The sequence below is a fragment of the Mytilus californianus genome, unplaced genomic scaffold, assembly GCF_021869535.1.
Source record: "Mytilus californianus isolate M0D057914Y unplaced genomic scaffold, xbMytCali1.0.p SCAF_10, whole genome shotgun sequence".
NCBI classification, from domain to species: domain Eukaryota; kingdom Metazoa; phylum Mollusca; class Bivalvia; order Mytilida; family Mytilidae; genus Mytilus; species Mytilus californianus.
Genome location: NW_026262582.1, coordinates 33,740,248 through 33,812,336, shown reverse-complemented (window position 1 = coordinate 33,812,336; position 72,089 = coordinate 33,740,248). Strand labels below are relative to the sequence as shown.

Sequence of the window (72,089 nt, the reverse complement as noted above, 5' to 3'; positions counted from 1 at the left end):
AAACCAAACATGGCATGAATGTTCCTTATAAGGTGCTGACCAAGTGTTGTAACTTTGCAGTCTGTCCATCATCCAAGATGGCCGACAGCGGGGGACTTAGTTTAACATAGGACCCAATGGGAAATACATACAAATGTCTTCTTTTAGAGAACCAGTGAATGGAATGAAACCCAACATGGCACGAATGTTCCTTATAAGGTGCTGACCAAGTGTTGTTACTTTGCAGCCTAACCATCATCCAAGATGGCTGCCAGCGGGTGACTTAGTCTAACATAGGACCCTACGGTAAATACATACAAAATGTCTTCTTTTAGAGAACCACTGAATAGAATGAAACCAAACATGGCATGAATGTTCCTTATGAGGTGCTGACCAAGTGTTGTTACTTTGCAGTCGGTCCATCATCCAAGATGGCCGACAGCAGGGGACTTAGTTTAACATAGGACCCTATGTGAAATACATACAAATGTCTTCTTTTAGAGAACCACTGAATTGAATGAAACCAAACATGGCATGAATGTTCCTTATGAGGTGCTGGCCAAGTGTTGTTACTTTGTAGCCGATCAATCATCCAAGATGGCCGCCAGCGGGGGACTTAGTTTAACATAGGATCCTAAGGGAAATACATAAAAATGTCTTCTTTTAGAGAATCACTGAATGGAATGAAACCAAACATGGCATGAATGTTCCTTATAAGATGCTGACCAAGTGTTGTAACTTTGCAGTCGGTCCATCATCCAAGATGGCCGCCAGCGGGGGACTTAGTTTAACATAGGACCCTATGGGAAATACATACAAATGTCTTCTCTTAGAGAACCAGTGAATGGAATGAAACCAAACATGGCATGAATGTTCCTTATAAGGTGCTGACCAAGTGTTGTTACTTTGCAGCTGATGCATCATCCAATATGGCCACCAGTGGGTGACTTAGTTTAACATAAGACCCTATGGGAAATACATACAAATGTCTTCTTTTAGAGAACCACTGAATTGAATGAAACCAAACATGGCATGAATGTTCCTTATGAGGTGCTGGCCAAGTGTTGTAACTTTTCAGTCTGTCCATCATCCAAGATGGCCGACAGCGGGGGACTTAGTTTAACATAGGACCCAATGGGAAATACATACAAATGTCTTCTCTTAGAGAACCAGTGAATGGAATGAAACCCAACATGGCACGAATGTTCCTTATAAGGTGCTGACCAAGTGTTGTTACTTTGCAGCCTTACCATCATCCAAGATGGCTGCCAGCGGGTGACTTAGTCTAACATAGGACCCTACGGTAAATACATACAAAATGTCTTCTTTTAGAGAACCACTGAATAGAATGAAACCAAACATGGCATGAATGTTCCTTATGAGGTGCTGACCAAGTGTTGTTACTTTGCAGTCAGTCCATCATCCAAGATGGCCGACAGCAGGGGACTTAGTTTAACATAGGACCCTATGTGAAATACATACAAATGTCTTCTTTTAGAGAACCACTGAATTGAATGAAACCAAACATGGCATGAATGTTCCTTATGAGGTGCTGGCCAAGTGTTGTTACTTTGTAGCCGATCAATCATCCAAGATGGCCGCCAGCGGGGGACTTAGTTTAACATAGGATCCTAAGGGAAATACATAAAAATGTCTTCTTTTAGAGAATCACTGAATGGAATGAAACCAAACATGGCATGAATGTTCCTTATAAGATGTGTACCAAGTGTTGTAACTTTGCAGTCGGTCCATCATCCAAGATGGCCGCCAGCGGGGGACTTAGTTTAACATAGGACCCTATGGGAAATACATACAAATGTCTTCTCTAAGAGAACCAGTGAATGGAATGAAACCAAACATGGCATGAATGTTCCTTATAAGGTGCTGACCAAGTGTTGTTACTTTGCAGCTGATGCATCATCCAATATGGCCGCCAGTGGGTGACTTAGTTTAACATAAGACCCTATGGGAAATACATACAAATGTCTTCTTTTAGAGAACCACTGAATGGAATGAAACCAAACATGGTATGAATGTTCCTTATGAGGTGCTGGCCAAGTGTTGTTACTTTGTAGCCGATCCATCATCCAAGATGGCCGCCAGCGGGGGACTTAGTTTAACATAGGACCCTATGGGAAATACATAAAAATGTCTTCTTTTAGAGAACCAATAAATGGAATGGAACCAAACATGGCATGAATGTTCCTTATGAGATGCTGACCAAGTGTTGTTACTTTGCAGTCGGTCCATCATCCAAGATGGCCGACAGCGGGGGACTTAGTTTAACATAGGACCCTATGGGAAATACATACAAATGTCTTCTTTTAGAGAACCACTGAATGGAATGAAACCAAACATGGCATGAATGTTCCTTATAAGGTGCTGACCAAGTGTTGTTTCTTTGCAGCTGATCCATCATCCAAGATGGCCGCCAGCGGGGGACTTAGTTTAACATAGGACCCTATGGGAAATACATAAAAATGTCTTCTTTTAGAGAACCATGAATGGAATGAAACCAAACATGGCATGAATGTTCCTTATAAGGTGCTGACCAAGTGTTGTAACTTTGCAGTCTGTCCATCATCAAAGATGGCCGACAGCGGGGGACTTAGTTTAACATAGGACCCTATGGGAAATACATACAAATGTCTTCTCTTAGAGAACCAGTGAATGGAATGAAACCCAACATGGCACGAATGTTCCTTATAAGGTGCTGACCAAGTGTTGTTACTTTGCAGCCTAACCATCATCCAAGATGGCTGCCAGCGGGTGACTTAGTTTAACATAGGACCCTACGGTAAATACATACAAAATGTCTTCTTTTAGAGAACCACTGAATAGAATGAAACCAAACATGGCATGAATGTTCCTTATGAGGTGCTGACCAAGTGTTGTTACTTTGCAGTCGGTCCATCATCCAAGATGGCCGACAGCAGGGGACTTAGTTTAACATAGGACCCTATGTGAAATACATACAAATGTCTTCTTTTAGAGAACCACTGAATTGAATGAAACCAAACATGGCATGAATGTTCCTTATGAGGTGCTGGCCAAGTGTTGTTACTTTGTAGCCGATCCATCATCCAAGATGGCCGCCAGCGGGTACTTAGTTTAACATAGGATCCTAAGGGAAATACATGAAAATGTCTTCTTTAAGAGAATCACTGAATGGAATGAAACCAAACATGGCATGAATGTTCCTTATAAGATGCTGACCAGGTGTTGTAACTTTGCAGTCGGTCCATCATCCAAGATGGCCGCCAGCGGGGGACTTAGTTTAACATAGGACCCTATGGGAAATATATACAAATGTCTTCTCTTAGAGAACCAGTGAATGAAATGAAACCAAATATGGCATGAATGTTCCTTATAAGGTGCTGACCAAGTGTGGTTACTTTGCAGCTGATGCATCATCCAAGATGGCCGCCAGTGGGTGACTTAGTTTAACATAAGACCCTATGGGAAATACATACAAATGTCTTCTTTTAGAGAACCACTGAATGGAATGTAACCAAACATGGTATGAATGTTCCTTATGAGGTGCTGGCCAAGTGTTGTTACTTTGTAGCCGATCCATCATCCAAGATGGCCGCCGGCGGGGACTTAGTTTAACATAGGACCCTATGGGAAATACATAAAAATTGTCTTCTTTTAGAGACCCACTGAATGGAATGAAACCAAACATGGCATGAATGTTCCTTATAAGGTGCTGACCAAGTGTTGTTTCTTTGCAGCCGATCCATCATCCAAGATGGCCGCCAGCGGGGGACTTAGTTTAACATAGGACCCTATGGGAAATACATACAAATGTCTTCTTTCAGAGAACCACTGAATGGAATGAAACCAAACATGGCATGAATGTTCCTTATGAGGTGCTGACCAAGTGTTGTTACTTTGCAGTCGGTCCATCATCCAAGATGGCCAACAGCGGGGGACTTAGTTTAACATAGGACCCTATGTGAAATACATACAAATGTCTTCTTTTAGAGAACCACTGAATTGAATGAAACCAAACATGGCATGAATGTTCCTTATGAGGTGCTGGCCAAGTGTTGTTACTTTGTAGCCGATCCATCATCCAAGATGGCCGCCAGCGGGGGACTTAGTTTAACATAAGATCCTAAGGGAAATACATAAAAATGTCTTCTTTTAGAGAATCACTGAATGGAATGAAACCAAACATGGCATGGATGTTCCTTATAAGATGCTGACCAAGTGTTGTAACTTTGCAGTCGGTCCATCATCCAAGATGGACGCCAGCGGGGGACTTAGTTTAACATAGGACCCTATGGGAAATACATACAAATGTCTTCTCTTAGAGAACCAGTGAATGGAATGAAACCAAACATGGCATGAATGTTCCTTATAAGGTGCTGACCAAGTGTTGTTACTTTGCAGCTGATGCATCATCCAAGATGGCCGCCAGGGGGTGACTTAGTTTAACATAAGACCCTATGGGAAATACATACAAATGTCTTCTTTTAGAGAACCACTGAATGGAATGAAACCAAACATGGTATGAATGTTCCTTATGAGGTGCTGGCCAAGTGTTGTTACTTTGTAGCCGATCCATCATCTAAGATGGCCGCCAGCGGGGACTTAGTTTAACATAGGACCCTATGGGAAATACATAAAAATTGTCTTCTTTTAGAGAACCACTGAATGGAATGAAACCAAACATGGCACGAATGTTCCTTATAAGGTGCTGACCAAGTGTTGTTTCTTTGCAGCCGATCCATCATCCAAGATGGCCGCCAGCGGGGGACTTAGTTTAACATAGGACCCTATGGGAAATACATACAAATGTCTTCTTTCAGAGAACCACTGAATGGAATGAAACCAAACATGGCATGAATGTTCCTTATGAGGTGCTGACCAAGTGTTGTTACTTTGCAGTCGGTCCATCATCCAAGATGGCCAACAGCGGGGGACTTAGTTTAACATAGGACCCTATGGGAAATACATACAAATGTCTTCATTTAGAAAACCACTGAATAGAATGGAACCAAACATGGCATGAATGTTCCTTATGAGGTGCTGACCAAGTGTTGTTACTTTGCAGCCGATCCAAGATGGCCGCTAGTGGGGGGGGGGGCTTAGTTTAACATAGGACCCTATGGGAAATACATACAAATGTCTTCTTTTAGAGTATCACTGAATGGAATGAAACCAAATATGGCATGAATGTTCCTTATGAGGTGCTGACCAAGTGTTGCTACTTTGTTGCCGATTTACTGTTCAAGATGGCCACCAGGATATTTTATTAAATAACGGGACCAATATTAATCCAAATTTGGCCTCAATCATTATTTGGGTATCTGTTATGATTTTTATCTATCTTTACATGATTTCTAAAACCAAAGTAGAGTCAGGTGAGCGACACAGGCTCTGGAGAGCCTCTAGTTGTTTTACCTAACTGTTATGACTGTGCATTGTTTGTTAGTTTCAAAAGGATTTTCGAAATGAATATTCTGGTGAGGTAAGAATATGGAACGCCAAAACTGTCTTGTTATGCCCATTTTCATTATATGATGTGCATTTACCTTTATATGATGTGCACTTGTCATTATATGATGTGCAAACACCTTTATATGCTGTTCAAATATACTTATGTGATGTGCAAATATACTAATATGATGTGCAAACATACTTATATGATGTGTAAATATCCTTATATGATGTGCAAATATACTGATATGATGTGCAAATGTACTTATATGATGTGCAAAGATCCTTATATGATGTGCAAATATACTTATATGATGTGCAAACATACTAATATTATGTGCAAATATCCTTATATGATGTGCATTTTCCGTTATATTATGTGCAAACATCTTTATATGATGTGGTTCTGTCATTATATTATGTGGTTGTGTCATTATATTATGTGCTTTTAACCTAATATGATACTTCATTATATGATGTCAAAATGTACTTATATGATGTACTTTTATCGTTGTTATGGTCAATGTACATGATTATGAGTAGAACGATTACTGTCTACGTCATAACTAATTCCGATCTGCTTCTCTGGAATTATTGTAAACCCGGCTCAAATATGTAGCTATCGTTTGAAAAATGGTGTGAGATTTTAAAATATATAAACATTGGCACGTGTGGTACCATTTAAAGATGAAAAAAAAATCACATCTTATATAATTGTTGGAAAATTGTCAAAATATGAATTGCAAAGTTTAGGTTTAATCGATGGGTCTACAATAATGAGCACATGGAGTTCAAATATTTGATCTACCAGAGGATATTCTGCATTGTTTTAATGCCAGTTTACTGTTTCTGATCTAGTAGCCCCAGTCTCATATATGCTAGCGAAAGCGCATTTTACAGAAAAATTGTGACAGTGCAAATTTTACAAAGATCAACGTTTTAAACATTTCGGAGGAAGATTTAGATCAATTAATACAGGAGCTAATTGAACAACTTTTTTTGAAAAAATAAACCTATTATATCACAGCCATTTTTGAAAGTACTTCATAACAATAGCTACAAAATTATCTACTCATGCATAATTATACTGGTATGGATGATTGATTGATTAATTGTTTGATTGATTGGTGTTTAACGCCACTTTCAACACTATCGTGCTATTTCTTGGCGGTCAGTTTTTATGAGTGGAGGAAACCGTAGTCCCCAGAGAGAACCTCCGACTGTAGGTAGGAAAACTGACAATTCTAGTCAATTAAGACTGGAGTCGAGCTAACCTGACACGTGCGGGATTCGAACTCACAACATAAGTGTTGACAGGCTAGTAATATAGTAGTTCGACAACTTAGACCACTTGGCCCCAAGCCCACCGGTATGGATGAAAGGAGATATGGGATGAACTTCAACTCGGTCCATTATAATTGCGCCTCTTTTTATTATGTTTTCGTGCATTTATTTTACAGCTTCAACTTGATGATGATGCCTAGATGCTTGATGTCCAGCGGCAAATTAATATGCATATTCAGGACGAGAACATGTTAATGTGATATCAATATTAACCCTGCTTTGTACTAGACCGACACGCTGATCCGGATTTTTAACATGCTAGTTCGCACGGTAACAATCCACAGAAAGACATGTCACCTTAAATGGACACATTATTCTGATTCTGAGCTGACCAGTATTTGCTCTTACTCCTTAATACCGCGTGCTTAGCTGGTAAGCAGCAAATACCAATTCTAAAGTCTTTGGTTTGACCCGGCTGGGGTTCGAACCCACAACCTCCCGCACTCGAGGCGAACATGCTACCAAGAAACCACCTAGGCGCTGCTTCAACTAGACAGTAACCTGCAATATAAAAGGTTTCGTGTGAAGCCGCTCATATATACACCTCCAGATTCAAGGTAACATGGCTAATGCACCGATCATTGATATTTTTTTGTGGGGGGGGGGGCACATTTTCTTTAATGTTTGATTGCAAATTTCTTGAAAAAGGGGAGCGAAAAAATGGTTTGTTTCCCTTAAAAATTAGGGAACAAATAAAACAATAATAAAATTATAAAAAATTAACCATGTTATTGAGATAAAAAGGTTTATTTTTTATTAAAGTCGAAAAATACGTTTGTCCTGAGCGCGAGGGAATATACATGCTCCGACCTACAAAAGATGAATAGTTGGTGCCTAACCAATCTGATTAAGATACTGATCATGTATCTAAGCTTTGGTTACAAGGATCTGAGACCACTCCATTTTACTTTCTGTTCTGGTAATTATTACATCAGCCAACCAAATTTCAGCCTTCAAATTTTGAAGGTGTGTATCAATCCGACAAAACCAGAGAATCCCAAATGGTCTTTTAAACAGAAAATAGAATGGAGCGTTTTCGGATCTTTGTAAGCAAAGCTTGGACACACAAGATCTGTATTTTAATCAGATTGGTGTCTAAATGGACATTAAAAAAACTGCATTAATTTTTAGTTTACTGAGGCCTGTTGGCCTCATACAAATAGAGTTGTGTTTTTTTTTTAAGTGAAACGCTGCAGAAGTAAAATCAAGTGCTATAGATTTATAGTCAAGCGCTGTAGATATAATGTCCAGCGCTGTAGATATAAATTTCCTTTACATCTCAAGTGCTGGACTTTACATTTCAAGACCAACAAGGCTCCGTAATCATTTAAGCTTGAGGATTGATAATGTTAAGAATATCTATTTTTAAAAAATAAAGTCCAGTTTTCCAACAGTAACTGTTATTGTCATACAGGCCTGTATTAAGGCCATGTGAGCTATTCTCGTCATTAAGCATACGTCGTCCCTAAACTTTCACTTTTTCACCTTCTTCTCTAAAACCACTCAGCCAATTTTAATAAATCTTTGCAAGAATAATGTATTGAAAGTCCTATACAAAAGATCTTCATTTAGTTCCGATTGGTAAACAATAATACCGCCAGAGTCAATCTTTGAATTTGACAGGTCAGTTTTTTGAAATCCTCTTCACTGAAACTACAAAGCTATATGTTTGGAAACTCTATATGATTATTAATGAGTAGCTTTTTTAAACGATTACCATTTACTATTGATAGGTTGCTGATACATTTGTACTGGTCACAATTGCACATAGTTTCCATTGAAAAACAACGGGAAAAGGTATTATTAAACCACTATTTCATTAAAAAATTGTGCAGAATGTCAAGATCTATACCTACATGAACTTTCAATTTCCACCCAATTTATTCCGGCGATAAATCCTTGTAGGAGTAATTGGCTTTAAGGATGTACTTAAGTCAGGTTTAGAATTTTGGTCAGATATTCGGACTCCTTGTTTTGTTTTCCTACAATACAGGGTAAAATATTTTGCCCATTTGTCTTTTCATATAAGACTTCAATAGCTCATAAAAGGTCTTTTACCAAAATTTAAGCAGATTCTAGATTTCTTTTCTTTCGATTTGAGACCCAAACAATACCATTGCCAATATAAGGTAAAAGTCCGAGTCAGCCTTTTCAACTATTTTAAAACAAAATATCTCGAAAAGGAGCTCCATAACCTATCAATATTTTTAGCTTATTTTGTTCCTTAACTAATGCTCTTCTAACTTATAGTATCATATTTAAATTCTTGATTTTTTTAATTTCACCTAAGTACAATCTTAAAAAATAGTTTTTGGGTAGAAACAGTTAAAATGGTGAGCACTACACGATTTAGAGAAATGTCCTAATAGTTAGCCCTACCATTCATATCGATTTTGGATATGGACTCTCAAGTATATTAATTTTAATTTTAACACATTTGTTCAAGTAAAATATATCATGTTTTGTAAATATTTGTCCCTCTGAGCATTCTAAAATTGTGGACCCTTGAATAATTTTTTTTTCCGATAAAGGTTCAGGTCGCGGAGATTAAGTTTGCGGACACAGCTTTTAATATTTTGCGTTTATCTTGAAAACTACAATAGATTTAAAAAAAAAAAGAAAAAAAGAATAGTGCAATGAAAACAGTCTGAATATAGTAAAGGTCCCATTTGGGCTAGTTGGGCTATAATCAATTTTGTTGTTTTATTGCCTATGATCTTGATAACTTATTTATAGAGAAACCTTTCCTTGCAAAATGGTATAGACAAGAACAGATTAGAAAAATAGATAATTAAACATGGCTGAAATTGTAAATCAGCTTCTAACGGTCATTTTCTTTCATTGGGAGGGTGGCTGTGGGAGAAAACATGGGAAAGTCCCCACCTTGAAGAAGGAAAATAAATTCAAGACCCCCCCTTCCATAGACATAAACATTTCACACACACACCCCCAACCACCACCACACATACACACACACACATTTCTCAATACCTGTGTTCGTAATAAAAAAAAAACGTATTAAATATTTATTGCTATTATAAGTTTAAAATATGTCGTCAGTAGCGGATCTAAAACTTCAAGTGTGGAAGTTGTTTGCGACTTCAGGGTACTTAATTTGGATATATGCCGGCTAAGGTCTCATTGATATCTACCCCACCTTCATTCAATATTAGCTTCAGATGAAAAATACTCTGCTGGAAGAACATGTTGAAACTTGGGATTTAAGTTTTAATAATTGGGGCGAGCGGAGCGAGGGGTAAAAAAATGATGTCTTTCGAGTCAAAACTAATTTTGTTTACTGTAGGGGGAAGTGTAGGATGAGGGTCGAACTCTGAACAGTTAGGACCAGTATTGACACACCATTCAAGCTTGATACAGCTCTGAATTTTGATATGATTTATATTTGACACATTATAGGTTTCTGACACAGAATGAATGTGGTCTAAGATCTTAAAAAGTTGAAATTGGACATTTACCTATTATATGGCCCAATGTCCAGAATCTAAATATATGGTTAGATTCTGCATATCAAAGAACCCTAAGAATTCGTTTTTTGTTGAAATCAAATAAAGTTTAATTTGGACCTTAATGTGAACCAATTTGAAAACGAGGCCCAAAATAAACAATCATTCTGAGAGTATTGCATGGCAATACATAGTCCCCTACCAGGTAAAAATTACATTATACTGGAACAAAATGCTTACTTGTTCTATAACTTGTCAAGGTGTAAACAAAAAGTAAATATCATGTCATTATATATATTTAAGCATGACTAAAAACAGTGTGAATAACTGATTATATGAGTGAATTTTTTAAGTCCAAGGACCATAACATGCAGAAAATTATCAGACCAAAACAAAAATTTGAACTTGATCTGGAACTTGTCATGATAAAACTATATACCAATTATCAATCAATATCTTCAAGCATGATGAAAAAAGTGTGGAAAACACTCTTAACATTGGATATGATTAATAGTTCTCTAAAATTAGATATGATGTAATACAATTTATATCTATTTTCAAATTATAATCAAATATAATTAATAGTTCCAAATATTTTTTCTTTCATTTGTCACAAACTAATATAGATTTGTAACTTATCTATAAAGTGTCAACAACTTTTATCTACACAATGTAATGTAAATGAAATATATACCTTAATGAAAATAGATTATTATCTAATTAAAGGATTTCACTGAATAATATTTTTTATATATATATAGCATTCAGAAAATTAGTTAATACAAAATAACAAACAAACAAACTGGCACAAATTTTTCAAACAATTTACTAAAGAATTTCTTTAAAAAAATGAGTTATCTCTCTGTGTATAGAAATATGGTTTAACATAGTACTCTAACATTAGATATGGATTTTTTTTATGGACCATAACTCTGGACTAAATCATCAGAATGGAACAAAATTCGAACTTGATCTATAACTTGTCATGATAAAACCATATAACAAATATTAAATCAATATCTTTAAGAACGAAGAAAAAAGTGTGGAAAGCTGATTTGCGGGACTGACAGATGAACAGACAGACAGAGAGACAGATGGACGGAGTGCAAACCTAAAGTCCCCTTCGACTTCGTCGGTAGGGGACTAAAAAATCTAAATACACGGTTAGATTCGGCATATCAAAGAACTACAATAATTCAATTTTTGGTGAAATCAAACATAGTTTAATTTGGACCATAAAGTGGACTTTTTTCAAAACGGGGCTCAATTTTTGATGAAAGATTAATTTTGGACCCTTTGAACCTCAATTTCGGTCCCAACGAGGTCCAAAAAAAAAAATAATTTACACCATTAAATTAAGCATATTAAAGGACCACAAGAATGCAAGACTTTGAATTAAACCCCGTTTAAATTGGACAAGAAATAAGCAATTTGTACAGTATTAGAAAAGTATTGTTTTTGGCCCTTAATTCCTTAACGGTTAAAGCCATAACCCCCAAAATAATCGACAAACTCCTCGTTTTTTGGTATGGAACCTCGTGGTACAATTTCATAGAGATCCATACACAAGCGATTGTCCTGAAACAAGAAAACTGCTTGTTTTGGTCCCTTGTTCCTAAACAGTTAAGACAATAACCCCAAAAATCAATCCCAAACATCATTTTGTAGTGTGGAACCTTGTGGTACAATTTGATAGAGATCCATACACTTATACTCAGGTTATTGTCTGGCAAACAAATGTCTTCGGACGACATCGCCTTACCCTTATACGGCCGCAAATTTATAAATATAAAAAATTGAATACCACCTTTCCATTACAAAAATAATTAAAGGCCCCTTGATTTCCTCCTATTCCGGAGTTTTTGGAGTTACAAATGACCTGTCCATTACAGGAGTCATTACCCTGTCAATGTCTGAATTTTGTCCATTTTTGTGTCTTATTTACTAGTATCTTAAGAAAAGTAATATTTAAAGAGAAACTTGAACAGCTAAAATGATCAGCAAGGCAAAATTTACAAAAAAAAATGAACATACAAACATGTACTTGAAATTTATGTATCAACTTCTTATAGAAGAAACTGCCTCTAAATATGAAAGACATTTTTAATGGAAACAAACCATTTTGCTTCTCTTCTGAAACAAATAATGTCTTCTACAACAACATTTAAAAAAACCATGCCCCTCCCCCTCCCCCCCCCCCCCCCAAAAAAAAAAGATGAATGGTTAGAAAAATGACTGTCTGTAATCAAATTTGTGTGTATTAACTGTAAGGATGTCATATAACATTTATCATCAAAACATACTAAAAATGGAGTCAAAGGTTCAAGTTTATTAAGGCCTTACTGTGACCTATAACTGCTTGTACATGTACAATGTATTACTACTTTATGTCTTGGATGGAGATTAGTCTCATTGGCAATCATACCTAATCTTCTTATATTTATATGTGTGTACTCACATTTTTTTCCCAGGATTTTAACGTATCCTCTGGTGGTGGTCCTCCTCCTGTTCTCCTCACTGCCTGGAGTCTGGCAGCCTCTTTCTTCTTTGCCAGGCTTTGCATATCCTGCCATTTTTTTTATATCAGCCAACTGTCGCTTTATGCCTGAAGGGTTTACAGAGTTAACTCTGGAAATCAATTGAAGATGTTGAATAAAATGAAGAAAAAGCGCGTTTCTTGTACTATTTAATATTCTATACTTGATAATTTCTGACAATTAATATATATATTTTCTTAACACTTTTTATGATAATCAATTGAATCAGAAACTTTAAACTATGAATATAGATACTTATTTTTTTTATTTTGTACATACTACATGTGATGTTTAGATAGATCTATATTTAAATTAAACATGTTGTGACTCCCCTTTTAATAATCAGGGTTTAACCGTTTTCAATATCTTTTTATTAAACTGGCTGCTTTAATACTTATTTGAAAGGGGACAGCACCCCTAACCTTGGCACTTTTTTCAACCCAATCCCTTCTTAAGAATAAAGGGTGATAGTGAGCAATGAAATAATAATTACAAACAATCAAAAAGGCACAGAAGGCAAGCTTTGGCAGGTTTCATTTATATGCGAGTATTCTTGAAATCACTGTTTCAGTGACTTGTGTTTATCTAACATCTTAATTAATATGACAGATGAATTTAAATGGGATCTCAAATCATTGTAAAAAGTAGTCTAATTGTACATGTACCTCTCTGTTATCCCTGCCCAACATTTGTTTTTTGCCTCATTGGTAACGGACAAACTGAATTTCCCTTTCAGCAAGCTAATATTAGCTGAAATACCATCTGTTAATGCATTAAGCTCTCTCTCTGTCCAATTTAGCTTCCTCTTATTTTCATTTGCCATTTTGAAAAGTGTAAACAGCAGACGACATCCTGTCAGTTCTCTTTGTACAACATGTCTAATAATTTGATCTAACCTTATATATCAAATGGTACCCATAAGTTTTTGTTCACAAAGGTACACAAACGATATAAAAAGCCAATCTATAAAAATCTCAAGCAGACGTGGTCAGTGAGGTTTCACATCTATAAATTGTTTTCATTCATAAATTTCTGTGAATGGAGCTTGGAACTGGAAGATAGATTGACAAACAGGGACAGACATGCGAATATCACGATATCGACATACATAAATCAGAATAAAGTAAACATTTTGCGTTGTTTGTTAAATCCAGAGAGATATTGTTTCTTGCAGCACAATACTTACTTTAAACAAACAGTACCTTGTCCTTGTGCTGCCATTTTAGATTGAAGTGATAATCAGAAGTTGTAATTGCGCATGTGAAACGAAAGTGAAACAAGGTTGCTATGCAATTGTTCATCTAACGAGTAGTCGTGAGTTTTTACTTAAGATAAAAACTTAAGAATACTTTTAAGATAAAAAAAAATCTTACGACCGCCTCTGTGAAAATGACTTGAGATACTCGTAAGATTTATCTTAAGATTTTTTGTGAAAAGATTTGCAGGGTCGGAATTTGAAAAACAGATATTTGATGGACTGTGCATTTCAAAAAGGAGGTATCATTTTTGGTATTAACATTAAGAAGTTTGAAAAAAGAACATTAGCATACCATTAAAATTAATTTGTCAAAAAGCTATCAGTAACAACCTGAAGTGTTCCAGCTTGAATCTCAGGGCAGAAGGGTGCTAGTTGTCTGAAAAGGCACTTTAGCACAATAACCCAGATTGCAAGGGCACTGTTGGACAGTGTATAAATTTCTTCCGGTGGCACTGTTACGATTGAGGCGGCTTTTTTGACAGCTCAAGAAAATTATTTGGAAATTACATTTATATCCCTCCCAGGGTTGAAATAATTACATACATACACCTAGATAATACCATCCTTAGTTGTTGCAACAAAATTTCCCCAAAAAAACACTGAAAAATCGTCCTTAATAAAATTGACAGTTAGCGGGAAAAGATGTCAATTTCATTGTTTCATTGACAACAAAACTACTTCCGTTTTCTAACTTCCGTTTATAAAGATGAAATGAGCAGTAAATTAAAGAGATATATTGAGCAGCAACCTCAGGAACCAGAAGGATTCAGGTACGAAACACGTAGCTACCCGGAGGCACGGCAGCACGTGCACCCATGTAGTTTTCACAACAACAAAAAAACAGAGAGAGAGAGAGAGGGAGAGAGAGAGAGGGCCAAAGTTAACATATACGAATTGGTCTTTCAATGTATGCATTTTAAAAACTACACAAAGAATAAAAGCAAGAAGAATACACATGCAGCGGAATTTTTAATCCTGTAAGACATGTATGTGTACGATAAATACATACAACTGGTGTAAACTTAGCGGAACTTTTTATATTACGCGCATTGTTTAGAAAATACTAGCCACATAGTTGTCGGTACCACCACCATAACATTTACTCGCTTTGAGTGCAAAAAAAAAAAAACATAATCCCTTTGGGGTTAACAAAAAAAACTTGAAAATTATCATTTTCCGCTTTGCCCCAAAGCACACATCTTACTAGAATGAAGACTCATCAACTCGTATCGATCCGGGAATAATGACTGTTACCTTGTGAACTAGTTCAAAATGGACTAAGTATATGTAGGTCTTGACAACACGAAATTTTCACATCACGTCAACGTATTCTCGTCCTGTGTGCATGTAATATTTGCTACCGGACATTAATAACCATTCAATCAATAAATAGTTTCTGTATACTAGTAGATGAGAGGTTGGAACTGCTGTTATTATAAATAAAAAGTACATATTTTCCAGTACATGTATTGCGTTTTTATCTATTTTACAAAAAAAAAAAAAAAACATCTTGTATATACATTCGATAATTCGAAGTCGTTTCTATATGGGCCAGCTATACGAATGGTTGATTGTAAAAGCATTTAAATAAATATTTAATTCTAACTCGTTTTACTGGACTATTAGGTCATTCAATTTTAAAACGAATTTCCTGTCGGAGTCGGACACTCAACTGCTGATTCTTGTTCGAAAGATACACCAAACTTTTAATACACGTATCTTCACTGTTATCATCTAGATATTGCCATACAACTGGTCGAATGCATAAACAAACGCAGATCATGAAAAAGATCGTGATCAAAGTACCATTCCCTCTGAAAAAGTTCATTAATTTCAACTTCAAAAATTCCTAACTGCGTAAAATTAGAACTTGTAGATTTTAGCCACAAAATTTTTAAACATTTAAATACATCGGTTAAGCAAAATTTTGAAGAATGTATCCACCAAGCATTTGGTATCCAATGATGTTTATATTACAGAAACTCCACATATAGTATTGTGTTCATGTTTATTGTTTTTTTTAAATCTACTTTGCTCAATACAAATACTAGCATATGGAACAAATAACAAATTTCCGTGATTTTAAAAGCTTTCAGTACAAAAAACGCAAACGACAGTATTAAGTCTTCATTCGACTCGAAGTTAAACAAATAGTTGACTAAAAAACCACAACAAAAATGTCCAAGTTTTATTTCGGTTGTGATTGTTTTGAAACGCTATATATGCGGAGCTTCCTGGGGGTTTCGCCCCCCCATACCAGGGCTTTGCCCTGGACCTACTAGGGGCCTTTGGCAGCCCCAAGACCCCTCGCCCTTCAGTTTTTGATTCTACTTCAACAAGAAGGTAGCTACGTCCCTGCAAAACACCAATTCTGGTATCTGACAGCAAGTGGTTCACGTTGAGAGATGCCTGCAATAGATACAAATATTCAAGCTTGATACTGTCTGAATTTGGATTGTGATCAAATTTTTGACACAACATAGGTTTATGACCCAAAATAAATGTGGTCAAAGATCTTACAAATCTATTGTGCAATACTAAGCAAATTTAAGGTTTCTTCTTTCTTCTTGAAACTTTTCATAAATTTGAAATTTGTAAAAATTTTGAAAACAAAATATGAAGCCCTTAAAAAAATTGGAAGACCTACTATTTTTGAATCCCTCCTTGGAGCAATTACCTCCAAACTCAATCCCAGCCTTTAGTATGGAACCTTGTAGTACAATTTCAGAGAGATCCATTCACTTAAACACAAGTTATTGTCTGGAAACTAGAAAAATGCTTGTTTTTGGCCTTTTTTTGGCCCCTCATTCCTGCATGTATGGGACAATTACCCCCAAACTCAATCCCAGACTTCCCTTTGTGATATGGAACCTTGTGGTACAATGTCAGAGAGATCCATACACTCACCCAAGATACTGTCTTGAAACTACAAAAATGCTTGTTTTTGGCCCCTTTTTGGCCCTTAATTTCTAAGCTGTTGGCACCATAACCCCAAAAATGAATCCCAACCTTCTACTTGTGGTATTAAACATTGTGGTACAATTTCAGAGCAATAAGAAGAATAACTTAAAACAGGATTAAACAGGGGAAGTAACCCGAAATTTCTTTGAAGTGTTTTCAATACTAACACAAAGCTTGTAGCAAAAGTCGTTATTGATTGTTAATTATTACATGTACTATGTTTGACACCCAAGCTGTCAAGTGAAGCCATTTAATTTCACATGGTCTGTGATTTACAGGTAAAACAACCCTCATCAGTGACACAAAAACGTAATTAATGATGGCTTGTCATTCAAGATTAAAATATCCAAAACGGCAAAAGCGGGAGATTATATACTCCTGCGCGGGAGAGTACCGGCAAGCGGGAGATTTCCCGAATTTCGTCATTTGAGCGGGAGTCTCCCGCTCAAAACGGGAGGGTTGGCAGGTATGTTAGCTCAATATTTCGACAATAAGGTCATCATTGATGATCAATTGACAAAAAAAAAACTCCATAAATCATCAACTTTAAATACTGTAAATTCAGAAATTATTGCGATGTTTTTATTATTGCGAAAAATGCGACAGGGTTATAATCGCAATAATTTAAACTCGCATTTTGAAATTTTTTATATGAATTAAACAGGATTTTTCTCAATATCGCAAAAATTAAAATCGCATTTTAGTCTAAAATGACAAAATCGCAATAATAAATGCACGCAATAATTTCTGAATTTACAGTATTGTAAAGTTGATCTAACCAAAATGTTTTTTTTTTTCGTTTTATTAAAAACCTAAAGTCATTCATAGCTTTGATAAAGCTTTAACAGTGTTATCACTATAGAAGATATAAGAGCAATCTCAAAGGTGCTTCCTTTTATAGTAGAAAGATTTTTGAGTTTCAGAAAAAAAACATGACGAAAGGAGATCAGTCCTAAATTGATTCTGTCATTGACTTTATCTCTTTTCAATGGAAGACAAAAAATGTCAATAGTTTTTATTTTACTTTTCATCAATATCATCAGAATCCATTTATTTTCCAAAGTGATTACATCCACAACTCCTGATTATACTTCAAACATTAAACATTGTTTTTCAATGGTTCTGCAAACAAGGGGAGGTAACTCTAATTTATCTAGTTTCAATGGAAGACAACCATCAATATTTTTACATAACTGTTTAACAATATAATTTGGACACCTTCAGGTGATCAAAGAACTTAAAATCAACAGCTCTTAACATATTATAATTTATTTACTGCACACTTTTTTAATGGTTTTGCAAACAAGGGGAGATGACTCTAACTTATCTAGTTTCAATGGATGACAAAACAGTCAATACTTCAGATTTTACTTTCTAATATCATTATTGGAATTTTTTTACTGTTTAAAAGAAATTAAACAACAGCTTTTAACAGATTATAATTTATTATACTTCACACTTCAAATGTTTGTGTAATGGTTCTGCAAACAAGGGGAGATGACTCTTACTTATCTAGTTTCAATGGATGACAAAAACAGTCAATACTTTTGATTTTACTTTCTCTCAACATAATGTGAATCCATTTACTGATCAACTAAATTTATACTTCAAATATTTGTATGGTTCTGCAAATGCAAACAAGGGGAGATGACTCTAACTTCTCTGGTTTAAATGAAAGACAAAACATAGTCAATAGTTTTGATTTTACTTTCTATCAATATTATCAGAATCCATTAACTGTTTTAAGACATTAAAATCAACAGCTCCTAACAGATTATAATGAATTATACTAAACACATCAATTTTTTATGATGGATCTGCACATAAGGGGAGATGACTCTAACTTATCTAGTTTCAATGGAAGACAAAAAAATAGTCAATACTTTTGATTTTACTTTCTATCAATATTATCTGAATCTAATTACTGTTCAGAGAAATTCAATCAACAGTTCCTGACATATCATAATAAAATATACTGTACATTCAAATTTTGTTTTAATGGTTCTGCTAACAAGGGGAGATGACTATAACTTATCTAGATTCAATGGAAGACCAAAACAGTCAATACTTATGATTTGGATTTTTTATCAATATTATCCAAGTCCATTTACTGTTGCAAGTCATATTAACAAGATTTTTTGATAATTTTCTATTAACATCTTTAACATATGTTCATTCAGACATGTTATATCATGGTCAGTTAGCTGCATATACAGTCAACTCTCGAAGGACCAGAGAAATATTTTGACATCCCTGTAGTTGGACTCAAACAAATACCAGATGTTTGACAGACCAAGGGACACAATTCTTGCTTTAATAGCTTGGTGCGGCTAAAATAAATTTAGATACATATAGGTCGGGGATTGATATTCTGGACTGAGATCAAAGTATCTGTTTTTAATTGTCTTTTATTTTTATAATAAACTGTTAACACAGAGATATGTCTCGCCTATTTGTTATTTTGATAATGCAAATGTTGAAATTAAAATAGCAATACTTTAATATGTAAGTTATGCAAATATTCAGTCAATGAACCATGACTGAATGTACAGGGTTAAAAAATCTCCATGGAAATGAGATGTGCCAATGCTTAAATACAACTGCATATCAAATACCACTGAAATCTCATAAGCCGTTCCCTTTAAACAAACCTAAAAACAAACATTAACTTGTAAATTATGAAAAAGTTTCAAAGTCAATATACCATAATGAGGGTGTGGGGTTATATAATCTCCATGGAAATGAAACTTGCATACCAAATATCATTGACTTAACATTAGTGGTTCATCTTAAACTGATCTAATCACAAACTAATACATGTAAACTAAGCAAAGTTTCAAAGTCAATAGACCATGACTGAGGGGGTTGGGCCAAATAATCTCCATGGAAATGAGATATACCAATGCTTATACAACTGCATACCAAATACCATTGACCTACCACTAGTGGTTCCCCATAAACTGACCTAATCATTAACTAATACATGTAAACTAAGCAAAGTTTCAAAGTCAATAGACCATGACTGAGGGGGTGGGGCCAAATAATCTCCATGGTAATGAGATGTGCCAATGCTAATACAACTGCATACCAAATATCATTGACCTACCACTAGTGGTTCACCATAAACTAGACCTAATCACAAACTAATACATTGTTGACGCCGCCGACGCCGGAAACAGCATACCTATGTCTCGCTTTTCGACTCTGTCAAGGCCAGACAATTTAATTATGTTTTTTGTCTCTTTGTTATTTCTTTGTACAGAAACAATTTTTGCTAAGAGTTTTTCAGCCAGGCAAAAATTTGTTTCAAAGGCATGTCAAAAGAAAACAACCCTTATATAACATAAGTAAATAATTTCTTAGATTTTAGAAAATTTAGAATTTTTTTTATCGTTTTCAGCAAGAGAAGACAAAAGTTAAAAGACACCGATTGAGCAGTTTTGAGTTGCTCACTTAATCCTCACTTTATGCACAACCAAGCTCATTAATGTATGATTAAAGTTACTTGATTATAAAACCTTTTAAATAATTTTTCATAATCTAACACAAAGCATCACTAATTAAAGAACCTTAGTGAGCGCGCTCACATACCCCACGTCCCCACATTGTCACTGGAGAAATAAAATAACTGTAAGAAAAAAAATTGTATAAGAAGAAAAAATATTATCATAATATCCTGTCGATATGCACATCTACATAGTATGTCCTTATTATCTACAAAGTTTCATGAAATTCTGTTGTGTGGTTTCAGAGGAGTTGCGATGACAAACTGTTGCAGAGGTATATTGAAGCAAATAAGTTCAAAGGGGCGTAACTCCTAGAAAAAATATTGAATCGTAATTTCCTGTCAATATGCACATCTACGTAGTATGTCCTTATTATCTACAAAGTTTCATGAAATTTTGTTGTGTGGTTTCAGAGGAGTTGAGATGACAAACTGTTGCAGTAGTACATTAAAGTAAATAAGTTCAAAGGGGCGTAACTCCAGGAAAAAAAAATTGAATCATAATTTCCTGTCGATATGCACATCTACCTAGTATGTCCTTATTATCAACAAAGTTTCATGAAATTCTGTTGTGTGGTTTCAGAGGAGTGGCGATGACAAACTGTTGCAGAGGTAAATTGAAGCAAATAAGTTCAAAGGGGCGTAACTCCTAGAAAAAAAAATGAATTGTAATTTCCTGTCGATATGCACATCTACGTTGTATGTCCTTGTTATCTGAAAAGGTTTCATGAAATTCTGTTGTGTGGTTTGAGTGGAGTTGCGATGACAAAAGGTTGCACTAATATATTGGGCAAATAAGTTCAGAGGCGTAACTCCTGGAAAAAAATTTGAATCATAATTTCCTGTCGATATGCACATCTAAGTAGTATGTCCTTATTATCTACAAAGTTTCATGAAATTTTATTGTGTTGTTTCAGAGGAGTTGAGATGACAAACTGTTGCAGTAGTACATTAAAGTAAATAAGTTCAAAGGGGAGTAACTCCTAGAAAAAAAATTGAATCGTAATTTCCTGTCGATATGCACAACTACATAGTATGTCCTTATTATCTAAAAAGGTTTCGTGAAATTCTGTTGTGTGGTTTGAGAGGAGTTGAGATGACAAGAAACAGGACTGACGGACTGATGGACTGACAGACGGACAGACGGACAGACGGACGGGTCAAAAACATTATACCCTCCGCAACTCGTTGCGTGGGGTATAATTAATTATTCTGGTGATCAATGAAAATCTTAGGGAAACATGCTTGATAAAAGAATGTAAAAAATCAATACAGAGGTCAATGACCGGAAATCTAATTACAGGTGTATTGTCATAAAAACTTGTAAAATCCATGAGGTCATTTTTTGATATATGTTTATTGGTTCATGGTCACCTTTTTATTTTAAGATTGTATCATCAATCAGTAGTGAAAAATTAATACCTGTATTTTCAGAGCTGCAATATCATGAATACCCGTAATCGACAGTGCCCCCTGTTCAATCATATACTGTGCCACATCATGGTGCTCCCCCATCAAAGCATAATCCAATGGAGTGTACCTGTAACAGAAAAAAAAATTCATAAAAATAAAAAATTAAATCAGAATTCTGAAAAAAAAAAAATTTCACACTGAAGGAGATTTGTTTACAAGTCTAAGATAACATGCCAATAAGGGCTGACATTTACAAAGAAAATTTACCCTACTCCAAAAATTTCCCTGTTCATTTAAATGAATTGTACAAGGCCAGGACATGCAAATAATAAACACAGCAAAGATTTAACAAACAAAGAACAAATCCTGATGCAAAAATAACCTGATATAAGATAGAGGATCTAGATGGGGTCCTTCAATTCTGTATTCTTTAACTTGTAAACCATTTTTCTCTGTTCTTTATACATTTTGCCCCTTATTCTCTATTTTTTTGTATTTAAGCACCCAACTTCTCTATTCTTTATATTTTGTTCTGTTTATTTGTTAAAGACTAAAATGTACCTTTTCCATACAGAAGAACCAATAAACTTAACAGTTTTTTTGTTGTTTTTTTTTTCAATCAAGAGATTAATAATACAAGAGATTGACAGATCCATTTAATGTCCATATAATCTACTGAAATAATATACTACTCTTTCATAATTTTTAAAACTACTTTTTCATGTACAGACATATTCCTTCTCTTTTTATTTTTCATTTTCAGTATTTTACCGGATATGGTTAAAAAGTTTGAAAATAACATTTCTTTAAATATAAAGATTTTATGAGCAGTGGTAGAGGATATAAAAAAAATTAAATGTCATAAAAGGAAGGGTAGTGTTGTTAGGTCTTATTCTTTTTCCTTTCTTTTTTTTGCTGAATAAAAATGGTTTTAAATCTTTTTTTAATAATTTCTTGATAAGGTTTTGAAGGTATTATTGAAATATTTGTTTGTGATTTTTGAGACAATAAGATTTTTAATTCCAACTTGAACATTATCAATGAAATCCTGAGGCGGCATTACATTACTAGATTTCACAATAATTGCCAATCTCCTGTATTATTTATCTAATACTTACAAAGAAGAGTTTTCAGTTTGTGTTTGTTTTACTTTTATTAATATTATTATTAATATTATAATGGATTTTATTTTGTTCTGTTTGATGTTTTCTTAGCTGCAAGATGTTACATGATCTGAAACAAACAATAATTCCTGTTTACCTCTCTTCAGTAAACTCCATGTGGTTTGGAAATGCTCTATACTCCATCAGAAGTTTAACAGCATCAAGATGACCTTTACTACAGGCCCAGTGTAGAGCTGTCATTCCCTGAAACACACAAAACAATATTCAAAGTTGAGATTAGTTTTTCTTTGTCGTATTTTTCACAATATTATATGTTATTTTAGAGATAAGCTAGTTGAAAGTTTCACAATTTCTTTTTTACTTAGAGTTATCCCTCTTTGTGCACACAGCTATACTATTTTTATTTAACACTATAATAACCTTGGCTTCTGTTTCAATAAAAAAAAAAAAACATATATTGTAGGAATCCCTCTTAAAAAGATTAATATTAGCAACTTGATGCATATGGTTGAATTAACAACATGTGAAATTGTGTGTAATAGAAAATTTAATTGGATGATAGTTTAATTCCCATGATATCCAGATCAATATCATGGGCCTATTTTCACAAAAATTCTTATGAGAAAAAAATACTAGTAAGTCAGGACCCTATCAGTATATCTTACATGTCTTATAATTAATTTTAACCCTAATATTTTTTGTGAAAAGACATGACAATTCAGAATACAGGAGTTAACCATTGAGAATTGAATGGTGGGTTGAGATTCATGAAAACATAATTAAAATTTCTTATGCGGTATAATCATCAATTGAGCAGCCAATCAAAAAAATAAAATACCTCATTGTCTTGATCATTAGGATCAGCTTTATGTTCCATTAGAACAGACATACAATTAACATAGCCACCATAAGCTGCACATTGTAAAGGTGTTCGTCTGAAGAAACAAAAAAACAGATTTATCTATACACTGTAAATTCAGAAATGTTTGGGATAGGTCTTTTAATAAAAACCCACACTCTAAATTTTGATAGCATTATTTCTATGCAGCAGTGATGCAGCTAATCGTCGTACCTGTCGGACCTAGGGGGCAGAAATTTAGAGGGTCCGGCAAATGACGTCTTTGTGTCAGACCCAATGACTGGCAAATATTTTTACTGTTTGGGGCCTTCAAAATTGAAACTTCTGTCAGTCCTGAATACTTTGGCTTCCAAATCAATTATGTTGTTGAAAAGCATTGGAAACCAAAAGTTTTAATGACACATTTATTGCCGGTAATAGGTAAACGTGCTGATGTAAACAGATTTCTATCTTCTCTGTGTTTTTCCAACTAGCATAAGTCATGTGATCATAATTATTTTTTGTATTTCTCAAGACTTATCTTTACACATAGCAATGGATGAAAAATAAAGTAATTTTCTGGTAACATATTGAACACAAGCATGTTTTGGCTTCTTTTTAATAGCTGAGGGATAATTCTGATGATGACAAGACTCAGCAAGTGTTATTAGAACGCGTCCCTTGGACTCACGGTTCATGCTATGGCGCGTCCAGACAGAAAACCATGCGTCCAGGGCGCGAATACGTACCTTAACGAGAACATTGTTAGTACAACAAACACAGGTTTTGTCTCCATATGACAAATCAGTGGTGCATGAATTAAAACAGTTGGAAGAATAGATGGCCAAATCAATTATGTAGTTGAAAAGCATTGCAAACCCAAAGTTCTATTAAAGGACAACTAATGACCAGGTTTATATAAATTAAATCAAACAAAAACAAGTATTATTTTTTCCATTTTAGTTAATGTGTGAACACGCATATTCGTTTTGACGTAAATGTAGCTTGCCACTGTCTTTGTTTTTGATCTAATTGTTCTTATGCCAATTATTAAAATAACAAGAAATGATTGTAACAGGATGCTGTTACGAAGTCTCCCAAACGAAGCTCCCATAATTCAAAATTCCCAGTGTCGCCTGACATTGGACAAAGTCCAGTGAAAATTGGTTTGATCCAGTAAAGTATATGCATTAGTGATGCCTGGGGACTAACCCTGTATATCATTCAAATCATCTTGGCATGACAAACCAGAATATATATGGTTTAAGGGTGGGGATCTCGACCATTTACAAGATATTAGAACATTGGGGGTGGGGGGACCCCCTGGGGACTGACCGTATACGTCATTCAAATGTTCGAGACATGATGAACAGGAATATATATGGTTTAGGGGTGGGGATCTCGACCATTTACAAGATATTAGAACTTTCTCAAATGGCAGGGGGTCGGGATGACCCCTGGGGACTAACCCTGTATATCATTCAAACCATCTTGGTATGACAAACCAGAATATATATGGTTTAGGGGTGGGGATCTTGACCACTTACAAGATATTAGAACTTTCTTAAATAGCAGGGGTGGGGGTGACCCCTGGGGACTAGCCCTGTATATCATTAAAACCATCTTCGCATGACAAACCAGAATATATATGGTTTAGGGGTGGGGATCTTGACCACTTACAAGATATTAGAACTTTCTCAAATAGCAGGGGGTCGGGATGACCCCTGGGGACTAACCCTGTATATCATTCAAACCATCATAGCATGACAAACCAGAATATATATGGTTTAGGGGTGGAGATCTTGACCACTTACAAGATATTAGAACTTTCTTAAATGGCAGGGGGTGGGGGTGACCCCTGGGGACTAACCCTGTATTTCATTTGATGTGCTTTATCATGACAAACCAGAATATATATGGTTTAGGGGTGGGGATCTCGACCATTTACAAGATATTAGAAATTTCTCAAATGGCAGGGGGTCGGGATGACCCCTGGGGACTAACCCTGTATATCATTCAAACCATCTTAGCATGACAAACCACAATATATATGGTTTAGGGGTGGGGATCTCAACCATTTACAAGATATTAGAACTTTCTCAAATGGCAGGGGGTTGGGATGACCCCTGGGGACTAACCCTGTATATCATTCAAACCATCTTAGCATAACAAACCAGAATATATATGGTTTAGGGGTGGGGATCTTGACCACTTACAAGATATTAGAACTTTCTTAAATGGCATGGGGTGAGGGTGACCACTGGGGACTAACCCTGTATTTCATTTCATTTGCTTTATTATGACAAACCAGAATATATATGGTTTAGGGGTGGGGATCTTGACCATTTACAAGATATTAGAACTTTCTCAAATGGCAGGGGGTCGGAATGACCCCTGGGGACTAACCCTGTATATCATTCAAACCATCTAAGCATGACAAACCAGAATATATATGGTTTAGGGGTTGGGATCTTGACCACTTACAAGGTATTAGAACTTTCTTAAATGGCAGGGGGTGGGGATGACCCCTGGGGACTAACCCTGTATTTCATTTAATGGGTTTTATCATTTAGAACATTTTCAATTAAAAAGATTGTGTCTATCACAAACGGTTTTCAATTTATAATCATTTGAAAACTTTAAAAAATAAAATCCCATAGGGTTCAATAGTAAAACCCTCTTTTCTTTTTGCCCCTCAAAGTACCCCTTTATAAACCCCATTGCACAAACAAAACCCTGATTGCACCACTAGACATGTTAGTCTAACATATTGTGAAACCCTAAGTTAATCTGACAAGCGGTTTTGGAGAACGGGTGCGGACAAGTTCAAATTTAAAAGCGGCGGAAGAGGAAGAGGAAGAGGAAGAGGAAGAAGAATAATAATAATAATAAGAACTGAGCAAAAACAATGTCTTCCCAAACTTCGTTTGGGAGACTTAACTATCCATATAGTTAATGGCAAGTGTGATTTGGTTGCAGGATAATTTAAATTAATTTTGGTCTCAGTCATTAAACCACCCCATTGTCATATCTTTATTTAACCTGGTCGTTCTAATTTAGGTTTTAAGGCGTTTCTTAATCCAACTGGGAACTAGTTATTATTTTTCAAAATAAGTAGGTCTGGCAAATCGTTGATAGGACTGGCAAAACTGACTTACATGCAGGACCCAATGTCTGACAGGGGAAAAAAATTATCTGCATCTCTGATGCAGTATTTCATGATATTGCATTCATCAATCTTGTATTTGTGTCAATAATAAAAGCATGTAAAAATTTCTTTCTGAATTTACAGTACTAAAGGTAATTTGTCCTGTGAAATTAGGTGTAGTAAATCTATTCTGTCCACTAAAAGTTAATTTCCAGAGGAAGACTTTTCATGTTATTTGCCACGCACAAATACAATTTACACCAGTGCAAAATGTTTTGGCAGAAATTTTGGCTATGAATAGAATAACTCAAAATTTTTGTAAACATGTTTATCTCCAAAACATCATTCACATTTTTTACAAAAGTATATTGTTACATCACAAAGGTTTTATACAGATTAAAAAATATATTACTGTAAATTTAGAAATTAATATATTATTGCGAATCCTTGACTTCTGGCAATAAAGAGCTTGGCCATGAGCGCATGATACGCTCGTCACTTTTTTAAAGAATAAAGTTCCATAACTCCTCAATGTCATTTCAGAAATTTATAAAAAACTTAAGGGAGGTTATTTTAATAGATTTTAACTAGTCACCAAAGTTTCATGAAAACTGTTCAAAGCACTTTTGAGTTATTGTCTGAAAACAGGAAAATCACCCTTTTTAATGAATAAAAGCCCATAACTCAGAAACCTTAAATTTATAAAAATGGAAAGGGAGCTCACGTCAATAGATATAAACAATTCACCAAAGTTTCATGCAAATTGGTTAAAGCATTTATGAGTTATTGCCCGACATGTTGACGCCAGACAGACAACGGTATACCATAATACGTCCTGTAAACGAGCGTATAAAAATGTGAAATCTGATTAATGCAATTGCATGCAAAAATTATATGAAGGAAAATCACTAATGAAATTATGAACATGATGAATGCAAGTTTTTATTATTGCGAACCTATTACTGTTGCTTTTTTGGCATTAATAAAATTTATACATCACAATAATTTCTGAATATACTGCACTAAAAATTGTTCAGACAACACAATGACCCAAAACTGTCCTGTAAAAAATTTGATAATATATAAAAGATTTATTAAAGCTTTATCAATTTGCATGAATTCAATAATGATTTTCAATGAACTTTTATAGAAATCAAATAAATGTAAACATACATTAATAAAGAGCTGCGCCATGAGCGCACGATACGCCAGTCACATTTTTTAAGAATAAAGTTCAATAACTTCTCAATGTCATATCAGAAATTTGTGAAAAACTAAAGGGAGGTTATCTTAATTGATATAAACCAGTCACCAAAGTTTAATGAAAACTGTTCAAAGCACTTTAAAGGTATTGTCCGAAAACTGGAAAATCACCCCTTTTTTAACTCGGAAGTGTAAAATCTAAAATTTATAAAATTTGAAAGGGAGCTTACATCCAATAGATATAAACAATTCTCCAAAGTTTCATGAGAACTGCTGAAAGCATTTTTAAGTTATTGTCCGAAAACTGGAAAATCCCCCTTTTTTTTAATGAATAAAACTCCATTACTTGGAAACGTAAAATCTAAAATTTATAAAATTCAAAAGGGAGCTCATGTCAATAGATATAAACAATTGACCAAAGTTTCTTGCAAATTGGTGAAAGCATTTTCGAGTTATTGTCCGAAAACTGGAAAATCCCCCTTTTTTTAATGAATAAACCCCACAACTCAGAAACGTAAAATCTAAAATTTATAAAAAAGAAAGGGAGCTCACGTCAATAGGTATGAACAATTCACCAAAGTTTTATGCAAATTGGTGGAAGTGTTTTTGAGTTAAAGTCCGACATGTTGACGACAGACGGACAGACAGACGGATAGAGGTATACCATAAAACGTCCCGTAAACGGGCGTATAAAAAAGATGGATTAACAAAATAAAATTTGTAAGGGTTCCGCGGAACCCAGTGTCTCGCCTACTTTTGCTGTTAATCGCAGGCTCAACATAAATGAGGAAAAAAATTAATAAAAATAATCCTCTCCATACTATCTTTTGATTGTAAGTAGCTTCTGTCCAAGTTTGGTAAAAATCCAGGATAGTTTATGAATCTAATAAATGTTTTAAAAACTTAAACTGCAGACTGTATGTAATGTTAACTGGAAGAAAAACTAAGTCCATTTATAAGTAAAATACGGAAAAAATGGAACAAAATTTCAACAAAATTTCCTTCTAGATACTAGCTTTTAATCATAAACAAGCTTCTGTCCAAGTTTGGTACAAATCCAGGATAGTTTAAGAAAGTTGTTAAAATTTGAAAAACTTTAACCATAGAGTGAGTTTAATGTTAACTGGCAGAAAAACTAAGTCCATTTATAAGTAAAATACGGAAAAAAAGGAATTTTTTTTTTACAAAATTTACTTCTGGATACTATCTTATGATCATAAACAAGCTTCTTTCCAAGTTTGGTATAAATCCAGGATAGTTTAAGAAAGTTATTAAAATTTCAAAAACTTTAACCACAGAGTGAATGTAATGTTTCCCGGCAGAAAAACTAAGTCCATTTATAAGTAAAATACGGAAAAAATGGATTTTTTTTTTTTACAAAATTTACTTTTGAATATTGTCTTATGATCATAAACAAGCTTCTGTCCAAGTTTGGTAGAAATCCAGGTTAGTTTAAGAAAGTTATTAAAATTTCAAAAACTTTAACCACAGAGTGAATATTTGTGGACGCCGCCGACGACAACGACGACGACGACGCCGACGGAATGTAGGATCGCTATGTCTCGCTTTTTCGACTAAAGTCGAAGGCTCGACAAAAATTACTAAAATACACTACATGTATATCACTAATATTTTACCCATTATGATCTGTGAAGTTTGCATCCACCCCATATTTGATTAAAGTTTGACAAATGTATGCATGGCCTCCTAAAGCTGCCCTAAAATGAGAGACAAAAACACTTTATCATCATGAAACTATATAACTACAAATAAATCTGTCTAGGCAGTTTCTAATAGCTGTTTTCATTTGTGGTGAAAACTCATTTTTTTACTTGTACAAATAAAAAGAAGCATTATATTAATGCAATCAAGGTTGCTACCAAAGTTTAGATAAAGGGTAAGACTAAGTGCAGTAAGATTTGTCCACAAAATGTTGATACAAGAACACTGTACAACTATAAACAATGCCACATTATTGCCCTTGACACATTGATAGTAATTTGCTACATTTTTTGTGATGTTTTCTTATTACTAAAACATACTGGATACAATTTTGCAAAAAATAAAAACTTGAATTAATAGTTTTGATAGCATTATTGGTATCGTGCTATTTTATAAATCACCGTAATAAAAAATGCATTCAACCTGAAATCAATACCATCAATGTAAATATAAATGATGTCTATGCCTTCACACAAGGGAAAAATGTATGTTTTAAAAAATGTTTGGTGAATTTTAACTTTGCCTCAGAAACAGCCTTTTAAATCAATTGGAACAAATAAAAGTTAGCCTTTTTTAATTCAAATTCCACACAAGTTCTGAGAACAGTGTATTTAACTCACCAGTGTAAAGAAGACCTGCCATCATGATTCAGTACATCAACTCAAGCACCATAATCTATAAGAGTCTGAACCACATCTGTGTGGCCCATTTCACAGGCCCTGAATAATGGGGTATGTTTGAGAAGGTCTGGAGCATCAATTAATGCACCATGGTCCAGTAATATCTTGACTGTTGAAGCATGACCAGAAAGTGATGCAGCATTTAATGCTAAAAAGAAACAAAATCTAAAATTTAATGCATACTGGGTAATATTTAAAAAAAGCATAGACCAAAAGGTTGTGATTGATAACTAGAGGCTCTCAAGAGCCTGTGTCGCTCACCTGTATTGACTGATGCTTTGGAAATCATGTAAAATAAGGTTAAAATCATAATTAATAGTATTAGATATTTGATATTATAATAATATCTAAGATAATAACAAAAAGCTGCAAAATTTTTGTAAAATTACTAACTCAGGGGCAGCAACCCAACAACAGGTTGTCGAATTCGTCTGAAAATTTCAGGGCAGATAAATCTTAATCTGATGAACATTTTTGTCACCTGTCAGATTTGCTCTAAATGCTTTAGTTTCAGAGATATAAACCAAAAACTGCATTTTACCCCTATGTTCTATATTTTTAACCAATTTGGCCATGATGGTTGGAAGGCGGGGTCATCGGACAAATTTTTTAAACTAGATACCCTAATATTCATTATGGCCAAGTATGGTTAAATTTGTCTCAGTAGTTTCAGAGAAGAAGATTTTTGTAAAAGATTACAAAAATTTACAAAAAATTGTTAAAAATTGACTATTAAGGGCAACAACTCCTAAAGGTGTCGACTGACAATTTTGGTCATGACAACTAATTTGTAGATCTTACTTTGCTGAACATTATTGCTGTTTACAGTTTATCTCTATCTATAATAATATTCAAGATAATAACCACAAGAGTGCACACGCTGAAATGTCTCGCCTTCTTTTCTAATCATTGATATCATGTTGATAGTCCTAAATATAAAGTTTTCTTACAACTGTCACATAAACTTAACATTAACCAAGAAAACTAAACATTGACCAATGAACCATGAAAATGAGGTCAAGGTCAGATGAACCATGCCAGCCAGGCATGTACAGCTAACAATTCTTCCATACAACAAATATAGTTGACCTATTGCTTATAGTTTAAGAAAAACAGACAAAAACACAAAAACTTAACACTGAGCAATGAACTGTGAAAATGAGGTCAAGGTCAAATAAAAACTGCGCGACTGACATAAAGATCATAAAATATTTCCATACACCAAATATAGTTGACCTATTGCATATAGTATTAGAAAAAAAGACCAAAACTCAAAATCTTAACTTTGACCACTGAACCATGAAAATGAGGCCAAGGTCAAATGACACCTGCCAGCTAGACATGTACACCTTACAATCATTCCATACACCAAATATAGTTGACCTGTTGCTTAAAGTGTAAGAAAAACAGACCAAAACACAAAAACTTAACATAAGTAATGAACCATGAAAATGAGGTCAAGGTCAAATAAAACCTGCCAGACTGACATGTACATCATTAAATATTTCCATACACCAAATATAGTTGACCTACTGCATACAGTATTAGGAAAACAGACCAAAACACAAAAACTTAACATTTAGCAATGAACCTTGAAAATGAGGTCAAGGTCAAATAAAACATGCCAGACTGACATGTACATCGTAAAATATTTCCATACACCAAATATAGTTGACCTACTGCATACAGTATTAGAAAAACAAACCAAAACACAAAAACTTAACATTGAGCAATGAACCGTAAAAATGAGGTCAAGGTCAAATAAAACTTGCCAGACAGACATGAACATCATACAATATTTCCATACACCAAATACAGTTGACCTATTGCAAACAGTATTAGAAAAACAGACCAAAACACAAAAACTAAACTATGACCACTGAACCATGAAAATGAGGTCAAGGTCAGATGACACCTGCCAGTTTGACATGTACCCCTTACTATCATTACATACACCAAATATAGTAGACCTATTACTTATAGTATCTCAGATATGAACTTGACCACGAAAACTTAACCTTGTTCACTGCTCCATGAAATGAGGTCGAGGTCAAGTGAAAACTATCTGACGGGCATGAGGACCTTGCAAGGTACGCACATACCAAATATAGTTATCCTGTTACTTATAATAAGAGAGAATTTAACATTCCAAAAAATCTGAACTTTTTTTTCAAGTAGTCACTGAACCATGAAAATGACGTCAAGGACATTGGACATGTGACTGACGGAAACTTCGTAACATGCGGCATCTATATACAAAGTATGAAGCATCCAGGTCTTCCACTTTCTAAAATATAAAGCTTTTCAGAAGTTAGCTTACGCCGCCGTAGCCGCCGCCGCCGCCGGATCACTATCCTATGTCGCAGGCTCAACAAAAAACTGCAAAATTTCCTTAAAATTACCAATTCAGGGGCAGCAACCCAACAACAGGTTGTCAGATTTGTCTGAAAATTTCAGGACAGATAGATCTTGACCTGATAATCAGTTTTACCCTAGTCAGATTTACTCTAAATGCTTTGGTTTCAGAGATATAAGCCAAAATCTACATTTTACCCCTATGTTCTATTTTTAGCCATGGGGGCCATCTTGGTTGGTTGGCGGGGTCATCGGACATATTTTAAACTAGATACCCTAATGATGATTGTGGCCAAGTTTGGTTAAATTTGGCCCAGTGGTTTCAGAGAAGAAGATTTTTGTAAAAAGCTAACGACGACAGACGATGACGACGACGGACGATGGACGCCAAGTGATGAGAAAAGCTCACTTGGCCCTTCGGGCCAGGTGAGCTAAAAAATATCATGAACAATGAAGATTGAATCAATGGCATGATGTTTATTTACTATATTGGTTTACTACTGATTCTGAAACGAGCCAATCAAATATAAGGATATTGAAAAAATAAACTGCTTCGCTGAGCGCAGCTGGATACGCCCGCAGAGGTCCAACCCTGAACAGTTGGGGCAAAAATGGACACAATATTCAAGCTTGATACAGGTCTGAATTTGGATTGTAATTAAATATTTGACATATTATAGGTTTCTGAATAAATGTAGTCAAAGAACATGAAATTGGTTATATGAATTGAATTTATATTCAATTAAAGATTTCTTGCTGTTGTGCAATACACTATGCTGTTGCGCAATACGTAGTAAATCTGTTGTCAGACTATAAACAAATAAAATTAATAAAATTCTAAAGGGAGCTTACATCAATAGATATAATCAATTCACCAAAGTTTCAAAAGAATTGCTGAAAGCATTTTTGAGTTATTGTCTGAAAACTGGAAAATCCCCTCTTTTTTAATGAATAAACCCCATAACTTGGAAATGTAAAATTCTAAAATTTATAAAATTCTAAACGGAGCTTACATCAATAGATATAAACAATTCACCAAAGTTTCATAAGAACTGCTGAAAGCACTTTTTTTTGTCCGAAAACTGGAAAATCCCCCTTTTTTTATGAATAAAACCCTGTAACTCGGAAACGTGAAATCTAAAATACATAAAAATTGAAAGGGAGCTCATGTCAATAGATATAAACAATTCACCACAATTTCTTGCAAGTTGGTGAAAGCATTCTTGAGTTATTGTCTGAAAACTGGAAAATCCCCCTTTTTTAATGAATAAAACCCCATAACTCGGAAACTTAAAATCTAAAATTTATAAAAAACGAAAGGGAGCTCACATCAATAGATATAAACAATTCACCAAAGTTTTATGCAAATTGGTTAAGGCGTTTTTTAGTTAATGTCCGACATGTTGACAACGGACGGACAGACGGACAGACGGACGGACGGACGGACGGACAGACGGACAGAGGTATACCATAATACGTCCCGTAAACGGGCGTATAAAAATTCTAATATATTTTGTTTTGTCATTGGCAAGTATCATTTTCATCCTTGCTTTAAATTATATACCATAGTGACTATATATCATGAATTTTTCTCATGTTTATAATCATTGCTAAATTCAAAGTAGACATAAAGCAAAAGTCAACCAGAATTTCCAGGGCTATCTTATTGTCTTTTTTAATTAATTATGAACCTAGTTAAAATCCAACCTACATATTTTCTTAGCATACCAAAAGGCCTTTAGAACAAGTGCATAGAAATATAGACATATTTGAAGAAAAAAAATTTGTAAGGGTTCCGCGGAACCCAGTGTCTCGCCTACTTTTGCTGTTAGTCGCAGGCTCAACAAAAATGGGGAAAAAATTATTAAACATTTTCCTCTAGATACTATCTTTTGATTGTAGGAAGCTTCTATCAAAGTTTGCTAAAAATCCAGGATGGTTTATGAATCTAAAAAATGTTTTGAAAACTTTAACTTTAACTGCAGACTGTATGTAATGTTAACTAGAAGAAAAACTAAGTCAATTTATAAGTAATATACAGAAAAACTGGAAATAAATTTTTACAAAATTTCAAGCTAGATACTAGCTTTTGATTATAAACAAGCTTCTGTCCAAGTTTGGTACAAATCCAGGATAGTTTAAGAAAGTTATCAAAATTTTAAAAACTTTAACCAAAGTGGATGTAATGTTAGCTGGTAGAAAAATAAGTAAAATACTGATAAAAAGGATTTTTTTTTTTTACAAAATTTACTTCTGGATACTCTCTTATGATCACAAACAAGCTTCTGTCCAAATTTGGTAGAAATCTAGGATAATTTAAGAAAGTTATTAAAATTTCAAATACTTTAACCACAGAGTGAATATTTGTGGACGCCGCCGCTGTAGCCGACGGAATGTAGGATCGCTGTCTCGCTTTTGCGACAAAAGTCGCAGGCTCGACAAAAAAGAATATTTTCGCAAATTCTAAAAAAGCTTGAGAAAATCTGGTAGCACTGTCTTTTTCAATCAACTAATGATATGCAAAATTAAGCTAATTACATTCATTCCTCATTTTTCAGTCAAAATGCTTTTATCATCTGATTAAGCATTAAAGGTAAAAACCCTATTCTAAAAACTAGTTTCACCTCAATCTATATAAATGTCCCTATTCAAAATGGTGAACTTCTTCATTGTTTTTTTCTGTCATATCTCTGTTTTTTTGTCCTTAAAGAAGCTGGTGTTGATGGCATTCTTTAGTAGTAGCTTTTTAAAATTTAATCACAGCTTGTCTAGATTCAGGGCAATCAAGAACTTGTCATGTCTTCTGGTTTTTTTTTGTGCTGTTGGATTGTTGCCTAATTGACAAATACCTCCCATGTTCTTTTATTCATAAAAATATCAAAGAACTAACCAGTGCCACCATTTTTATCAACTTGTTGAATATCTACATCAGACCGTAAGAAAACTGTGACCACATCATCAGCACCTTTCCCTCCCGCCCACATAAACGCTGATCTTCCTTCCACATCTGGTTCATCTACTACTATCTTGTATGTCAGGAACACAGCTACTGTATCCTGGAATTGATCCATAAATGAATGAATACATATACAAAGAGAATTTTTACAGGCTGTGAATCAGCAGATGTCACACATAAAGGAGGAACTGTACATTCTTCAAGAGCACCTAAATTCACATCTCCTTTTTGTGGGGTTTGTTTTGTTAACTTTTGATTTTAATATATGTTTTGAGGACTGTGGTTCATTTCCATCTTTTTGTTATTATGGCATGGTGCTATCTGTCCATTACCAACTTTTATTTTCGTTTTGCTATTGTGATGTATGTCCTTTATGGACTTGGTATCCATGTCTGATTGGTCACTTGGTACATTCTCTGATTTCTTTTAAAGTCTCTTCATCAAACATGTCAAATATGTTATTTTAGGGATTGGAATTATTTTTCATTTGATTAACCACACAAAATAAAAATTTTGTCCACTGCATCACCTTTTATGTACATTAAGGGATATCACAATAACCTGTAACATATTTAAATTCTTAGGTCAAAAACCTTTTAATATTGTGAAAGGAAAGCATCATCTGACAGACCTTTCAAAGCTTGATTGAATAATATCAAATCAAATACTGTAAATTCAGAAATTATTGCAAAATTAAGTTTTTTTTGTATGCAACTTCCAGATTTTTTCAATGTACAATGAAATGAATTTTGAGATTGTGTTTTCAAAATCTGAATAAATTCACTGTCAGTGAATATTTGCATTTGCAGGGTCCAGATATAAATTTTGATTTCAAGTAATGTAGTAAAATTCATTAGACAAATAAATTCAAAGGCCTTAAGGAAAAAAAAAATGCACTGGAAATATCAGAGATCAGATAATTTTAAAAATAACATAAAATTTAATTTATTTTGTCAAATGACAATTTTTGTCATTTTTTTGTTGCAGTTATTTCCTTTTGACTGTAAGTTATGTAAAGACAACAGTAAATAACTAGAGGCTCTCAAGAGCCTGTGTCGCTCACCTGATTCTACTTTCATTTTGAAAATCATGTAAAAATAGATTAAAATCATAAAAGATACCTAACTAGATATCATTGAGATGGGAGCCATCTCTGTGGGCCCCGCTGTGAATAATTTGTGGTAAAAAATTTGTATCTTTATCATTGAACATTGGGTTGTCAACTGAAACCGAAGTTTATGACCTTGACCTTTGACCTAGGAAGTTGTACATAAATTATGACACACCCTCTGGTGTTGGTTTATATACATGTAAAGTATAAACTTTGAAATCATAACGGTTCTCAAGATATAGAGCGGACATGATCTTTACCATAGGACATAGGGTTGTCAACTAAAACCAAAGTTTTTGACCTAGGAAGTTGTACATACATTATGACACACCCTCTGGTGTTGGTTTATATACATGTCAAGTATAAAATTTGAAATCATAACGGTTCTCAAGATATAGAGCGGACACGATCTTTACCATAGGACATGGGGTTGTCAACTAAAACCAGTTTTTTACCTTGACCTTTGACCTTTGACCTAGGAAGTTGTACATACATTATGACACACCCTCTGGTGTTGGTTAATATACATGCCAAGTATAAACTTTGAAATCCTAACGGTTCTTTAGATATAGAGCGGACACAATTTGTTAAGGACAGACGGACAGACGGACGGACGGACAGTCAGACGGACGGACAGACCGATCACCATAGGGCGTCCGCCATTAGGCAGGGCCCTTATAATGAGTGAGGCCAAATTTGGTTTAATATTGGCCCTGTAATTTAATAAAAAATCCTGGTGGCCATCTTGATCTATGAACAGTAAATTGGCAACAAAGTAGCAACACTTCATCAGCACCTCATAAGAAACATTTATGCCATGTTTGGTTTCATTCCATTCAGTGCACCTCTAGAAGAAGCAGATGTATGTATTTCCAATAAGGTCTTATGTTTAAGGCAGTCCCCCCGCTTGCGGACATCATGGATGATGGATAAGCTTCAAAGTAACAACACTTAGTCAGCACCTCATAAGGAACATTCATGCCATGTTTGGTTTCAATCCATTCAGTAGTTCTCTAAAAGAAGACATGTGTATGTATTGTCAATAGGGTCCTATGCTAAACCAAGTCCCAGCTGGCGGCCATCTTGGAATATGGATCGGCTTCAAAGTAACAACACTTGGTCAGCACCTCATAAGGAACATTCATGCAATGTTTCATTATGTTTGGTTTCAGTCCATTTAGTGGTTCCCTAGAAGAAGACATTTGTATGTATTTCCCATAGGGTCCTATGTTAAACTAAGTCCCCCCCCCCCCCTCAAAGCGGCCATCTTGGATGAGGGATCGGCTTCAAAGTAACAACACTTGGTCAGCACCTCATAAGAAACATTCATGCTATGTTTGATTTAATTCCATTCAGTGGTTCTCTAAAAGAAGACATTTGTATGTATTTCCCATAGGGTCCTATGTTAAACTAAGTCCCCTGCTGGCGGCCATCTTGGAATATGGATCAGCTTCAAAGTTACAACACTTGGTCAGCACCTCATAAGGAACATTCATTCCATATTTGGTTTCATTCCATTCAGTGGTTCTCTAAAAGAAGACATTTGTATGTATTTCCCATAGGGTCCAATGTTAAACTAAGTCCCCAGCTGGCAACCATCTTGGATGATGGATCGGCTTCAAAGTAACAACACTTGGTCAGCACCTCATAAGGAACATTCATGCCATGTTTGGTTTCATTCCATTCAGTGGTTCTCTAGAAGAAGTTCAAAATGTAAAAAGTTAACGACGATGACAGACGACGACGGACGCCAAGTGATGAGAAAAGCTCACTTGGCCCTTGGGGCCAGGTGAGCTAAAAATGTATGATCAAATAATTTTAAACATTAAGTGTGAAAACAAGTTTCCACAAAATTCAATCTTTTAGTCATTTGCCAATTTTTTCAATTTTTATTACAGTTATTGCCCTTTGACTGTAAGCTATGCAAAGACAACATTAGAAATTACTCACTATTCCTGAAACCAGTGTTAAGCTTCTTACCTAAAACTGCAGCCCAATGTAGAGGTGTTCTAAACATATTATCTAAAGCTGATATATTACTGTTTACAACAGAAATCTGAAATATAGTTTTCAAATCTTTATATAATTGTATTTTTCTTTCATACAATTTGATTACTTTCATTGGGTTATCATTATTTTTTGGGAATACTTGTCATTTTAATTATAATAAAAGAAAAATTCATATGCTAGTGTCATTTTGTATTGATGAGGATATAAGGAATTAAAACACCTTATAAATCAAAACAATATGGGTTTTGGTGAGATACTGTGTGTTCATTTATATTCATGGGTATCATTTTTGTGAATTGTTATAACAGGAATAAATTGTATGTTTGTAGTTATTGATTTATTGTGGTTTTGCCAATAAAATTTGTAATTAGTTGAACATATAATTATGTGGATCACCTTTACCCATGAAATCCACTGAAATTGATATTCCAGGAATAACAAGCATTCTGAGAGTATTGCATGGCAATACAAAGTCCCCTATATATATATATATCTACCAGTTAAAAATTCATTGTACTGGAACAAAATGCTAACTTGATCTATAACATGTCATGGTGTAAACTATATAACAAATATCTAGTCAATATCTTCAAGCATGACAAAAAAAGGTTTAGAAAACCGATTATTTGAGTGAATTTTCTAAGTCCAAGGACCATAACTCTGCACAAAATTATCAGACCGGAAAACAAAATTCGAACTTGATCTGTAACTTGTCATGCCTACTTCATCGGTAGGGGACTAATAATGAATCCACAGTATTACAAATTCTTTAAAGTTTGTGTTGACAACACATTAATACTTAATTCTAAAACTGTTGATTCCTGTTCAAAAGATACCAATCTTTTCTTTTATGCAATAACTAAATATTACTGAGATGTTCAAAATTTCTGAATTTTCCTATGATAAGTTTTGAAAACTGAAAATTGTTTTGAAAAAAAATTATTTGCAGCTTTTTTATAAATGACTACTGGGAATCAAACAACAAATACTTTAGATCTTTAACGTCATTACTAGCAAATGGTGCTAACTACAGACTTACTAGCACTTTCACAATAGATTCATTCCCATCAGCCACTGCTAAATGTAAGGCTGTTCTCCCTTCATAATCTGGCCAGTTTATAACAGTCGGTGTCGTTTCCTAAAAATATAGCAAAATTGTAAACTTATGTTGGGAAAGCATCTACAAAATGTATAGTATCAGCAGTCATAAATACATATAATACATCCTTGCAGCTTGTTTGTATTGGTGGACTATTACATGTAAAACTCTTATACAAAGATTGGCATTTTGTGGTGTTAATTTAAGTTGAAATTCAAAAACATTTACTAACACCTCAAATCAAAGCACTTTAACAGTAAAGTACCAACCATTCTTTTTTATCCAAGGCATGGCTACGATATTATCAGGAGCTAGAAAATTTAAATCATGTGATAGCAAAAACAATTCTTTTCAAGTATTTTCAAAAGGAACGTGGACATGACATCAAATTTTTTAATTTAGGATTGGAAAAAAATTTCCACATTTCCACCTTCTTGATGATTGTATTGGTTTACCTTTCAAACCAATTACCAATATAAGTCTGACACAACTAGGAGCTTCTGGATCCATACAGCTAGCTGCCCAATGTAAAGGAGTTTTACCTTCTATAGCAGGTATACCTATGTTTGAATCCTGAAAAAAAGAAATATATCAAAAGTTAAAGAACAAATTTTTAAGATTTTTAGCTTGACACTTGTAACAACTTTGGGCAAAGGAAAAAATAACAATGCAGACAAAATTTGATTAGCCTCATCAATAAGCCTCATCAGTGGTTGTTGTTGGTTGCTATCTATCTTATTTGTTTCAGTTTTTTTTTTGTAAATTAATGAGGCAGTTGTGTTTTTTTTTGCATTGGTAATAACGCTGAAGTGCGATGGATTACATAAAACTGTATTTTCAATGTTTTCGTGTTAACAAGTCGATGTAGAAGTCAATGTGTTTGTTAACAGCAGCTTTTCAGGTTTTTAAGTAAATTGTCTAAAAGTATGTAGCAAAACCAAATAGGACAATCACTCATTTAGTATGAAGCTGTACCTAAGACATACATAATATGAAATATATTCTTGTACTTCAATTGTTTCAAACACTGATTAAAGAGATATACGTAGGTATAGATGAACTTTCATATTAGCACTGCAGGGTACTTACATATGATATTCAAACAGTATACATATGATTATTAATAATCCTTTTTTGTTTGGTAAACAGGCTTATTCCAGAATGATAGTTCTATTAGCATTTTTTTCTATTTCAACCATTCACAAACATATCATCGATACTGAATTGCCAGAAGCATTTTAAGGACAATGATGAATGCAAATGTATAAATTTACTAATAATAAATGGGGAATGTGTCAATGGGACACAGATGATGCCCTTGCTTGCATATAACGTTATAAAGGGACATAACTCAAGAACGGTAAAAGTGACGTGACCCTTTGTACTTGATCTGAGTTTTGAGGTAATAAGCATTGTGTATAAGTTTCATGACATTTGGTTGCGGCAAACTTAAGTAAGAGAACGGAAACCAAAAATTCAGCAATTTTTCCATTTGTAAAGGGGCATAACTCTAGAACAGTAAAAGTGACGCCACCAAATTTCACACTTGCATTGTGTTTTGTGGTAATAAGCATTATGTATAAGATTCATAACGTTTGCTTGAGGCAAACTAAAGATAGAGAACGGAAACGAAAAATTCAGCAATTTTTCCATTTGTAAAGGGCATAACTCTAGAAGGGTAAAAGTGACGTCAAAGAAATTCAAATTTGATCTGTGCTTTGTAGTAATAAGCATTGTGTATAAGTTTCATGACATTTGGTTGCGGCAAACTTAAGTAAGAGAACGGAAACCAAAAATTCAGCAATTTTTCCATTTGTAAAGGGGCATAACTCTAGAACAGTAAAAGTGACGCCACCAAATTTCACACTTGCATTGTGTTTTGTGGTAATAAGCATTATGTATAAGATTCATAACGTTTGCTTGAGGCAAACTAAAGATAGAGAACGGAAACGAAAAATTCAGCAATTTTTCCATTTGTAAAGGGCATAACTCTAGAAGGGTAAAAGTGACGTCAAAGAAATTCAAATTTGATCTGTGCTTTGTAGTAATAAGCATTGTGTATAAGTTTCATAACATTTGGTTGAGGCAAACTAAAGTTAGAGAACGGAAACCAATTTCGGGACGTATGTTCGGAAGGACGGACAAACAGACAAGGGTAAAACTTAATGCCCCCTCCGGCATAATAAAATTAATTTCTCATAATAATAGCACATCTACAGATATTAAACTAGCAATCACACGTTATATAGACCATCGCATTTCGACAAAGACCATCGCACTGCAGCGTGATCATCGCACTACAGTGTGGTCATTGCACTGCAGCGTGATCATTGCACTACGGCATCCCCTTTGCACCTCTGAGTCCTACACATGAATTTACCCTGATTTACTCAACACTCAGGTCCAGTAATTTCTTCATTGCAAAAATTCATCAATTACAAGTGCCTGTGCAATGTTGTTTAACAGTATGTAAGTTATCGGTTTTGCTACACTATCTACTGTTTTAAAGTGTAACTTTATCATTCCTCTCCCATCTTACCTGCTTAAAATTAAAAGTTTTACATGTTCCACATTGCCATAGGAAGCTGCCCAGTGTAAAGCTGTCCTCTGAAAATAAATAAAAAGACTATATTGTAGGAACGACACAAATGGCCCCTCTCGCAAAAAAACTTGAAGCCATTTTAAGGAGTCCAAAGTCCATAGTCTGTAATTTTGGCAAAAATCAGTGGAGCGGAACCAAACATATACTCGAACTGTAACTCATCATAGTAGACTCACATACTAAAAATCAGCTCATCATGTGAAGGCGTTTAGAAAAAATATCTGTATAACTGTTCGTTGCAGAATGATGGAATGACAGAATAACAAATTGACGGAATGACCAAATGACAAAATGTCGGATAAGGGTAACACTATAAGGCCATGACTTAAGTCGGCAGGGCCATAATTCTGCTTTTCATACACATTTTTAAAAATGTAAAGTTTACTTATTATACTATGTACATTAACCTGACATAATAGGAGGTTAAGTTTTTATATTACTAATGTGATTTGAATTAATTTCATAAGTAACAAAGTTTTGATTCAAGTAAAAGTTCCAGTTTACTCAGTACACCAGTACACTGAATATTGCTCTTCTTATTTGACAACCAATTGATCATTCCATCCAATTACAAACTTTCTGCAAAGCATGGTCCTAACTGGAAGATTTTTTTATCATCACATTCACAAGTTTTAAATATTTCTACTTAAATAGGACAAAATTTTCAAATAAGCTTCATCAGAATTTAAGTATAAGATGGAATTCTTGTTAAAATAGTTTAACCCCCCCCCCCCCCCCTGACAGCAGTTGTAACAATTAATAACCCCTGAAAAAAAGTACAGGTTTCATGTTTCAAGCTTCATGTATGTGTCAGGCCGTTAGTGTTCTCGTTGAATTGTTTTACATTTGTCATTTAGGGGCCTTTTATAGCTGACTATGAGTCTGAGATATGGGATTTGCTCATTGTGGACAGCCGTACGGTGACCTATAGTTATCTTCTATATCATTTGGTCTCTGGTGGAGACTTGTCTCATTGGCAATTATACCACATCTTCTTATTTTTATAATTAAAGTCAGCCTATTTTGAGATCTATCTTCTGGTTGATATAACCTGCACATCTAGCAAAGAATTTGCTCAAACCAACGCTAGGCTAATTTTAAGCTTACAGTGATGTGAATGTTTGCACAATGTTAAAGGCCTCACTATGTATTTTAAGATGAAAAAAACAGCATTAAAAGTGCTCTACCCATGCTATGTTTTTTCACATATGTGTCATCAATGAATACAATTTATTATTGATTTTGTCATGAATCAGAACATTGTATTCTTCCCTTCTACTCCTTACAAGTGATTTGTTTAATCAACAGAGTTGAAAATCTACCATACTATTTTGGGTCTTTTAGTGATACCTTTTTCTTGTCTTGATCATCAATTTCCCCTGGGGACAGTTGCCGTAGTAACAAATTCATGCATTTTGTAGATTTATGTCGTGTACACAGATGGAGAACTGTTTGACCTTCATTATCTTTCTGTTTGATGTCAGCCCCCTTGGATAATAATAACTTCAGCAATCGATTATTGCCCTGTAATAAAAAAACAAACATATAATATTTGATAAGGCCAAAAATAAAATTTAAATTGTTTGATGTTGCCTACCTACCCACCTAAAAAGCAGCCTACCCAAAAAAATTTATTGATACAAATCGGTTCAAATTTTCCTGCTTCAAGGTTGTTTTCTTGTCTAAAACATGTGACTTATGTTGTTGGCCAAAAAAATAAATAAAATCCCTACATACCTACCCAACCCTACAAGGCATGGGTAGGCAACATCAAAAAAAGGATTTTTAAGGGTGGCCTTAGCTGACAATTACTTATTAAAGAAATGTTAGAACCTGCAAAGAATGTAAAAGTAATGCACAACATGATCCATGAAAAAGACAAGGATGTAAATATTTGTTTGTTCGCATTTAACGCCACTTTCAGAACATTTGCTATATCATGGAGGCATGTTTTTATTGGTAGATGAAGCCAAAAGACCCTCGTCAGTATAATTGTCAGTCCTTGTCAATGAAGATCGGGTTGAACTCCAAACCTCAGAGTTCACAGGCTAGAGATTCATGTAAATGCTCTTCTAAGACCACTTGGCCACCAAAGATGTAAAAACAAAAGTGATATAAATTCCTCATATTTCAATAATGTAAACAAACTCATTTTCACCAGTGATCATATAAAAACAATTTCACAAAAAGCCTTTAAACAATTTAGTGTGCCATATAAAGTATAAAGGCAAGTATATCACACAAAGAAGAGACAGATCTCTAACTAACACATTTTATCATACCCTTCCCTACATGTATGTGCAATATATTACCTGAAGCAGTCCAGACACATTCTAGTCTGGTACTTACTTTATGAGCTGCCCAATGTAGTGCTGTTCTACCTCCTTTGTCAGATCTATTAACCTGGGTCCCTGCTCGTAATAACAGCTCAGCACAATCCAGTCTATCAGCCAACACACAGAACATGAGAGGAGTCCGCCCAAACTGATCACCTGTATCTAATTCCTGAGTACTTGCTAAAATGGAACAAATAATCCAAAATATTATTCTCAACATTTAAATAACAAAGCAGGCCGAAAATTGAAGTTGATTGTAGGTTATGTTTGGGAATATGGCAGGAAAATCTCTAAAACCTTGAGAAAAACAAAACAACTGAGAGTCACTGTTACCATATCGAGGATAGACAGAGGTACAATAGTAGTATTAGCAAAATACTTAATGTTTAAAATTGAGCAAAATTCATATACAAGGATCCTACTGATAGAGATAAAAAAAGTTGGTGAGTTGAAATCTATAAAACACAAGCTTAGCCCTGCCATGTTTTAATGTGAATTTCACAATTCATGATTATAAATATTAATCTTTGGTTCTTATTGCCTAATTTCCTAATCATGCTAATAGGGCTTTGGTGTTGATAGCAGGTCCTTGTAAGTTGATAGATATAAGAAGATGTGGTATGAGTGCCAATGAGACAACTCTCCATCCAAGTCAAAATTTATAAAAGTAAACCATTATAGGTCAAAGTATGGTCTTCAACACACTCCTCTTATTCAAAAGACAACTTAAATGACCTACAGACTATTTGTTTGGCAAGTAAGGCTTTATCTCCATTGACAGCAGCCACATGCATCTGTGTGACTCCTTCCAACTCCTGCTCAATCTCGGCAACGTTATCCATCGATCCCACCATTCTCCATCTAGGAATGAAAATTAAAATACAACTTAAAATTGTATAAGATGATAAGGAATGGTTTAGAAATAAATGACGGGTGTTCTGAATGCAGTTGTTATTCTACCCCACCATGCATACAATTTTTTTTAAATTAAAAGAATATTTTCTATAATGGTTTTGGCTATCTTTTTAAAATGATCACCACCAATTAATTTTTCTTAAGAAGTGCCTTCAACCCACTCCCCCTCTTTTCTCTCCTGCAACACCTCTAATAGGTTTAATAATGCATACTTAATTATTTTCTGTTCATCATGTTCATTGTAAAATCCTTCATTTGTACTTTTGTTTATGATAATTTGGATCTCATTTCTAACATGTCTAAAGTGTAACCATACTTAACACAAACTGCACAAAACGCTACACCCTGACACCTATGATTTGTGCTAAAATTGACCAGATAAATAGATACTGAACATTTGATATGAATTATATATATTCTGGCAACAACAAATCTAGCTCTGATCAACTGTCTTACAGGAAATACTTGATCAGCTGTAGATAATGTTGAAATAATTGATATCAGACATGTCAGACTCAATATCAATATCATTGCACGGGGACCTAATATAATCATGATAACATAAATAAGGTCCAAGTATTGCATACTACATTTTTAAAATCATATGTTCTATAAAAAATAATTCTAAAAGTAAAAGCTAAAGATGATATCACATGATAGTTATCAAATGGAAGGAAGGTGTCTTTATATTTATTGATGATTGCTTAAAGTCGTGTCAGCAGGGAAAGGCCAGATTTCACCAAGTCAGTTCAACCAACATGACCAAGTGGAATTGGTGTAGCACATGTACAAGCTGAATCAAAAATAAATCACAATTTTTAGAAACATACCATCGTGTATGTGTTATCTCTACAATATTAATGGATACCTTTTTTCTCTTTCTTGCATAAAAACGTCAATATTTCACAGCCTGACAGGGAAATGATTTTAGCCAAGAAAATTTCTTTGATAATATTTGCTCCATGACTATCGATTGTAGAGAATATTTAATAAGTTACATTAGTTCAAAAGAAAATATTGAATACATTCATGCTAATATATTGATCTCATCCGTCTTAAACATATATATGAGTGTCAAATAAATAATATACACTGTAACAAAATTAATATACATATATATGCATGATATATTATATTTAAAATTTTACATAGTTAAAAGACAATGGCACACGCCAGTAAGGCTCTAACAACTGAACGTTGGCCAAAACGGTCATTATGTAACCAAATATTGACTATTTTTTGCATTTACACAAAACAGGAATTACTGATTGTCAAAAGATATAGGTGTCAAAGTACGTTTAAAGATTGCCAATTATAATAAGACGTATGTGTATTGTCGTATTTAATATCTCTATATCTTCCTTCATCAGATCATTGTCAGCGAGGTTTTGTCAAATTCAAGATTTAAAATTAAGATAATAATCTTGGTGTCTTTTAATTTATACAACCCACCTTACACTTAAGACCTAACATGACTAAAAAAGCATGAACAAGTTTTATTTGAATATCGTAGTTTATATATATATATATATGTATATATAGAATTGTGTAACATGTGCCACAGAAATTTAATTTTGGAAGATTTTTAGAACTTTTCTTCTTCTGAAAAGTCTCAGTCTGTTTATGAAATGTCATTGAATATTTATATTTACACAACAGTTTTTCATAATCATTCAAACAATGTTAATAAAACTCTCTCTTGCTTTTATCTTTTTTATAAGAATTTTGTTTTTGGAAATTCAAAATTCATTAACCAAAGGTCTTCATATTTATTTGGCGTTTTTTAAAAATTTTAGTCATAATTTTGGAAGGTAGTGAAAGGTTATTTTGTTTGCATCATGCTTGGCAGTTTTATGGGATGTGGGTTTTTTTCACACAGAAAGGCTGTTCTTCATTGGTTGCAACCAAAAACATCCTAAACATTTGTACATTCTTACAACTTCGCATTGTTTTGACCTTTTTACAACATGTATACCAGCGACAGCAATCTTGTAAAAAATAAATGGGGAATGTGTCAATGGGACACAAAATGATCATGATGATGCCCCCGCTTGCATATCATATAAAGTTATAAAGGGAAATATCTGAAGAAGGGTAAAAGTGACGCTACCCAAATTTGTACTTGATTTGAGTTTTGTGGTAATAAGTATTGTGTATAAGTTTCATAAAATTTGGTTGAGGCAAACTAAAGTTTCAGAAAAAGGGTGAAGGTTTGGTACCATTAAAACGTTTAAACCCGCTGCAATTGTTTGCACCTGTCCTAAGTCAGGAATCTGATGTTCAGTAGTTGTCGTTTGTTGATGTGGTTCATAAGTGTTTCTTGTTTCTAGTTTTTTATATAGATTAGACCGTTGGTTTTCCCGTTTGAATGGTTTTACACTAGTAATTTTTGGGGCCCTTTATAGCTTGCTGTTCGGTGTGAGCCAAGGCTCTGTGTTGAAGACTGCACTTTGACCTATAATGGTTAACTTTTATAAATTTTGACTTGGATGGAGAGTTGTCTCATTGGCACTCATACCACATCTTCTTATATCTAACAGAAACGAAAAATTCAGCAATTTTTCCATTTGTAAATGTACAAGATTCTTAATACATGTAAATAAATTTAAAACATATTTTTTTTTCAATTTCATTCTTTTTCAACAGTTACCAAATGGTTAGGGGGATGAGATGACACGCTTTTGGGATGTGGATTATGTATGATATAGGGGTAAGGGGTAAAAAAAAAATGTGGTATCTGGGAAAAAGAAGGGGAGAGGGGGAAATTAAAAAAAAAAGCAGGATTGGGAAATGAGCACCCTCGTGTCACCCCACTCAACAGTATGAAACCTTTGTCAGACATTGTCAGATACCAGAAATAAACCTTCCAATGTAATCTGCATTCCACGCAAAACAAAGCACAATCTTGTAAACGTCCTATCATCAATTGAAATGATTGTTTTTGTCGCTATACTGACCAATGCCTACAGCATATACGTGCCCCCAAGGGTATCATCTACCCAATGACCAGTATTTCAATACTGACATACACGACATAATTAAGCTTATACAATTTGTCTGTAATTTTCAGTTTAAATGTTTACGAGCTTATGTAGTATTTTGATTTGTATGGTATAGGTGCAGAAATTCCTAACTGGGGTTGCTGTCTCATATATTCATCATCTCCATTTATCAATATCTTCATACTATTATGTGAAACAGCAACATCAGATTCATAACTCATGCAATTTCTTATTATAATATTCTTTAGAAAAATCAGTGGGGATCCAGAACTTTTTATAAGGGGGCCCACTGACTGACATAAGAGGGGGCCTGCTCCAGTCATGCTTCAGTGATTCTCTATATAATCAACCAAATTTTTCCCACAAAAGGCCCCCCCCCCCCCCCCCCCCCCCCCCCCCCCCCCCCCCCTGGATCCGCCTATGAAAATGCCCACAAATATCAAATATAAGATCTACAAAGTAAAGCAAAACTATTTTCTCTTCATGTCATTTAGAAAGTCCTCTTTAGACATGCAGGAAGGCAAAGAATGACTTTGCTTCATTGTTACAAATACTGTATTAATAATCAAACCATTACATCAACTGTTCTGTAAATATAGGTTCTACATGAACAACATGCACAGAAAAGTTCTACCATCTCCATAACTTTCCACAGGAAGTGAAGGCATCATACTACCTCAGCAGCAAATATATACCTATTTCCAAATGGTTATTATTCAGAGCTATCTCAATCTGTTTTCATATTTAAAGGTTATGCTGCTACAAATTTTTGCAAGCATTAATCAATTACTGATAGTAACTTAACCAACTTTTCATAAATAACTGATAAAACTTCTGAAATTTTACATTACACATATTTGCAGTTGTCTTATATGAAACAGACTTTAATAAGATCAGCTAAAAATAGAATACTGATGAAAGCTGTTTAGATGATAAACAAAAATAGACAGGAAGCAATCATCTTATTATTATCTACATTGTACCAGCAAATAACACCCACATCAACTGTAAACTGTTTAATTAACCTGAAATTAAGGAAATCAGTTCATGAATTTCTAAAAGTTGGTTCTTTCCTTAAATCATCTCAGAATGTTAATTTACAGCAGCTCATATAAACCTTCTTTTTTTATTGGATTGTTGAAATATTCTATTAAAAAAACATAAAAATTGAATTGTTCAATACAAGAAAATTTCACTTTTTTTTTCTTTCCTCAGACTAACAAGCATGCAGATCAATATTTTCACTTATTGTACATGTCCTCGTGGCAGAATTGGATTTCACTTTTTTTTTTAATTCTAAAACATCAAAAAATTTTAATTTCTTATCACTGCATGGTCACAAATTATAATGTTTTAATTAACTTCCACGCTCAAGTGACAAATCTAAATCTAATGGAATAAAGGATAAAAATCAATTTTTGCAGTCATAAATACATGCACCAAAAATTAACATTTTTCTTATGGGTCTTCACAAAGTTTTACAAATACTTACTAGTCCGAATAAAATTTTACTAGTCTGGGGCATCAGACTAGTGGCTAACGGTGCCAACTGAATTTGGATTACCCCACTCACCATGCTCACCCAAACATGATGACATACTTTAATCTTGGTTCAGTCTAGTAAGACATGTCACCCACACATACAAACAGAGATGACCAGACCCTGTTCCCGAAACTAAATATTACATGTACAGGTATGCTACATAGAGAAGATCCACAAAAAACAAGAAATGAATGTAACAGGATGCTGTTACGAAGTCTCCCAAACGAAGCTCCCATAATTCGTAATTCCCAGGGTTGCCTGACATTGGGCAACTTCCAGTGAAAATTGGTTTGGTCCAGTAAAGTTATATGCATTAGTGATGCCTGGGGACTAACCTTGTATATCATTCAAATCATCTTGGCATGACAAACCAGAATATATATGGTTTAGGGGTGGGGATCTCGACCATTTACAAGATACTAGAACATTGGGGGTGGGGAGGAACCCCTGGGGACTGGCCCTATACGTCATTCAAATGTTCATTACATGACGAACAGGAATATATATGGTTTAGGGGTGGGGATCTCAACCATTTACAAGATACTAGAACATTGGGGGTGGGGAGGAACCCCTGGGGACTGACCGTATATGTCATTCAAATGTTCGAGACATGACAAATAGGAATATATATGGTTTAGGGGTGGGGATCTTGACCACTTACAAGATATTAGAACTTTCTCAAATGGCAGGGGGTGGGGGTGACCCCTGGGGACTAATCCTGTATTTCATTTGATGTGCTTTATCATGACAAACCAGAATATATATGGTTTAGGGGTGGGGATCTCGACCATTTACAAGATATTAGAACTTTCTCAAATGGCAGGGGGTCGGGATGACCCCTGGGGACTAACCCTGTATATTATTCAAACCATCTTAGCATGACAAGCCAGAATATATATGGTTTAGGGGTGGGGATCTTGACCACTTAGAAGATATTAGAACTTTCTTAAATGGTAGGGGGTGGGGGTGACCCCTGGGGACTAACCCTGTATTTCATTTGAAGTGCTTTATCATGACAAACCAGAATATATATGGTTTAGGGGTGGGGATCTTGACCACTTACAAGATATTAGAACTTTCTTGAATGGCAGGGGGTGGGGGTGACCCCTGGGGACTAACCCTGTATTTCATATGATGTGCTTTATCATGACAAACCAGAATATATATGGTTTAGGGGTGGGGATCTCGACCATTTACAAGATATTAGAACTTTCTCAAATGGCAGGGGGTTGGGATGACCCCTGGGGACTAACCCTGTATATCATTCAAACCATCTTAGCATGACAAACCAGAATATATATGGTTTAGGGGTGGGGATCTTGACCACTTAGAAGATATTAGAACTTTCTTAAATGGCAGGGGGTGGGGGTGACCCCTGGGGACTAACCCTGTATTTCATTTGATGTGCTTTTTCATGACAAACCAGAATATATATGGTTTAGGGGTGGGGATCTCGACCATTTACAAGATATTAGAACTTTCTCAAATGGCAGGGGGTCGGGGTGACCCCTGGGGACTAACCCTGTATATCATTCAAACCATCTTAGCATAACAAACCAAAATATATATGGTTTAGGGGTGGGGATCTTGACCACTTACAAGGTATTAGAACTTTCTTAAATGGCAGGGGGTGGGGGTGACCCCTGGGGACTAACCCTGTATTTCATTTAATGGGCTTTATCATTTAGAACATTTTCAATTAAAAAGATTGTGTCTATCACAAACGGTTTTCAATTTATAATCATTTGAAAATTTAAAAAAATAAAATCCCATAGGGTTCTATAGTAAAACCCTCTTTTCTTTTTGCCCCTCAAAGTACCCCTTTATAAACCCCATTGCACAAACAAAACCCTGATTGCACCACTAGATATGTTAGTCTAACATATTGTGAAACCCTAAGTTAATCTGACAAGCGGTTTTGGAGAACGGGTGCGGACAAGTTCAAATTTAAAAGCGGCGGAAGAAGAAGAAGAAGAAGAAGAAGAAGAAGAAGAATAATAATAATAATAAGAACTGAGCAAAAACAATAAGTCTTCCCAAACTTCGTTTGGGAGACTTAATAATAATTGTAGTCTTAAATTCTTGTTTGACCTAGTGGACCATTGACATCTCCAACCTAGACACTGAAAAAGTCGTCAACTGTTAAAAAGGCCAGCATTAACCAACTCTAGATAAAAACATACAAATATCAAGGCTTTCATTCAAATTTGATCTCTACCTTCACCTTTTGAATCAACTACTTGTTAGATGTTAAGCATTTAAAAACAATAACAATATATCTAAATGCTATTCATCAATTCTATTATAATGAAAAAGCTATCCAAAGGTTTTGTTCAAGCTTGTAAAAATTATTTTAAATAAAATCCGTTTCTACTCACACTTTTTAAAGATTTAAAATGAAAAACAACAAACTTCACTAAACAGCATTACATTTTATACAGCAAGATTTTAATTTACAGGCACACAATACATTTTACACTGTAAGTATTAGATGTAAGCTTCTCATATCTGACATGTCTGAGGGGCAATTGCCCCGAAGATAAGAGATGATTACATTTTTGTACATGCATCTGATTTACGTATAAGTAATAAATAAATTGTTTATCTTTTCTCTTGTTAGCAACTAGTTTCGATAAAACAAGTAAAGTATCATTACCTCAAATTTACCAGATGCAGTAACATTTTCAGAAGATGTTTAATATTGAAATCTTAATTGCATCTATTTTTTTGTCATCAAATTGATACCTTTATATCACTCCTTTTGTATGGCAATATGAATTGCCGTACAATCTTGTTTTTTTTCTGATTTAATTGCCAAAATATGAACTTTTTACTCATAAATGATAACACTTCTATGTTAATACATGTATAATAATGTATTTCAATTCAATTTATTAATGTTAATATCAACCCTTTACAGCTCTAAATAAGGAAATAAACAAATAAAACCTGAGCAGAGTTACTGAACAAAATCAATCTAACTTACATGGCTTACACATCCATTAAACATGACTAAGTCATTAAAGACTAAGTCACTAACTCACAAATACACTTTGTCTCCTGTAGAAAAAATATGAATGACTCAATGAGAGCTAGTCTAAAAGCAGACACAATTTTTAAACACTTTCCAATGCAATACATGTTATAAGTTTACACTTTATAAAACATGTAAAAATTTTAGATTTGCGAAAAAAGGAGGAAAGCGAGGGGAGCATAACATAGGGCCAACATCATGTACATATATATTAGTAAATTGTGATGCAATTAGGATTATTCCACATATATATATATAAATGTATATATTTATATATATCATGTATATAGGGTGTTTAAACTCAACTGACATTTTAATCATGATTATCATTATACATGCAAGTTTAACTAAGCTTTTGACTTTGACTTTCAGTGTACATTTTGTACATGTGCAACTTTTTTCTTTGTATGCAACACACCAAGTGGTGACACATCGTGCAAAGATTTATCAGTGAGCTCAAGAGTGAAAATGATTTGTGACTGATAGACAAATTCATGGATGGACAAGCTAATTACCATAGACAAGCCATAATAACACGAATAAGATCATTTACTTATCCATAGCCAGGATTGGCAAAAGTATTACCTAGGCAGGAAAACCCAGGTGGGCAATACTCCCAGAAATGGGTAATACTGGGCAATATAATTTTTCAAGCTGATATTTTACACAAAATAGTAAAGAAATATTGCAGAACTTTTCAAAGTATTATCAGGGAATTGAGTCCTCAGGATGCAAAGTGATAATTAAATCTTTTTGAGAAAGTTTTACACATTTGTCTATGTGTGTTCACTTACCAGTACATTGTACATGTATGCATTGCTCATGTTGCTGAACCAATACTATATCAAATTTATACATTTTATCATGATTCTCAAACAAATGAACTTACAAATTAAATATAATGTCTTATATACATGTATATATATATATATATATATATATATATATATATATATATATATATATACAATGTATGGTGTACAAAAACCTTTGCACCTTTTGTTTGCAGTATACCATCTTTTCCGCAAGTTTATTGTTTTCTGTTTAGTGTTAAATTTATAATTAAGATCCATTTATTACATCAGTGATCAGTTTATTTGGCAATCGCCAATGGCAGTCAGCAGGGTTTAAGAACATTTGATGTTCAACCTGTTAGTCAAATGCGTTTTGTTAAAATATACTTTTTCACTTTTTGGTCTTTTGGAAAATGTTGTTTGTGCTGTATTTAGACCCCTCTAACAAGAAATTTGTTTTGCATGCACACGTATAAAAATTGCGGTTTTTATCCAACGCAATCATCATGACCATAGGTTTGAACGTTGTTTTCAATTTAGACTTGTTTATATATATATATATATCTTTAAATGCTTAATGTCATGAATGTACTGCATTTGTTATTAATCAACGACATTCATTATTTTGGACAACCATGCCTGATGACGTTACATATATAAAGTACACAATTATTGAATTTCAAAATGAACGGTTAAGTTTGTCTGCATATCCATTTGATATTGTCTAAAAATCATTACAGTTTCTAGCACTGTAAATACATGAAATATATCTCATCATGTGATATATCTCTACTCTCAGAATTTACAATTAAATTTTGAAAGATTAAAAAATAGATGTGTTGGAACGATACAAAAAGCCCAGCTTGCCATAAATGCTTGAAGCCATTTTTAGGAGTGGAAATTTGAGAATGAAAGTCCATCTAATCAGCGGAGCAGAACCAAACGCAAACCTAATCTGTAACTCATCATAGAAGACTCACATACTAAAAATAATCTCAATATAAGAAGGCGTTTAGCACAAAAAATCTGTATAACTGTTATTTTCACAAAATTTTCAAAGTCCAAAGCCCATAATTTTGGCAAAAATCAGCAGACTCACAGTGGAATCAAACATAAACTTGATCTGTTACTCTTTATAGTAGACTTACATACTAAAAATCAGTCTCCAATATTATAACATTAATCATTTTCCAGCAAAATTTTTCTTTCTCTACATCATTACATGTGAATTTTGTTGCTTTTGTGGAAACAATTGACCATGTACATATTTATATAAATATATACATTGTATACAATATTATGACATCACTTTACAGGTGCAAGATGTTGCATAAACATTTTGAAGGTTGAGGATGGATTTGAGTTAAATTTGATATATACTTTTAAACTTAGATACAGTTGTCAACATGGTTATAATTAATGGCTATATTTTGTCAAAAATTACTTTTCATGGAACATGGTTAATTGTTGGCTTTCTTTTACGTTAGATGTCCTAACCCATAGATCTATATTAAACCAATCCAAACCAATTCACAGGGAAAAAAATTAACGGTCGCCCAGTCGCCCATGGCGACCAGAAATTGACCTGGGTGATCTTTTTATTCAGTTGTGGTAGCCCAGGTGGCGAATTGAAAAAAGTACTTGACTAACGGAAATCCGCTGTTTACTGTGGCTCCAAGTGCCGGCTACTTCACTGACAAAAATATAAATGCAAAAAGAAAAAAAAATCTTTTTAAAATGTATACAGACAAGTGTGGAGAGTCGTATTGTCGCGGTCGCGATAAACAAGGATGTAATATCAGTGTTTACCTTTGACCTAATATAGTTCACGTTAATTCAGGTCACTGATTGGTCGTCTATTTAAAGTCGGAAAGTATCGTATGTTTGCAAGGATAAGAAGAGAGACGTTCCGATGGTCATTTTAACAACATGAAGCGATCAAATACCCTGTTCGGTTTTGGCATCAAGAAAGCGAAGAAATTCAGAGAAGATGACAATAGCATGTTATGAAATAATATCAGTCAAATAAAAGAAAGTATAATATATAATGTTGTTAAGAATCTGGAAAACAGTACCTTTTGTAGTTCCCTTTTCAAAGCCCACCTGGTGTCCAGAGAATGAAGGTCAAAAACGAAAGTAGAATATTGTCGACCACAAATAAATAACATTAGTTCAAAATGATTTTAGTTTCCTACTTACTGAACAGTTTACAAAAAAGAGAAAATCAGAGGAGATATCAATTTTATGACAATGCTTTTGAAATACTTGAACAAGTCTTTTGAGAAAAAAGGGGGGTCATTTGTTTACAAATGTATGTAGTTACGCAAAATAAATCGACCAAGATATTTAATATAAAATAAGATTATAAAGAAATAAAATTAAATATTTCATCAGCTATCATCTACATGTATTCAAGGACAGAGAATTCTTTAGTTGTCTTAAAAAGATATGTAAAAAAAAAAACTGGTACACAGGGCATGAATTAAGATTCCCATTTTGTAAATGATTTTTTTTTATTAAATTTGATTAGAGTCAACAACAAAAAAAAGACAAAATTTACATTTTCCCAAGCATCTAAATCACCTCTAGGTATGCTCAGAATGCAGGGTTTTGAGTCTAAAATTTCAAAATTTTCTTGGGGGGCATGCCCCCAAACCCCACTAGCAAGTTCAGACCGCTTCGCGGGAGTCACCGGTGATAGTGAATTAAAGTGGGCTACTTATCTTACCAAGTTAATTTTGATCTCTGATTCATTATACATAGCAATAGCACCATTGGCAATCAGCCCCGACCTTAAAACCTAACCCTTACCCAAAATAAACCATCTTTAAATGAACCATAACCCTGAACTTCAGAGATCCCTTTTGTTTTTTTGTTTTTTGGTTATCTCAGAGTCAGTCCATACTGGCATACATCATCATTTATAAAGTTATTATAGAGACTGTCAGGTATTTGTCTTACTGTTAGTAGTAGTTATAACAGATCTCAATATTTTTTACACAGATATTTATTTAATAATTTATTTTATTTTTCAAAGCCAAAGGATTTAAAATTAAATGTCTGAATATAATGACAAAACAATCAATGGACTTTGAATGTTACAATATGATAATCATTAAAATTAAAAAATTAAAAAAACTACTGCTGTAGAAACTTCAAATGTTCAAATTATTGCTACTATTACTGACTTCGTCCTCTTCCGCATGTATAATATAATATATATTAAATCATAATTATATTAATAATCTGCAAACTGGTGAAAGTGTTTCATAATTTAACCAAATTAAATAATCTATGTGATTACTGAGATTAATTGGATTACCTGTGTGTCCGTCACAATATTTTCACCCATGAACACCTCAGGGTGGAGTATAATGTTATTCTTTCACGGGTGAATGACTTAATCTTTTACACTTCCGTGGCACATGTCGAACAGCCATATTGTTGTGCATAGAAACCAAACTGGTCGATAAGACGGCAATTCTGATTGGATAACTTTAAAAGGCGGTAATTATGTATAGGATAAATAACAAATTAGTACAAAGGACAAGAAGCGCCCGAGAAAGACATGAATGTATATAAATATCAGCCCCAGTGGCGGAACCAGGGGGGTTGGAGTTCCGGGGGTTGCAACCCCCCATTTTTTTACGATCAATGCTTTTGAATGGGGACATCTGGTTGGAACCCCCCTTTAAAAATGGCTGGATCCGCCCTGATCGAGCCCTACATCGGTATTTGAAATTATGGGGAGTGTTTAACTCATCACACCCCCCCCCAAAAAAAAATACGTAATTTTTGCCAAAAAAAAGTATTTTTTTCGAATTTCAGGGAGCACTGGATGACGGCCCCGTCTGACATGTCTGATCCGCCGCCCTGGATATTCATACCTTAGATAGCCTGGCAGTCGCGGATCCAGAGTCTATGGTTGAGGATGGTGAGGCCACCTTAATAAATTCGATGAGCGTAGCGATCAGAATTTGTTAGCGTTATCTATTCAAAAAATATTGAACTCAATAGACGTATTTACACTTGTATGCAAATTTGTCCGCCATTACGCAAAATCACACAGGTTCCCGTAAACTTTGACATCATAATTCAAAACATTTGACGTCACAATTAAAAAGTGATTGTTGCCTGACGTCAAAAGGTGATTCGGAGTCGATCTAAGGTCATTCGGAGGCAAAATATAGCTAAATACCAAAAGTGTAAATACGTTTATACCTGACATACACGGCTTTCAAGAAATCATTTAGATCTCCATCATATGATCTTGGTGTCAATTTTCGACTTCCATTGTTCATTAATTTGTTACTTTACAAGCCATGATATGTTTTTCAAACCTTTCAAACCATAGTTGGACATCTGTTAAAACTACCCACAAAAAAACAGACTAATATATATATGATCATATATCTGTTCAGGAAAAAAGTTTGAAAAATAATAAGAGCCGTATGATCATATTTCAATAGATCATATGGCCATTTAATAAAGTTTCCAATCTCTTGTCTGATTACATGTCTCAAGTTTTAAAAAATGCATGTTAGGGCATATAAGTGTGCGACTTTAACCCCGAAACACTTAGCTGGCTTTTGCACCGGCAATAAGAAGATGATATATATGTTTTTAAGTTCATATGAATTAAACTGAGGAGACGCAGGGGTAACGCCAATGAGAACATAAGTGAATCATGATAGAAAGTGTTTATGTCTCCACATTTCTAGTCGAAATCTTAAGAATCGTGAGACAGATAAACAAAAAGTGATCAGAGCTTATAAACCCAACCCCCCGCCCCCCAAATTAGTATTAATGATTTGTATTTAAGATCAATAAGGATGAACCACTTTTCTTTATCGATTATATTTTTTCAAGATAGTAAGCAAACACGCCAAAAATGGTATACAAATCGTCATTTTGGGGTAATATGATAACTCCTATAAGGAGTCGACCGACGATTTTGGTCATGTTGACAAATTTGTCGATCATGTCATGCTGATCATTTTTGCTATAAAAAGTTTCTCTTTTTTTATTATATTTTTTTTTCAAGATAGTGAGCAAAACACAAAACAAAAAAGTAAAAATCTTCACTTAGAGGCAATTCCTCCTATAATGATTTGACCGACGATTTATGTCAGGTAGATTTATTTGTAGATTTTGTCTCCCTGACCATTTTTTCCCATGAAAAGTTTATTTCACCTTTTATAGTTCATGTTTATAGAGAAAAACAGGTGTACCATCTGTCATGCGCCTTATGTTACCTTATAGAGATTCCGAAAGACCTTCATCGACACAAGACTTCTAAAATGACAATCAATTAAGCCAATACGAATGACAGGTGCATCAAACTTGGATACAGAAACGGGAGATAGTCCTGGAGTCTTTCACAGTGGCGGATTCAATCCTTTTTATATGACTTGCATGTGTTGTCACCCCCCTTTTTTAAGTGGCTGGATCTGCGCCTGTTTCACCTGCCAGTAATTGTCAATTGCAGTATCATCTAATCTGTAAGCTGATGTAGATCGTACATGTAAATATGTTTTACATATGTACATGCATAGTATATCAGCCAGATAGAAAGTAATAAAAACTGTCATGTTTGATGTGACTGATGCATATTCATTGTAATAATTGAATGGCACTAGGTCTAGGTCTTCAAAAAAAGACAGTATCTATATATACAATATGTCAAGTTATATGTTACCCGATCGGCATTGCACTTTCTTATGTCATTAATTGGAACCTTTTAACCGGTGTATGACGATTTTGTTTGGTATATATACACTTCAATAAAGTTTCATTAACAATTTCATAGATATATAACTGCCTTCCACAAAAAGTAAATTAGCTAGTTTAGTCGACGAAAGTGACTCGAACACAGTAATTGGATGAAAATCGTATGGAAAACATGTAACGTGTAAGCGCATCTTAATGCAATATGTGTACCGAAACAATTGTATCGTTCACATGAGCGACCGCAAGTGAAACGCATAATGACATGCAAATTGAACGACACGGTGAAATTCGGCTGTCAGAGAACTAAACATTAATTTACAACAACAAGACAAGAATTCAATTTTCCCATTGTGAACTTTCTATATGGCACCAACGTACCTGCATATGGAGGAAAGAGTTACTTTCAAAAATATTTCATAAGCTTTTCCTATGATTGCTACTTACAAGGAAGCTACTGAAACAAGGGTATGAATAATTAAATAAAAGCAATCTGTTTGAATGTTTTATATACGTTATCTCGGTTTGATAAATAGTTATGAAATATCTGTGTCTCAAATTAGCCTATGTAGAAGACACACTCCCATTCACTTTTAGTGTTTATAAAATCATAAAATGCGACTTCAGATTAGATTTTTGTTTTCAACCAAGTTATTGCTTCTAGTGAAGAAGGAATTGCTTACACTTTCGATGTATCAAAGTTCACCTCTGTTTTGGCGAGCTTCGTGTTGCTCAATCTTTAATTGTTTGTGTAGTAAAACATCAAACAAGACAGTAAATGGAATTGCTAACACCAGAAACAACAGTTGTGAAATCAGAAGGAGAGGGTGGACATGGATAGGGCACATTTTAAAGCGTGAAAGAGATAACAACAGTAATGTACGTAGCACTACAATGGGCTCCAGAAGGGTAAAGAGCTAGAGACAGGCCAAAAACTACATGGAGAAGAATTACAGAGAAAGAAAGAAACCAACAAGGATGGACAAGTTAGAGCGTGGCCAGAACAATGGCACGAGATAGAAAAGGGTGTGATATCAGCGTGGAGGCCTTATGCGACTTCTGGCGCAGAGAGTATTGAGGTAAGGTAATATTTATGGATTTTTTATTATTTTTTTTTTAGCCCTAGAGTGTTCTGATACTCTTCTTAGTGGATTTTTGATTGTCAACTTGGTGTCTTGGTACATATTTCTGCATACCAGATAAAATTATCCAGGTCACACAACATCTATATCCTGTCTGACACTAAACTTTCGAAAAACTTAACTATATTTGAAATTATTTCCGCTTTTAATTGATTTGTAAGTGCATACAAGAATAAAAACAATGGGGAAAAATACGTTGTTATTATGTTATTAAATTAATGAATAATATGGTATTATCTATTAACTATAATATGTTGACAAAAAAATCCCAATTCACTTTTAGTAATATATTACCAAATATTATTAATGTTTTTCACAATAAATTTAAATTATGCATCCAAATAAAAAGTCTTACGATGTATTTGTTAAAAAAATTTCCGATACTGAGTCTTTCACATTATTTCTAAGTATCTTATAAAATATTAGCTCTTGAAAGTACTACAGAGCGTTAGGAACAGCTGTAATTGGTTCGAATATTAACTATATGGCTATAAGGTTACTACTTCTATTTGCTAAATAATATGGTTTTCATATCCCCTATTTGAAGAGGGGATATATAGTGATGGACATGTTTGTCCGTCCGTTTGTTCGTCAGTCACAAGTTTGGTTTCTGAATGATTATTTGAGTATCAAGAGTATGGTTGACCAAATCTTTTAAATTTTAAAACTATGTCGCGGACTATAAAATACAGGTCAAGTCGAAAATTTTGTGATTTTGACTTTTGCCATCCAAAAGTTATTCCTCTTAGTTATCTTATTAGTGCATGGTGTTGCGTCAGTTTCCAGAAGATAATCAAAGTATACTAGCAATCGACCAAATCTTTTCGAAATTTGAACACAATATGATGAATCATAAAATAGAGGCAAAGTTCGACTTTGATTGTTTTGACATTTACTAATCCAACGTTCCCCGTAGGTACCTTAAATTTAGATATTTTTTAAGGTCCCATGTGATAATGAAATTTTTTAAGATTATAACAAAAAGTTATGGATCATATACATGTAATACAAACCACGTTAATCTGTATTTTGGTTTCGGAATTTACCAGTAAAGAAGTTTCTGCAAACAGGGGTATCTGTGATCTCTATATGACCCCATTCTTCTCTGTAGGGAGGAGAACGTGTAATTTTCGCCATGCATAAGTAAAAAACTATCAAGAACAAACAGAAGGACCGTGGAACGACCATGGAGTCTTAATTATGTAGTAGAAACTCGCGTCTAGGTAATTATAAGCCTGGTATCTTTGATGAGTTTGTACTCTAGAAAACATTCTGACCGTTTAACCCTAGAACAGATTTGGGCAGTTCTGCCTTAGAACAGTTTTGGTCTGTTCTACCCTAAAACGGATTTCTACAGTTCTACACTAGAACTGAATCTGACAGGTCAACAGTTCTACCATAGAGCTGATTCTAACAGCTCTATGCTCTACCCTAGAATATTTCTAAGGAATAAATGTTAAGAACTGTTTAGAATAGTTCTGTGACATATTATTTTGACAGTTATAGTGAGAGATTGGAACTGATCCCAATTATAACTGGAGTTTATCGTTCACGCTTTGCATGCTCTCAATTTTTTGATGATTCCCTAGCATTCCGTCTCAATCGAACGCATAGGGGTCATTACAGAAATACGCATCTTGCGCAATGAAATATGTTTCATATGCATGCATGTTCATGTTGGAGATTTCTTAACAAGTTTAAACTGACGTTCTCGTGTATGATAGAGTTTCAACCTCCTCTTATTTCACTTTTCTTATTTCCAACGTTCATCAATGCCTTTGAAATTAGTTCACGGTTCAAGCTTCGCGATATTTTTTAATTTCAGGTTGAAATCATCAGCCATGTTAAGGTCTCAACTATAATCCTGTCCAAACAATGGACTTTCACTTTTAATTATTTACAAGAAATTATTTTTTCAGAAAAAAAAAAGTTTAGTGCTTGGTGTCATTTAGTTATGTTTCCTATTAATCATTCAATACCAAAAATATTAACATATATATGAGGAAATACATGAGGAAGACTTTTGTATAACCATGCAGTCAGCTCTATTTTACTAAAATATTTATGCTTGGATAAGAAGATTGACTAGGTAATGTCCTTTTTCTTTTTTCTTTAAATTTGTAATGTCCTTTTTTGCTTTTTTCTTTAAATTTTAAGTGATTTCAGTTTTAATGACTGAGCGTCTCTCTTTATATGATATTAGGTAAATGTCAAATCGAATGATCACAACGTACATCCAGCATTTCATTTACGAGCCTCTAGAAAAGTTTAAATGGAATTAGATGTCTTCCGATATCTTAATACTCAGTCGGGATTAACAGAAGGAAACCAAATGTAATGTTCCTGGTTTCTGCCGACTTCTAATAGAAAATGTTGATAGTCTAATCGATATAAGGTGTATGAGAACAACAAATAGACAACCAAATAACTTTATAATAGAGCTGACTGTTACATATTTCAGAATTTACCATTGTGTGTGTGTGCGTGTGTTTATAGAATCGGTTTTCATTTCATGTTTACTGTTTTTGAACAAAATACAATGTCATAAAAACAGCAGCTACCAAAAATGAGCGGACAAACGTCAAATAAAAGATATTCATATATATGTATATATATATATATATAAAAACATTGATTTAATCACAATTTATTTTATTCCAGATATGCATACATTTATTTTGAAGGTTCAGTTACTACTCATACTTCATACTTTAGGTATTTATTCATTAAAGTGTTATTTATTCGTGATTTGTGAACTATTTGATGTTGTTAATGCTGTACGAAGGAATATTTTTTTCCCGCATTAGATTACATTTTGTAAAAAGATTTTACGTTGTATAATCTTTGGCATTTAACATTTAAGGTAAGTGGTTTCTAAAGCTCTCCGTTGTTGTCAATATAGTTTAACTCTATGCGACTGTCACACAAAGGAGAGGTTAAGCTATAGCTATAAAACTAGGTTTAATCCACCATTTTCTACATAAGGAAATGCCTGTACCAAGTCAGGAATATGACAGTTATTTTCCATCCGTTTGAGGTTTTGATTTTGCCATTGGATAAGGGACTTTCCATTTTGAAGTTTCCTTGGAGTTCGGAATTTTGTTATTATAACCAAGTCTGTTTCCTTTAGACTGTGATAGATGTATGGACCTCCTCAATGCGGAAATTTGCAAACAAATATCCTTAAAAACTAAACATAATATACAAAATCCAGTTGTCTACAGAAAAGAAATCATAACGAATTATACGTTGGTAAACTAACCATCAACCAAGTCAAATATTTTCTGATTCGTATTTTTTGTTGATAAACTCATAATGAAAGTATATACGGATAAAAATATATAAGAATTGCTCAGCAGAATCATTTAGATTGTCAATAAATAAAGATTCGTTCATATTTTGGTTAACTGTAAGCAAAAACATGGTTGTCTCTCTTTGCTATAAATTTGAAGGTAAAAGAATATTACTATCAAATGAACAAGTTTCATATAAATTTACGGTATCATTCAGTACCATGAAGTCATATGACCAAAAGGAGATGTGGGGCAAACGACGATTTACACAGGAACACAATTATCTTTTGAAATGTTTCACATTTTTTCATCACTAAGCCTTTCACAGCTCACTATACATTATGGGCTTTGCCGATGCCGAAAACCGAAAGGTACCATATAGATGCTTACATCCACGTCCTATGGTGTCTGATGGATAATTGTTGCATTGGCAATGATACCATATTTCTTATTATTTTTATATTAACGAGGCTCTTAACTTAGAAACAATCAAATTTATATGTTGTGGGAATTTTGAGACCCTGAGCCTCTCCCTTTTAATCTAAATCATTTCTCTTTTATACGCTACCTAACATCAATTCTATAATGATATTTAAAAAAAAATGAAAGAAGTGTATAACTACATTTAACTATGATGCACTGCCTAAGAACATTAACTGTATTAAAAAACGTGCAATTAAGTCGATGTGATATACTGATTTATCGTCAATTTGAACACTTTCCCTTTGATCTTACCGCCTAATATTTTTAAAAGATCAATGACATGACTTGATACTCGAAAATATTAGGCAATGACGTCATGTTTCAGTGCTGCAATGTCACGTGCTCAAGTCAATCCGCATCAATTTATCAATGAAATGCAAGCGACTTCATTCATACAACCGAACAACAATCCCAACGTTTTGTACGCGTAAAAGTAGTTTTACTAACTATTTCGTTTTACCTCATATTCTCAACAAAAAAAAAACCAAACAGTTAAGATAAATTGTCGATAAAAAGAATAATGGCATTTTATGTTTTGAAACTGACTTCATCAGCTCGAATATCAGCTCGGCCTAACGGGCTCGCTTGATATTCTTGCTGATAAAGTCAGTATCAAAACAAACATGCCATTATTCTATATATAACATATAATATACAATTCTTAACTTTCAGTTAAAGGGTCTTCCTTTATTCAAAATTGATCAATCTTCTGTACAGTCTATGCTTCATTTTGCGGTCATATTTTTACTTGTCTAAAAGTTTACGACCAGGTGGTATAAAAAGAGACGCTTAAGTAAACTTTAAAAGTTAAGATGACAGTAGTTTACCGATGTTTAAGCTCGTCAATTTAATTAGAAGAGTCACAACAAGGTAAACACATACATAGGGAATCGCATGAACTGCAAAAATAACGAGACCTGGTGGGTCGAAAGCACAAGCGTCTCCTGATATGCATGCATTACCTGTCATGCTAATCAACACTCTGTGAAAATGCCACAGCTCAGACAAATTTACTAGTATTCAAAGATCCAAGACCACAAAAACATGTCGCTAGTGAGCTTAGACACCGACACATCGTATCATTTACAATAAGTTTGGTTTCTAATGGTCCGCTTCCTGTATCTGAACATTATACATTATACAGCTGTCATTATACCACCACTGTATAATATGTTTAATATATCTATTAACAGGCATCAAATGTTTAAACACTTTTAAGGAGAACACTACACTTTTTGTTGACAATGGGGACACGTTTGTTTTCAATTGTACATGTTTTAGTGGAAATGAAAGTGCATGGAAAGGTCCAGACGGAAATGACACAGTGCTAACTGCCTACTCAACTGGCCGGAAAATCAATCCTTACTTAAATATACCAAATATCTTTATATATGGTAATTACACTATAGGAAAGTGTCATCTAGAGATAGCAAACTATTCGACAGTCAACGATGGTATTTACGAGTGCAGTTATTTGCTATCTGGGAACTTGCATATTCAAAGATACAACGTATTTAGTAAAAGTAAGTTGAATGTAAGAGTTTAATACTGACTTCAGTTTGTAAAACTCGTTATTCTTGAATAACTTTCTACAAGGTAGTTTCGAAAAAGTACGTTGTAACTCTATCTAACAGCAGCATTGCCCAAGGGAGTTTCAAGTTTTATAAATATGTTATGTGTAAGTTATACTGTTCATATACAACATTCCAGATTATTTTTAATATTCTTTATCTTCTAATAAGTAATGAAAATGATACAAAATATGTTCCATCAAAACGTTTCGTCATTAGTAAACACCATGAAAACATTTGTAGGTTTGTGTTTCGATGATTAAAACATCACCATAGTAAATACATGTAACTACTATCTATAGAGTATTACTTGATTTGATCAGTTTTGAAGGATATTGATTTGTAAAAAAGGAGAAAGAAGATACAAAGGGTGAATTAGAAAAAGACTTGTAGGTATATATAGTACAATTAACACGATTTTTAAATTTTTAAACAGGTTCGTTCGAAGTATTTTAAACTTTTATTTAACTGCATAACCATTTCATTATAAAGGACCACCGAAGAATTTGAAAATAATGGAAGCTTCAGAGAATAATGCAATATACGGAAAAGAGGGAGTTCGGATAGAGTTGAAATGTACTGTAAAAACTGGTATACCAGCATCAACCCTATTTTTGAGTAAAGAGGGTCTGACTGTTTCATATGGCAGAAGTGACATTTTGTTGTATCAATTTACACCAACAAGATTGGATCATATGCAAAACATCACATGTTATGCCTTAAGTGAATTGTTGACAGCTCCACTGTCTCAAACAATATACTTAGATATACAATGTAAGTCAGCACATACGACTAAGTATAACTATGGAAATAATTCAATGATATGATAGTGTATGTATTTGATATTTATACCGTATCTATCATTTCAATCAAAAGACAATTATCAAAACATGAGATGTGTATAAAATAATAACTTCCTAAAAAGGTAAATGAAACTTTACATACTGTAATGACACTTGTCTATCTTGGAAGGTCATGGACATACCTTAATATATCTTTAACTTTTAAGTGTGTTGCTTGCCGTGTATGTGGGCACGCCACATCGCATAACAGAGAGTCATTGCCTTCTACCAGAAATCATCATCAGGTGCGGTCGAGACATAACGTTAAGAAAGCCAAATACATTATGTATATGCATGGTTCCAACACACTGGCGACTAAGCAAATTGTGCTCTAAAAGACTATCAGTCCCTAGAAAGGATCCAAACTCAATGATCATAAAATAAACGTATGATATCGCTTTCAGTTAATAGCGTGCCTGCTTCAACGGCGCACATTCGTATGTCTTACATCCCTTGTCGGTAAAATCAATTTGAAAGATTAAAAAATGTCATTTGCTAAATCTATAATAAGCACAAGACATGTAGGTGTAAGTCTGGCCATCTCGGGTCAAAACAATATGTAAAGTCGGATATATATGACTTCCTGCAGACTGTTACCTTGTCATTTAGACCAGCTTGTCAGGTTTACGTTCAGTATGCATTAACATTTCTCATTCTAAAAATGATTGTAAAACTGTTAACGCTGAACTTTGTAAATCCTTCAAATTACTCAATGATTTATTTGTCCAATTATAGACCGCATGAAACGTGTATTTAAATTACCTTTTGCAGGTTTATATTGGATCAAAATATTAGAGAGGAAAACCAAAAAATAAAATAAAATGAAAATAAAATAAACTTGGCCCAACGCAGTTTGAACTTAATGTTTGGTCTATGTGCATAATTTAAAGTACTAAGCTTTAGACAGCATATAATCTGAACCATGTCAACACTATTTACCACCTGACTGATGACATGCGGAGATTATACACTCTTAACTACCAGACCGCTAGCAGCAGTAGATACCAAGTAAACGTAGGTGTATAATTGCAATGCTCACAACACATTTTTGAAATACTTTTAATACCCAAAATAAGAAAAAATAATAATAACGCCGGCAACGTAAACGTGTCCAAAACTTAATATGACATTTCGGAGTAAGTGCATTAGTCGGTGGAACCAAGAATATGTTTAGGTAAGATTTTTTTTTCGTAATCTTAATGAGTGTGAAATCGTTGACATTTTTAGGAAGTGCACAAATCTTTCATAATCAAAATATGAACACTGCCAAAGTTGTTCCAACTATATAAATCTACAAAAGCGGCATTCAATTCTTATAACCACATGTGATTGCTATCACAATAGAAAACGAGTAAAATCAAACATTATGTTTCGTTTTAATATTTTTGCGCCTTTTCTAATGATGCCATGGAGATCTTATGCATCGATGAATATTACGTATTGTGGGGATATAAATTATCATATTAAAATCAAAATGTTGTTGTTTGCAAATTGACTATGCTTAAATATTAATGCCACATCTATGTTGTGTAATTATTCGAATTTCAGGAGCCAAGGCATATATGAAACCTTGAGCATGTTGAGCTGTTTAGCTGAAACTTTCAGAAAAAAGTATCATGGAGACATGTTCATCTTCCTTACTCACTGATAATCAATACTGAACTATTTCATTATAAGGAAGATTGTAATATCATATTTGATTACTTCAGTTTAATAATTGTCGACATTATTTCTACAAATGCAAAAAATACTTCATGATATTCGTTCTTAAGTCTACGTGTCGTGTATTGAATAAACTTATTTTTTACTGACGTTGTAAATTCATCTCATTCTTAAAATGAAGCTTTGCAGTAAGAACAAATATATTCAATACTAACTTATTATCTATTTATCAATATAACATATTAATTATCTTGTATTTATTTACAATAGATGGACCTTCCTTGAAGATTATTCAGCAAACAAATGAATCAAATATAGAAGGTGAATCTGTGAAATTATGTTGCCATTCAAACAGTAATCCTAATGTACATTACATTGGTTGGGCAATGAACAGCCATGAGTTAAATTCTTGGAGGCAACGCGGTAGAATGAAAGTTGATGGAACCAGGAAAGTGTTTTGCCTACGACTTTCCCCTTTGTATAGAAACCATACTGGTAACCACACATGTATTGCGGAGAACAGCATTGCTAAGTCAAATTCCTCAATAGCCATCAATGTTTTATGTGAGTAATTTATGTAGTTTTGTCATATTTTATCCTGATTTTTTATACAATAATACAGGTAATACAGCCGGAAGTAAGCATTAAATATTACCATTGGGGTGATAATCAAGTGCTTTTCATGTAAAAAATGGAAAACAACACGTTTATTAAATTATTGCGTCCGAAGCGCTTTTCTGGATTTACCTTCATCAGGAACGCTCAAAGCCAAACATTTGAAATCCGAAGATGGATAAGTACCGAAAAGTGTTGAAGAGCTATATGTCAAAAATACCTAAAATAAATAGCCAAATTCATCTAAAGCCAACTTTGCCTGAGGGAGTTAAAACCTTAGTTTTATAATAATTTCAAAATTACTGAGCTGGTGATACCCTCGGGGACTGATAGTCCACCAGCAGAGGTATCGACCCAGTGATATAAAAAATGGAAAACAACACGTTTATTAATTTATTGCGTCCGAAGCGCTTTTCTGGATTTACCTTCATCAGGAACGCTCAAAGCCAAACATTTGAAATCCGAAGATGGATAAGTACCGAAAATCGTTGAAGAGCTATGGTATGATAGCCCTTAACGTTTTTGACCGCGCTACGATCTTATGCGTTACCTTGTAAGAATATGACAAGGGAAATATTCTTAACAAACCGAAAAACCATAACACACTGTTACCACTTGAATACTACATATTTATAATACAAAATTCAAACAAACAACGGTATGACGGTAGTTTGAAGTAGTTTTCGGAAATTCCTTCCACGACGTAAAATATAAATGCCGCGTACGTCACAACGTTCATTCTAAAAACGTCGTTGTCAACAGGACACTAGCCTTGGAAGTATATATGATAAACTGGTTAATTATAATACATAACAATATTGAAACAAGCTAGATTGAAAGAAAAAAAATAAGTATATATTTTCATGATTATGTTTAAACTTTACGACGTTGTCAGTGAATTCAATACTACGAATAAAACAGACAGAAACATACTAAACAGAGGTTTGAACCACGATATTTCATGGTTAGCAGTAAACTTATTTGGTTTCGTCAAAGAAATAAACCGTTGTATACTTTTATTGTTTTTGTTTAGGTTTCATATTTTTATCCCTTTTTTACTAAGGTGTATGACAATTCTTTAATATAAAATTTTTATACTTGAAACAACCACAACTTTGAAATCTAAGGGACATCTTAGCAGCTTAATCACCATTAAATATTAAAACGTGTAAATCCGAAAGAGACAAGACCACCTTTTAATCAAAAGAAATACTGACAGCTAAACAACGTACAACATCCTATAAGACTGAGCTTAAGGTTTGATAAGGGCAACTTTATGAATGTCTTCAAAATTTTACAACACGTCTTATTTATTAATTAATGGTTGACATTTATTGTACATTTAACAGATCCACCAGATGTTAAAGTAAGCTATAAAATTTCCGACGAAAGAATAACGCTTCATTGTATTCCGGACGGAAAACCAGACAGTTACACATACTATGATTGGAAACACAAATCAGAATTCAATGAAGACATTCGTACTATCCATGGAACACCAGAAGGTCAACTTATTATAAAAAAATCTCACAGCAGGAAGGCAAATGAAGACGACGGTATTTACGTGTGTACCGTATTTAATGGTGTCCCCGATCTTCAAGGAAATTTTCATCAAGAAGGTCAAACTTTCATTGAATCCATTGGTAAGAACTATAAGCCAATAGAAATGTACATTTTGCTAAGCTAACATCGCTAAAAGGACAATTAAAATGTTTTTTTTATAAAGAGTTTCTCGTTTCTCATCGCGAATTGGTTGACCGATACGACGTCCTTGTGTCTTAACTCATTAGCGACATGTTTATGCAGTCTTAGATATTAGGATTCAAGAATAGTCGTCTTATCTGTAATTTAACGACTGTGTCATTTTCCCCGACTGTGAAGTATCACAAATGTGGATTCGCATGACTGGTGATGAATGCATAGCAGGAGACGAACCCGGTACTGCTCCTTTTGGAGTTAATGCGATTCTACAAGTTTTTGTTTTTTTTTGCCTCATTTTGTATTCTGATCTCCCGAATCGATTTCTGAAATCGATATCATGTCGGTAAACTACTGTAACCTATATTTATCATCCACCCACATCACCTCTATCCCTCCCGTTTTGTACCATGATCAAACTAAGTAAATTATAGTTACTTCAGAGGGGAAGTTAAAGGAATTTACATGGTGCGAAAAATCTGGAGGCCGACTCGCTAAGTTCAAGCCTTCTTACATGTAATTCGTATAATAATTTGAAGTTGAAATGAATGCAATAGATATAAGAAACCAGGATGAGCCTCGATTGGCAAGAACTTGATTATACACTTTAGAGCTTTGACCAATTGCGAAATATACGGAAGGGATATTCAAACTCATAAGTCGAAAACAAACTTA

At 34.1% G+C, this 72,089-nt stretch overlaps 2 protein-coding genes across 2 annotated transcripts; one reads left to right on the top strand and one right to left on the bottom strand.

Annotated features, from left to right (window-relative positions):
- Positions 1-21,897: 21,897 nt before the first annotated feature.
- LOC127718724 (inversin-like) lies at positions 21,898-45,935 on the bottom strand. The gene is made up of 10 exons (XM_052224780.1): positions 45,833-45,935; positions 45,107-45,273; positions 44,108-44,281; positions 42,700-42,762; positions 40,627-40,731; positions 40,096-40,194; positions 38,993-39,102; positions 23,872-23,968; positions 23,170-23,276; positions 21,898-22,036 (listed from the first exon to the last, which is right to left on the bottom strand). Exons 1-10 carry the CDS (start codon positions 45,933-45,935, stop codon positions 21,898-21,900), a joined length of 1,164 nt encoding a protein of 387 aa, XP_052080740.1.
- A 17,345-nt stretch (positions 45,936-63,280) lies between these two features.
- Positions 63,281-71,435, top strand: LOC127719072 (carcinoembryonic antigen-related cell adhesion molecule 5-like). Its single transcript, XM_052225118.1, has 6 exons — positions 63,281-63,339; positions 63,912-63,965; positions 66,220-66,549; positions 67,090-67,371; positions 69,372-69,665; positions 71,066-71,435. Exons 2-6 carry the CDS (start codon positions 63,914-63,916, stop codon positions 71,401-71,403), a joined length of 1,296 nt encoding a protein of 431 aa, XP_052081078.1. The 5' UTR covers positions 63,281-63,339; positions 63,912-63,913; the 3' UTR covers positions 71,404-71,435.
- The last annotated feature ends 654 nt before the right edge of the window (positions 71,436-72,089 follow it).

Coding starts and splice junctions, on each gene's coding strand:
- LOC127718724 (XM_052224780.1), bottom strand. CDS start 45,935: ATGGATAACGTTGCCGAGATTGAGCAGGAGTTGGAAGGAGTCACACAG. Junction 40,195..40,626: donor GTTGTGTCAGACTTATATTG/GTAATTGGTTTG, acceptor CTATATTTTTAG/GAAACGACACCGACTGTTAT. Junction 23,277..23,871: donor CTAATGATCAAGACAATGAG/GTATTTTATTTT, acceptor TGTGTGTTTCAG/GGAATGACAGCTCTACACTG.
- LOC127719072 (XM_052225118.1), top strand. CDS start 63,914: ATGCATACATTTATTTTGAAGGTTCAGTTACTACTCATACTTCATACT. Junction 63,966..66,219: donor ACTCATACTTCATACTTTAG/GTATTTATTCAT, acceptor ATCTATTAACAG/GCATCAAATGTTTAAACACT. Junction 67,372..69,371: donor AATATACTTAGATATACAAT/GTAAGTCAGCAC, acceptor TATTTACAATAG/ATGGACCTTCCTTGAAGATT.